The 72,089-nt window shown below is 43.6% G+C and overlaps 2 protein-coding genes across 4 annotated transcripts; one reads left to right on the forward strand and one right to left on the reverse strand.

Annotated features, from left to right (window-relative positions):
* The first annotated feature begins 4,753 nt into the window (after positions 1 to 4,753).
* On the forward strand, positions 4,754 to 14,917 carry mrap2a (melanocortin 2 receptor accessory protein 2a). Its single transcript, XM_061260768.1, has 4 exons — positions 4,754 to 4,957; positions 5,096 to 5,249; positions 7,208 to 7,307; positions 12,906 to 14,917. Exons 2-4 carry the CDS (start codon positions 5,126 to 5,128, stop codon positions 13,327 to 13,329), a joined length of 648 nt encoding a protein of 215 aa, XP_061116752.1. The 5' UTR covers positions 4,754 to 4,957; positions 5,096 to 5,125; the 3' UTR covers positions 13,330 to 14,917.
* Positions 14,918 to 16,257: 1,340 nt separating this feature from the next.
* cep162 (centrosomal protein 162) lies at positions 16,258 to 57,031 on the reverse strand. Of its 3 annotated transcripts, none has more exons than XM_061220158.1 (27): positions 56,930 to 57,031; positions 56,041 to 56,133; positions 54,816 to 54,972; positions 49,616 to 49,780; positions 49,060 to 49,267; positions 48,697 to 48,767; positions 48,521 to 48,582; positions 47,592 to 47,622; positions 47,106 to 47,219; positions 46,437 to 46,637; positions 45,978 to 46,059; positions 43,331 to 43,520; positions 42,602 to 42,839; positions 41,453 to 41,592; positions 39,913 to 40,164; positions 36,025 to 36,162; positions 34,758 to 34,870; positions 32,954 to 33,059; positions 32,565 to 32,691; positions 31,749 to 31,912; positions 30,141 to 30,242; positions 28,642 to 28,863; positions 21,612 to 22,234; positions 19,256 to 19,397; positions 18,141 to 18,239; positions 17,738 to 17,872; positions 16,258 to 17,150 (listed from the first exon to the last, which is right to left on the reverse strand). In XM_061220158.1, exons 2-27 carry the CDS (start codon positions 56,098 to 56,100, stop codon positions 16,929 to 16,931), a joined length of 4,164 nt encoding a protein of 1,387 aa, XP_061076142.1. In that variant the 5' UTR covers positions 56,101 to 56,133; positions 56,930 to 57,031; the 3' UTR covers positions 16,258 to 16,928. The 3 variants fall into 3 exon arrangements, with proteins under 3 accessions (XP_061076142.1, XP_061076127.1, XP_061076135.1); XM_061220143.1 differs by having other exon boundaries at positions 56,807 to 56,982; XM_061220151.1 differs by having other exon boundaries at positions 56,041 to 56,156; positions 56,807 to 56,982.
* Positions 57,032 to 72,089: the final 15,058 nt, after the last annotated feature.

Genomic DNA, 72,089 nt, shown 5'->3' on the forward strand with positions numbered 1-72,089 from the left:
CGAGAGATTTGTATCCGTAAACAGGCAGTAGTGCGAGAGCTTTAGGGTGACCGAAACTTTGTGGACCGGAGAAGGCAGAACAGCACTTCATCAAATAATAACATGAGTAGACCTACGCAGCGTGCACCCACTAATGTTGGAGTTTTTCAGTGCTTGCAATCAAATCCATCAAATTAGCACAGACCACGTTAGCTATATGGTTAGCTGGCTAGCTCTGTCGACGAGCACAGGATAGCGCTCGTTAAAACACATTTCTTACCACAGTACACGAACCTAATCAAAACCTTTATAATGATTAGATGACTGATATTGTTATTTTTCGAAATCAAATCCTTATATTATTATATTATATTAGTCTTCACGAACCTGTGGTGTATAATAAGAGACACGACAGGTGATGAAGTTGTTTCGCGTTTCAACGGTTTTATTTTTAAATCCACGAAGGAAACGTAAAATCGATTGATTGGGAGCAGGAAGCTCTCCCTAGCGGACTGGAAGGTAATTTCCATGGAATAAGAGGTTATTAATCGGTTAGATTCCGTATAATACTGGATTGTATTCTAAATGAAATGAAATGCAAATATAGGGGGTGCTTAATTTTAGAGTGGATTTCAACCCTTTACACTGGCACTGCTCTATTCCCAAGTCTTTTCTTTTTCATGAAAATGTATTTCTGAAAAAATTTAAGTGACTCAGTGACTCCCACATGTTAATGACATTACCTCTCAGCAGTTTGCACTCAAAGCTTCAGAAACCAAATCAAACAACAGTCCTGATATTTTAAGGTGATTTATGAAGTTGCCTTGAGCCGATTCATTTACCAGAAAAGGATTTCACCTCGGATGTTTTCTTAACAGTCACTGTGACACATGCAAGTCACTGTTCCCCTACACTCAGAAAAAAGGTTTCCAGAAGGCCCTTCCATGTCTCCATAGATGAACCCTATCTAGTCCAAGTTCTTTGTTAGGCAAAATGGCTCAATATGGGAGCCTTCACATTTTAAACACCTACCATAGTGGGTTCCGTAAAAATAACTAAAATAGTTCCCCATATGAACACAAGCTAAAGAAGCCTTTTTTCTGAGTATACATCAGCTGCCCCGCATACTATAACAAATCTACAGGCTGAAGCCACTGTAATTATGGCACTGATCTGCACGAATAGCCACCACCTGATACTGTTAAGGCTGGTTTATACTCCGTTGGGTGACCGTTGCTGCAACCAGTGACATTCAATTTAAACTTCATAAATGAAATATATTAAAAATTAAACAATGACCAAAGTCAATGTTGGCCGACATTAGAACATTCATTAACATTTTGCCATATGTCGAGCGACGGAGTATAAACCAGCCTTAACTGGTTCACTGGCCTGGCGAGAACCACAGAATGCTGCTCTGAATTCTGATGATTCAAACTGTTGAAAGGGCAAGGATGAGCCCTTCACCGCAGTCTTAACTACCCCCCCACCCCCATCCCTCTTTTTGATTTGTACAAAGGAAATAGAAGTTATAATGGAAGAAAATCTTGTAAAATCTCACATTAATTTCCAGCCTAATGGAAAATAACTGATTACTCCCAAGTGCAGCACACAGTAGAATGTGTTTTGCTGATTTATGTAAGGGACTGTAGAAGCATTGATTGTGTTTAAATTAGGGAGGTGTTAAATTTGAAAGCTTTGAAGAGGCACAGTGCCAAGAAAAATTAAGACTGGCAGAATGTCAGAGCTGAAGTCACAGAATATCTCCTCAGTGCGCAAAGTTGTTTTCTTAATCAAAGGCAAATAAAACTGGGTTGCATGCTTGTTGACCAACCTTGTTTTTACTGTGATAAACATAAAACATACCAACCTGTATGAACTTTAGCAACAAATATATTATAGGGACAAGTAGCCTAATAAAACAGAATAACTCAGAACAGACCACTACATTCCCTTTGTTCAAGTGTAATTCAAGCCATTTACAAATGGACACAACCTTGAGAGACTACTGTTACTTGCATTTTATTCTGTATTCTTTTGTACTCTCAAAGTGTAAGTTGATTGGCACTGTGAGGAATTTTTTATAACCACTGTGCAGGTTTAGCTGATGTGAGATGGAAGTGTTAGCCATTCATAGACATCTATTATTGCCTTACACTTCATCTAACATTTCTGATGGATCAGCTGAGAACTTAAAAATATATATATTACCCACTTAATATGGAAAAAGCAGTTTTCAGCCGCAGTAGGTAAGCTAAGGTGAAAACTATTTTGTTTCTCAACAGAGAAACATTCTGTATCTAATTTGAACATCTAATGCACAGTGCTAATGTAATCTCAGCTCTGTTACCGTGTACAGCATCTTCCTTGCCTGAGGTACACTCAGTATCTTATTTGAGCTTCAGTGCCATGGTTAGCACTCCTGAGATATGATGCAGTGCAGGACCAGCCGACACCAAGGGATTTCTACTTTAGTGCAGCTGCATATGATCACTCAACATCGACTGGCAGCTTTAATCTATGGTGTTTACATCCATATTGTGTGAACCGAATCAGTAAAAGCAAGTCTCAATCAATCAATTGCCTGACACACTGACTGTGGGAAGAACAGATTTCTGTATGAAAACAATAGCTACATTTGATAGATTTCGTCTTGGATTTGCCAAACCAGGGATCAGATTACATCTGCCCCTAAAGACGTCCACCTCCCCCATTTGGACATAAACAAGGATGGAAACAGGTAAACAATAGAATGTGGTGGCGTGTAATTATTAGGTGACTATTTTGTTTTCAGACCATGGAACAGGCTATAAAATGTATTTACATAGTACTTCAGTTTATTTTATGGTACTTACTGACTTTGTTTCACAGTAATGGAAATTAGATGAAAGTTCAATCACAGAGACATAGGAATTCGACACTCTGTGATTCAGTCTCTGGAGTCTCTGTGATTGTATGTACTACCTCTGAAATTAAAATAGTTACCTCATAATTACACAAGTAGCTAGGATTTACCCAGCACTTAACATGACCAATTCTTCTTCTGAGTCTTCATCTAAATCTCTAATAATATGTTCAGAGAACAGCCCATGGGTCGCTGGGGCAGAAAGGCTGAAACTTCATAGGCTATTTCCTGCTTCTGTAAAAATTATACTTACATAATTAATTCCTGTGACAGTCTTTATGTAAATGTCTTTTTGACAAATTAGTCTCCCTGAACAAGCCATGGGCTGTTGCATTTTCAGTTCAGCCTCATCGAGATGGAGTGGGAGCAGCATAAGACAATTTCTTTCTTTGGTTCCAGTGCAGTAATTAAGGAGAGATAAGGTCTATCTCAGTAATCTAAATGACTCATTACTGTTCCTGTTGTTACTTATTCATGGCAGAGGCATGGGCAGCGACAGGGCCGGTGTCATAACAGAGAAGTGTAATCAGGTTGATGAGCCATTGTTCTACTTTGTCCCAATTTTAGGGAACCAAAAGTAATTGGACCATTTCCTGCTCAAATTTAGCTTGAGCAGGTGTGTTAAGTTTCATCATTATTTCATGCATAAAAGAGCCAACAAGATCCATAGTTGATTCTAGGAGTGTTGTCCCTCAACAGGAGCTTTGGTTCTCATGCAGTTCTTTTTAGCCTCCACACTTTGCTCTTTCCATCACTCGGGCACAGGTTGCTCTTCATCTCATCCTCGGACTCAGGCAATTTCTCACCTGTTACATGTCCATAACACTTCCAGAACTCTACAGGTATTTTAATGCACTGTAGAGTTCTGGGACATTTTAATTTTAATTTTAACGCACATTTTAATGTAACTGTATCCTCGATGCTTGCCAGGGGTTTGCATTTTGTGGTGAACCCTCTACATCCTGGGGAGTGATCTGTTGAACAGCCTACATCCTGTGGAGTGTTCTTGATCTGTTAAACAGTTAAGTGATTTTTCTTCACGATTCTTCTGTCCAAATACTTACAGACTGTATTGTACTCTATCAAGCAACAGGAGGGACAGAGGAACTGAAAAGCCAACTCACTGACTCACCCGATCATGCAGAACGCGCATTCAGACAGGAATAGACGCAGACATGGTTTAAAATCACACGATTATGCGCTAATGATTGAAGGTTAGCTTATTGACCGTTTTATTATTATTATATTAACTGACTGACTGTCTGATGTCGGAAAAGGTTCGACAGCAGACTGCAGCGCAGACTATAAACTGGGTTTGTCTAAATATGCATGTTTACTCTCTGAATAATTCACTTTTGATGCTGCACCTGCAGTTTTTTCCTCAAAGTTTCAGTATCAGTGCCCGATCAATACGTCGAACCTCACAGTAGCAGAAGCACTCTCCATTCCTCTTAAATGAATGGACATTCGTTACGTTAGTCTCTTGCTTTGGCGTTTCATGTCTGACAGTGGCGTAATATTTACTTCAATAGAAGGTTCTGTTTATGAAAAAAGAATATCAATAGGAAAACAGCCTATATACAAATTATAATGGATGCATCAAAAGGATGAATTAACAGAAAGAGTAAATACTGTATTAAATACTTTATTAGAAATTTGTTTTGAAAGCGTAGGCTATTTATCCGTTGGAAGAAAGTGCTCATTTGTTATTTGTCTTTGTCCTTGTCCGGGTGTGTTTGTAACTGCCGTTTAGTCATAGTCCTGTGCAAGACGTGTGCGACTGTGCGTCACTACCTCCTTCAAGGTATTGGGCTGCTTTGAGAGAAATATATGCCTCCCCTCCCCTTACTGCATAAGCAGTGCAGCTGTATGAGCTCTACGGGATGATGGTAACGGACCCATAAGTAGAGAGCATTGTGCCAATTGCGGAAAGACATAAAGAAAGCGAACGAGAGAGGACTTCGTCTTCAATCTATGACTGGTGTTGTTTCCTCCTCTCCGATTTTTTCACAATCTGTCATTGATAACATTTTGGATTTAACTATGTTGACGCTTCTGAAGAATCGGATGCGCGTAAGTACCAAGTGAATTGTAGTTACATGCTGTTACATGCTGTTTTGCTCCCAATAATACAGATGGGTGGCATGTTTTAGGAATTATGTCATGTGCAGTTCTTGTTTTTAAATAATGATATATGATTTCCCCCTTCAGTTAACTTGAATACTAAACAGCCATTCGGAGATGTCCGAGTTCCACAATCCCAATAAAACTCGCCCCAGTGCTCGTGGTCCTGCCTACATTTGGGAATATGAGTACTATGACGATGATGAACCGGTGTCTTTCGAAGGACTCAAAGCGCACAGATGTGAGTTCTAATTTTACTTTCTTAACATAGTTTATTTACAGCAATACATTACATTGTAGAAAGCATTGTATGGTAATTGGCTACACCGTGCTATGATCTCCGGTTTTCGTCATAAGGCTGCATGCCTTTATTAGCATTTTGATTTCTCGTGTCAGGTACTCACGTATTCCATTCCACCAATGCGTCCAGTTTTGTTCCTGGCATACAGCTTTTCGAAATCAAAAATCACAAGGGTTTTCCTCATAGCATGGTAGGAAAATGTAAAGAGGCGGCAAGGTTCTTCAGTATCCTACTACCCAGATTATTTATTTATTTACTTATACTTACTTGCATAGTTAGGTGTGTTTTAATTGCAAATACAACAGAATTAAACATTTTCTTACCTACAGAGGGCATGATGACTGTGGCCATACAGTTCCAGACTCGCAAATGACTCACTTCTGCCTTAGCTCCAGCTCCTCCTGGTCTCACTGAGTACACACATATCCTAACGGTAATCTATATCTGGTCAATGGCCAAGCTGTAGTCCTGTTTTGAGAAAGGACAGCAGGTTTGGGAAATTCAGTCACCTCTTCTCAGTTTTGGTGCGTGTTTGGTTCACTTGTGCCAACATCTAGGAAATATGAACATATATCTGTTAACATGTTTTGAATAACCTAACCTGCAGAAAGTGAATAATGAAATTATTCTAATAATATGTTAATGGTAACATAGGTGTGAAATAACTTTTTTGTGAGTGCATGATGAGAGTATTGAAATTGAATTGAATTTGATTCCTTCAAATGTCTGCTTCCAGCGGCTAGTATGCATGGTGGAGTTGTTTGCCCCAGTTCTCTCCATTTGACTGCATAATGCATTGCTTAGTCCATTGATTATTCTGCAACTGATTATTCTGGAACTAATTATGAGCTTGTTTTATCGGTCATAAAATGATTCTGCAGCGCAACTACATTATGATTTGTAAATGTGCGCTTACTGTTGCATCTTAATGTGCACATCCATAAGTGCTGTGATGGCTTGGTGTGTAATGCATGTGTTGTAGGAGAAAGTTATCTGTGGAAATACCCCATCCATAGCTCTACCTTCTGCAGGTGGCAAGGAGAGGCAGAGAGATACAGAAATCATGTGTCTATTTGGAGAGCTGGGAGAGGCTGCACCAGAATCTGGGCCCTGTTCCACTACACTGAGTAAAACCCAAAGCCTTTAGTTGGAAGTAAAGGGCATGTGACACATTGCCTGTACTGTGGGCAGTCCACAAAGCACATGCTATGACCAGGTGCTCTCAGATGACTGCAAATAGCATATCCAGATAAAATAGCCTTGTTTGTTCTTGAAGCCAGAACTGTTCATCTGTGAGATCTTACTGATGAAGGCATTAATGAATATGATAATGAATAATATTATTATAATGCTTTATGATGTTAACCCCACCCACTAAAAACTTGCCGTATAACCAAGGGGGAAAGCAAGCTAATCTCAGTACAGCCTTTTCAATATATAGTTTCCCAAGATTGTATTATTGCTCCTTTTGTTTGCTCAGGGTCCAAGTTCTTATCTCTGTACTACCCTCTAGTGTTTTCAGTGCGTTGTCCCTGGTTATGGTTATGCACCATCGTGTGCTGAGAATTAGAAGGTTCTATCTGCGTTTTGAGCTATTGAGTTTCAAAGATTCCAAAGTGAATGGGCTCCAAGCAGATACAACTTTTAAACTTGGATAAAACTTTAGTGCCCTACAAGTGATATGGAGAGGGAGGTAGAGAGGGAGGTTTGGCACAATGTCTGGTTCTTTTAAAAGCCTGGTACAGGTTTTGAAAATTCAGTCAATGGCAGCTTCTCTGGAGGGTTGCATACATACAGTAAGGATGCTCTCAACAAGACACATCCTGTTTGAGCTGTGCTGCTGTTCCCAGTAGAGAGAGAGGTGGAGAGACTCATCACTTTGTTGTTTTGTGTTACAGATTCCATCGTGATTGGGTTCTGGGTTGGCCTGGCTGTATTCGTCATCTTCATGTTCTTTGTTCTGACTCTGCTAACAAAGACTGGAGCTCCGCATCAAGAGTGAGTTGCCATGTCAAGAATACCGTTTTCACGACTTGCCTGTCAATCACCTCACCCCCCACAGAACATTTCCTTGCAAATGACTATATCTCAGCAGTAACACTTCATCCATGTAAAAATTCATTAAATGACTGGCTTATTTCCGCATTTTGTTTAATTTGGTTCGTTTCTATGTTCAACATTTATTCTTATATTTTTTGTATACTGTGAGCTCCATAATTCTTCGGACAAAGATATCTTTTTCCTCTATACTCCACAATTTGAAATTGGTAATCAAACAATTCACGTTGAGTTAAAGTCCAGATTCTCAGCTTTTATTAAAGGTTTTTAAAAAAAAAAACATTTTGGTTTCTCCATGTATAAATAACTGCACATCTTATTTGTCCACCCATTTCAAGGCACCAAAATGTTTTGGTGTATTTAGGTGTGTTCAATTGCTTCCTTGGTGCAGGAATAAGAGGGCCTTCAGTATCTAGTCTTGATTATAGGTGTTTAGTTTCGTTTGGAAGTCAAGGAAGCTATTCATCTGGAAAAAAGGTATTGGGGACAGATGAGAGCAAAGGTAGATTATATAACAGTGTTGAGGAGAGGTAGAGGGGCAGGTTTTGGATGATCACCTCAAGAAGATGGAATGTATCTTTTCAAATTAATTAGTCAACATCCAAATGTTTATTTCTGAATCCACTAGTTCCAACAGTCAACGTACAATGTTCAGCACAATGTTGAATACCGAACACAAGTGGTATTGCATGCAAAAACCCCTGATTTAACCTACATTTAAGATACATTTTATTGTAAGTGATTTGATTTAATAGTTATCATGACAGTCATCAATTACATCGGTAAATTCATTGATAGGTAAATCAAACAGTAACCTGGTGGGATTAAGGTGAAAATGTGAAATATAACATGCTTAGATGACTTATTTCACTTAATGATTGCACATCACCGAGAAGGATAGGGAGCTTAGGCAAGAAGCTTCCAGAGAAGGTCCATAAAGTGAAAGAAACAACCTGTCTCTCATCACAAACTTTGTCATCAAATTTCAAGTTGAAAAGTTGAATGCTGTTGAACCATTTTTGACCCTTAAGACAACACAAGGGTTAATGAACATTTCACTTACAAATCTCCATGCCACGCCTACTTGTTAAACAAATATATATGTATCCCACCCCTCCTAACCAACACATACCTACCACCCACCACCCTACATGTACCCTGGGGAAACCAATCACCCTCCTCTGCAGGTCCTGCCCTCTCTGCCCCCTCAGATAACCCTGCCAGTGATGTTCCTTGACATCCTGCAGGGCCCTGATGTTCCTCAGTTTAAACACAGCTGTATACAAGTCCCTTCCCCTCCAACCTTCCCAGGCCTGGAGTGACATTACATTACATTACATCATTTAGCAGACGCTCTTATCCAGAGCAACGTACAATAAAGTACATATCAGAACCAGGGACAAGTGTGTTGAAGACCCATGAGAGATGTGCAGTCAAATGACAGCCTCTTCTCTTCCTCCTCCTGCCAGCCCTCTGCATCCACTGCGATGTTCAAGGGGAGGGAGAGAGGGAGAGAGAGAGAGAGAGAGAGAGGAACAAAATGAATCAAGCTTGGAAAACTCAGATGTAGTGAACCACCACCTAAATAAAAAGAGGGAAGCCCTTCTTCTCCAAAACCAAATAAAAGCTTTTTCCTGTGGCCATCATGAATACTTTGCCTATGAGCAGCTTGAAATACCAGTTACCAGCTGTTTCAAAATGTATCTTGAGCTGTTTATTTTTGTTTTTTTTTGTTTTTTTTAATAGTAGGAAGTTAAAGTGTAGAATGGGGGGGCGTCATTTATGCAAGGACCGGCTTATCTAGAAGATTGATGGTTTTGATGGAAGATTGCCTCTTCTTAGCAAGACCAAACATGAATAATTCAACACAGCTATTCAATACCTCTTCAAGATGCAAATGTACTCCTGCTTTTAACAACATAGGTATTGGCTATTTGGCAGTAATAATTCAATCCAGCCCGTAGTGTATTCTCTTCCTTTGGGCAAAATACTATCCATGTGGAAGGCCAGTCAATGTGCACACTGACCTCTGCTTGAAACTGGAGCTGCCTATAAAAAATGTAAATCCATACTAGCAGGCGAGCAACAGCTATTATGTACATAATATTGCATGAATAAGTTTGTGTAATAAATTTAAAATGTTCCTGATAAAGTGCTCGGTGAGTGTATATGCTGTATATCACCGGCTATCAGAATAGATTCTAAAATGGGCAGGAAAAGGAAAATATCAGTACTCCTCGGTACCCTTCCTATCTGTAAGGGACAGAGGACCAAAAAGCACTTTATCGATTGTGTGATGAGATGATCTCTGTGAACACTTGAACTCACCATGTCCCCATTTGATGTCAGGAAAGGTTCTAGTCTATAGTGCTCATCCATCTGTGTTGGGTCTGCAAAGATATAATTCAATATCTTAACCCTGAAGCAACCAACTGGACTCATATCTAACTCCAGACATATACAGTGGGAGCATTAATTATTTGATCCCTTACTGATTTTGTAGGTTTGCCCCCTTACAAAGAATGGAACTGTGTAGAATTTTAATCATAGGTACATTTTAACATTGAGAGACAGAATATCACAAAATAATCCACAATAACAACATCATATACATTTTATAAATTTATTATCGTATTTTTGCATGAAATAAGTATTTGATCCATAGAATAATAGGACTTAATACTTGGTGGAGAGACCTTTGTTGGCAAGCACAGAGGTCAGACGTTTGTTGTAGTTTTTCACCAGGTTTGCACAGATCTTGGGAGGGATCTTGGGAGTAAAAGGCTACACTTAAAGTGGGCCAACACTGTTCAACACTTCCTGTAACCGTTCAGAAATCAATTAGTGTAGGCTAATCAGGAAACACCGTTTGGTAAGTCATAGTGTCAGTCTTAACAGACTTAGTTTATTGCAAATATTCTCAAACACAATAAATCACATGCAAGCCCAGAATCCATAAAATAACAACTTGCCAGACACGCCTTCATGAACAATAACAAATTAGCGTAGATAACAGCAAGTTAAGGATCTTTTTTTCCAAAAGTGCGTTTTATTGTGAGATGCGTTTCATTTGGAGCAGCATACCGGCTATCAAAAGATTTTCGCTTTGGTTTGGGATTTAATTAACTTTTGGACTGTTTGATTCTATTGCTAAATGTTGGGACTGATGGGCACTGAAATCTGGGGGGTATTTGATGGTTCACTGTTAAGTTTTATGTAGTTGAAAGAGTGTCGGGATTTCCACCCGTCTGTTTATTGCAAGCCAAGGCAGCCGCTTTCATTCATTCATTGAACGTGCGCTGTGCTGTAAATACATGGAAACCTTATTGCGTAGCCAAGTAGCCTAAATTGAGTTAATTTTTAATTTTGCCTGATTTACTTTTTATTAAATTCGTGGGCTGGAATGCCTCGCGGCAACAATTGTGTTTAAATGTATACTGCTTCAGCCTTTGGCAAGCTACTTAGAAGCGGGCGGCAAGCGACTAGTATCTTGAGAGCAACGTGTTGGAGACCCATGGTGTAGGACAACGACTTTTCATTGGCAACAGTATTGAACCAACCAACAATATAAAATATTAAGAAGAGCTCTTTTATTTCATTGAGTTAAATCGAAACAATGTCTTCTAGTGCTCATGGACTGATAGCCCTACTGGTAGGCAATATTACCCCGGCTTGTATTTGGGGGCCGGCCTTTATTTGTCCGAATCGGCCACGCCCCTGGCTATTATCCGAGGCTGGGCTTCAAATAGAATCCCGGACACAATTTGAGGATTTACTGTATGCATAGTATCACTGAGTTCGCAAATAAATATCAAATACAGTGTCATATCACATTCAAAACAAGGATATAAGCCATTTATCACAATGTTACCTCAGTAACATACTGATCTCACATGGGTTGCATGTGTTATGGCTTACTATCCCCCCTATTCCCCTATATGAAGCCAATGTGGGTGACATTAATTATTATTCAATGTGCTGTCAAATAGATATATTCTTGTGAAAATGAAATGTCTTTTACATGTTTAATGACATTTACTGTTTTTGAATTGATTGGGGCTTCTTTCTCATGGGTTTGAAGTTGGGGTCATAGTATCTGACCCCAGTTGTTCAGTAGTGTGTACGTGAAATATGTTGGTCGCTTGACGGTTAACGCACTTCATTAACAGGATTTCCAACCTGGCCTGATAAGCTAATAATAAAGTCTTGCATAAAAACAAAGCCTCTCTGAAGTATTCCTGGCCCTGTGTATAGAATTGAGAATTATATTCGCTCACGCTCTTCATAATCACATTGTTTCCTTGAGTTATCGGTTTGATAAGTCCTTCAGCAGAAAGACCTTTGAATTAATTTAGTTGGTTTCCCAGGTTTTCCCCTTTCATGCCATTGCATTTTCCTATGCAAGCTCGGTGATGTGCAATCACATCCGGATTTCTTATTAGTGCTTTGTGAAAGCAACCAAAAGGCATATTTCTTCTTGATTAGGCTCTGAACTCCTCAATTTTGTGGAGGTCTTAAGTGGTGGGGGTCTTATTGTTTGGGAATGAATGGCTGCTATAGACACTGGCTCATTTGTCTTCCTTCATGATATAATAGGTGATAGTTGCAGCAGAATTAATTACAGAGTGAACAGAAGCATATTATCTGCTCAAGTTCAAACAGAGGCCTACAAAATCATTTGATTGGGCTCAATCCGACAGCAAGACAACGGGCCTCATGCGAGAACATTTTTGTATTTTTATCATACATTTTTCGTACTTTTTTAGTACGAAGGGATTCAACAAACACCTAACTGTAGTCAACTGTCTTAAATGAAGATGTCCGTTATAATACAGTACACATAGTACTGTGGGTGGGCTCAGTCGGATACCTGATTGGGTAGATTGTGGTAATTCGTTTTTGCCAAAACATAATAACATAATAATACGTATCTGAGAACATTTGAGGGAGGAAATAAGCATATTGACTCATATTTAATCTGCAACGCCTAGTTTGGAACGAGGGGGCCTATTGATCCCAAACATACTGCTAAAGCAACAAATGCCAATGCCAAAAACGGGAAAATTCTGGCCAGGTCATTCACCAGATCTGAAAAACATCATAACCCCTGACAGGAATGTCCATCTCTTCAGCACTGCCCTATATTTTAAATTCAGCAAGACCTTGACTTCACACTGTTGCAAAGAGGAAAAATGACACTATCAAAGGACCTAGCAAGATAAAGATAAAGAGATAACAACAGTAGCCAGCTGTAGACTGAATTCTATGGAGTTGTCATTTATCCCTCAACTAACATTTAGAGCTCTGTAGACAGACTACCATGGTGAAATCCTCACCTTTACTCTCCTGTTCTGTAGAAGTCAATTTCCTTTGGAATATTCCTAATGTAGTTTTAATCTATACGATAAAAGCCTCACATATGTTTTCTAATTTGATATAGAACCATCACCCATAGTTTTCACTTGTCCTTGGCTTGTGGTAAAGTAAGCTGATGTTCCAGGTTATATCAGGTCCTTTTTCTTCCCTACCTGAACACAGGAACCCCGAGCAGTGCGAGAAGAGAACTCGTTTGGCCAGCTGCGTAGTGGACATCAGTCACTGCCAGGACACAGGAAACAAGGTGTGCTCTCGCCCCCTGCTGGACGAGTCCCGCTCCCTTTTCCACTGTTACATTAATGAGGAAGAGCAGGGTGGGGGTGGTGGTATGGGCAGGGACAGGGGTAGGGACAGGGGCTTGGGTGGAGGTCGGGCTGGACAGGCCCGTAGCCTTGACCTCCAGGGTGCACTGGCAAGCCAACGGACTGACAGGGAGGCCAACTTCCTGGCCAACTTCAACATCCCCAACTTTGTGAACTCGGAACACAGCTCCACACTGGGAGATGACGACCTGCTGCTCTGTGAACCCCCGATAATCCTGGACAGCATGTCCTGCCCCAAAAGTGTCCATCACATCATCAACTGAACTTCTCACACTGGGGTACATTTGGGTGTGGCCTTTATCCGGGGACGCTAGTGTGCAATCGGCAATGCTAACGAACGCTTGTACTCACCAGTTTTCCTCACGTACAGTTTTGAACCAGCATGTTTTTTAACCTCCTAAGACCTGGCGTACACATGCGTGGACTCCACATTTTGGGCTGTACAACCATAATACTTAATTCTTAAGACCGAGAGTCCACATATGTGGACATCATCATGTCAAAAGATGATGCTTAGTTTTTATACTTATCAGGTCCCAATAAGCCCAAATAGCAAAGAGAAATTAAAAATGCATACCAAAAAAGAGTGCGGGTCTTAGGAGGTTAAAGTACAGAAACAGTACAGTTCAGTTCAGTGACACCACTGTGTGATTAATTATTTACTTGTAAATAGAAAAGGCTTCATAGCTGTCAGCCACAGACCTGTCAGTGCTGTGGGAAAGACCAACAGTGGATATTAGATTTCCTGAATCATCAGAAGACATTAAAATCTGATTCTTGTCACTTAAACTGTAAAAAGGACATAAATAATACAGGGCATGTGCAATAAGTATATGTTCAGATGTTGTGGACCATACAGGTCCAGAATTTTTGGTACCCTTGGCCTTGATAAAGCATAAAAATAGGCTGTATTAAAACACAAAATAAATAGAGAATTGAAGAACATCAGTGTCGGTCTGAGACATACAGAAGTGCGACATCACCAAGAAGGCACAGTGGCCTACTCATAACCAATAAAGGTAATGTTAAACTACAAAGCCAGCATTTTGTACTGTAACAAAGGTAAATACCACAAGACAGATAACCTATCTTAGCAAATAGCTACTCCATTGCATTAGCCCAAGAGCAAATCTGAAGAAAGAAAAGAGGTCTGGTTGGTCCATAGTGCCTGATGATGTTTTGAAGATATGGTCCCTTCAGCTATAGGACCCTATATTGGACAATAGGTTGGCACCAAGGTTTTCATTTGATGCAAGCTGATATAGGTAGCCAGCAGAGGCTGATTGCAGAACTGCAATTTTGTGGACATATTGATTGGTTGATTTTGCGATACACTTTGGATCAGTGCAGAAAGGTCTTCCTTTTCTATTCTGACACCCATCATTGAGGGAAAGCAAATTGATACTTGTTAAAAACAACTGAAACAAACTTTCTTCCACTCATATAGCTCATTATCTGTTTTTATTTTTTATTTTATACAGCCTTTTTGGTTATCTATATCAAGGGAGCCAGGACTCTACACATGTACTATGTGTTACTATGTGTAACTGTGTAAATTAATGTTCGTAATTGCTGACACTGTGAATGTTGTAAATGTTGTAATTGTCAATCATGGTATGCAAAGGTACATACAGTACTGCCATTTAATGCATTTACCGTTTTCTTCTATGAAAGTTATTTTTCTCAAGTATAAACATGCTGAAATTTCATATATAGAAATTAAACAGAAAATGTATTCTGTATGTACGATTATTGAATTTTACCATTGTATTTGTATTGTATTTCATTTTCAATGCAACCAAAGTATCTGTCCCCAGTATTTATTTTATCATTAAAATTGCATTAAAAACACCTTAAGTATCACCCTTTTTTCTTAACACAAGCTTGAAAATGACATGACTACAGGCATAAGGTAAATCTTTTGGGTTTGTCTTCCAAGAGTCGAAATTACTCGACATATTACTAAAACAAAGTTACAGAAGCGCAAACACGGTGGAAGTGGAAGCTTTTTTTCCCCTCACTGAAAAGATTTTCTATTTTTGAGTGGATACAGATTGTGTGCACAGTTATGCATTTGGTTTGCTGGACCATTGACGTGAAAAGGACATTGGCATTACCTTGATTTGTGTAGTGTGCCTAATAATGTGCCAGTAAGAATATATTTCACAAATATGCAGCTTTTTGTCATCTAACATTTCTAGATAAAATATGTAACCGTTATGATGGTCTACTCACACACTCACCACGATAGCTAAATGAGATGTTGGACCTGTATGTGTTTTCTTGTGTAGGTTCAAAAGCTGCCATTCACCCCTGTATTTGCATGTTGCAAATGCAACTTTATTCCTAACTCTAACATGCTCTGATGAAAGCACATTTCTCCATTGTGAATTGACATCTCAAGTCAATTTCCAGCCTCAAAACCTAAAAGCATACAGGACTGAAATGAGGCCCAGCACCATAAGAGCAAAAGTGGAGGGAACCTGCCCGTAAGAAATAATGTCATGTTTTACCAGCTTCACCAGGCTATACTGCGTTATTAAATCAGGCAGTTACAGTATCAAACTTATGTATGGAGTTTTTCTAGCTGTCTTTCACAAGAAACCATAGCACAATATGTAATCCTGTGTCTACTCCACTGACATTTAAAAGAATTTGTACTGTAGCATATCTAGCTCCTAAGAGCTCATGTTGTTAAACTATAGGTATAAGTGCAGAAGAAAAGTGGATGTTAAATTAAGGAACACTGGGAATATGCTTCAGGAACATAACCAATTCCTCTGCAACACTGCAGTTTGTGTGTACTTCTTGCCCTAACAAGCCAACTAGGACGCTTTATCTTGTTATACTTTGTATGAAACAAGTTATCAAACATAGAATTGTTTTATGACTGTTTGATGGCTACTAGTTACACATATTTTCCAGCATTAATTATGATGAGACTAGGCTCCCGTGCATAAACAGTTCCCCAGACCCATGCAATCTCTCAATGCTCAGATTTAGATTTAGATGCTAAATATCATGGTGAAAATCTCCCCCTCCTCCCCAGTTACAGATGTTCTTGGTAAAATTAATCTAGTCTTAGATATCAATGAAAATCTTGCTCTGATAATTACATTACTGGTGTCCTCCAACAAAAATATTCCAAGGATTTAAGAATACATTTGCAATAAATAGAAATGACAAAAGTAGCAAACTTAACTTTTACTTCGGTTTTAAATTAATTACACAACTATACACACAGGATCATAAAAAGTCAGCAACTAAATAATAATACACTATATCAAATTCATTATCCAAAAATAACTAGAATACAATTTTTGTAAATACAGTATATTAAATAATAAATAAAACACTTCAGGAGAAAGTGCCAGTGTGGTCTTGGCCTAGAGAAGTGTATGGTTTTCTACAATAAATACAACATGACAATAAAATTAGTTCCAATCAGGAACCAAAGATTCAAACCCTACTAGAACCCTCCGTACCACTCTGTAGCCACTGTGCAGACTCTGTGCAGTACGGAATCCCTTTCTATGTCTTCTCGCTACTGATCACATACTGTAAGTAATAATGCTTAGTACAACATTTTTCTAATAGCTGCTGAAACAAGCAACATTATTTCTGCAATTGCTGGTACGTGCCACATCGTTTCAGTGCATCATTCTCTTCTGCTCTTCACAAAGAAGTTATTATAGTTCCTTTCTGCATCAGGTTAATGGACTGTAGATTGTAGCTGCGGCATACGCAGTTCAGGAGGACCTGAATGCGATTAATAACAATAACAGCAATCAACATCTGTTGCGCTGGGGTCCTACAGTGGAACACAGGAAGAAAAGTTGGTTCTGCCTCAGATCCCACGGCCTCAGCTTCTCCAGGTGAACTGGGTCAGGGGTTCAGCTCTGGAAGCTTCTGGAACAGGGATGACCACACCCTGCCTCTGCAGCTCTCTCAGGACATCCAGGATGGAGTCCAGCTCCACCCGGAAGGCCTCCAGCTCCTGGCCCTTGGCTTGGGCCTGCTTCCGCCAGCCCTCCACCTCAGTCTGCTGCTCCGCCTCCACCACCAGCCGCGTCTGAGCGATCACCTGTGAGCCGCAGACAAATCAGCTTCATCAGGTACAGTCACACGGCCTCACTACTGATAATCACCAATATAGCACAAGCTCTCAACTTACGTTTACACAAGGCTAGGCTAAGCTAGGATTACATTTACACAAGGCTAGGCTAAGCTAGGCTAAGCTAGGCATACATTTACACAAGGCTAGGCTAGGCTTGCAAAATTGGAATTTCCAACTTATTATTATTAATACTACTTATTATTTATTTTCTGTACTCCACTATTTGAGATTTGTCATTTAAAAAATTGTTAAAATGCACATTGTTAGATTTCAATAAAGGGCATTTTTATACATTTTGGTTTCACTGTGTAGAAATTTCTGCAGTGTTTATACATAGTCCCCACCATAATGTTTGGGACACAGCAATGTTATATAAGTGAAAGTAGTCATGTTTACTATTATGTTGCATATCCTTTGCCTGCCATCATTTCCAGATATTTCTGACCGATCATTCTATCAAATAAAAAAACAAACAAACAATATTGGGGGCACTGTATATTTGCATGATATTTGATCTGATAGTGTGTGTGTGTGTGTGTGTGTGTGTGTGGTACCTGCTGCAGCTCTCTCTCCCTTTGTGTGTATCGAAGCTCCATGCTCTCAATCTTTCTCTGCAGGGTGCTGAAATGTCGGAACTCTGGGGTGTGAGCCTCTTTCGCCTCCCGCAGGTCCTCTAAAAGCTTGGCCAACTACATTAACACACACACACACACACACACACACAGAAACACAAAATGTAATCTGTTAAATAGAACTGGGCATAGGTGTGAGTAGAATGTCTTTCTGCAGTCAGGGCTTTTCCTCAGAGTATTCCAAGGCAGTAGCCTTGATCATTTTCTCAGCTACCAAGACAAAAATGTCACAATTGTCTGCAATAATAAGGCCTATTTCGAAAAGCTTTGCTCACAGAGGGCCAGAGTGGTGCATAGAGTAAGTGTTCAATAGACGTGGGCATACCTGGGTCTGCAGGGTTTCTTCTCGCACTTGAGACAGTGTCAGAGCCTCCCTGCACCCCTGCAGATCCTTCAGCTGCTCCCGCAGGTGTCTGACCATGATCTACAATTACGAAGTCAGAACAAGGTTGGACCACTGCACACCTGCTCTTTTTGACAGTATACTGCTCCATCAACAGTCCTCCCAACTATGACAAATCTAATCCTCATTTCTGCATCTCAAGAGACTGTGGGGGGAAATGCTATGTGGGGCACTAAAGGACAGCCGTGTTGTATAACGGTTAAGGAACTGGGCTAGTAACCTAAAGGTTGCAGGTTCAATTCCCAGGCCTGCCGTTGCACCCTTAACCATCTCGGTAGCTATGGATAAAGCAAAACTCCTGTCATGTAATGTAATGCTTTTGCACTTTTGACCAAAGAACGTAATCCGTACCGTTTTTGTAAAAAATCTGGGGCCCAGTTCCACAGACCAAGATCAGTCCTGGACTAAATTCAGACTTTAATGGAGAATCTCCATTCAAGATAGAATTTAGTCTAGGACATGCTCATCTGTGTCTTTGGGCGGCCCGTAGCGTAGTGGTTAAGGTAAATGACTGGGACATGCAAGGTCGGTGGTTCTAAACACGGTGTAGCCACTATAAGATCCGCACAGCCGTTGAGCCCTTGAGCAAGGCCCTTAACCCTGCATTGCTCCAGGGGAGGATTGTCTCCTGCTTAGTCTAATCAACTGTACGTCGCTCTGGATAAGAGCGTCTGCCAAATGCCAATAATGTAATGTAATGTGTCTGCAATACTGGCCCCAGGGGAAAACATGGGTAGTCTGTTCAAGTTATTTTTCCAAATTTTTCTCCCAATTTTACCCAGTTTATTTTCAAACGCCCATGTACTACTGAGGAGAAACTGCTACAACCCTGCCCCCTGGCAGCCGGAAGGAGATTGAAACACCTAATTCAAGCCGCATCGTCTCGATCCCCGGACCATGATTCCGCACCTGTTCCTTCAAGCTTTACTGCAAGTGTAAATGCCATTTGAGACAGACGTATCTCTCAATAAAAAACAATGAATTAATGACTACTGCCCTGCCATTGGCGGAGGCCCCGGCTAGTTGTGGCTGCATACCTCCTGTGTTGACACCTGATTGGCCAGTTCAGCCACTTTGGAGGCGGAGTGTTCCAGGGCGTGGCGAGCCAGCAGGCCCTCCGTTTCCTTCTGGTGCTGAGCCCGGAGCGCTAGCAGCCGCTCCTCCCCACGCTCCCGAGTCCTGCAGGGGGTGACAGAGAGAAGCGATCAGGACAGATCCCTCCATTTCACCAGCTGTTCCGAGAGACAGCTTTCACTGCGAGAGAGAAGACTAATCTAACCGCTCAGAGCAGTACTCAAACACAATACCAGAATGGATCCAGTGCAAAGACGGGACAGCAACATATTTTGAATGCGGCAGTTCTGCCATTTCGCTCAAGGATTGTGTTCACCAGAAGACTGGTTAGGGTATAGGCTAGAAATTGAGCATAAATGGAGTTGTCATTTTGTTATGTATTTTTCCTTATTCTGAGGACTCTGACGGAAGAAGACAACTTGCAAAGAGAATCATTTAAACCCTTGTGTATGGTTTGGGTCAACATGACCCATCTTAAACTTAAAAAAGGGTGAATGACACTTTTTAGTATTCATAATGATACTTATGTAGTCTATAACCAGAGACAAAATCAGTGTAAATGCAATTCATGCCTCCATTTGTTTATCTGAATATGCCTTTTTGACAATGTTTTTTTAATATATAATTAGATAAAGAGGAAAAATAATTGAGAATGTCAATTCAAGTCTTTAAAAATCAAATGTTTACAGCATTGTATAAATCTTTATGTGAACTAAATACTGCAGTGAACTAACTACGGCCTTATTCCGTAGTTATAGCGGTTACACAGCTGCTAATGAGTAAACGGCATACAAAGATTAAGAGAAAAAACATCACAGGGGTGTGCAAGAGGTGGGAGCCCACAGCACCATGGTCCATCTCACTGGCGGTGAGAGGAACGCAAATGTACTCTTCATTAAGCACAGTACCCCCATTTTTCTTTTCAAAGCTTACAATATGGCCACATGACCGCAATGACTATTCAAGAGGACTTGCATAATTAAGCCGATTCTAAAGAAGGGAAAGCCTACTCATGTTCTTTTTGACTGAAGTAGGCCAACGCCTTTCGCATTAGGCTCCATTGTCAGTTACTCCTATACATTTTCAAATACATTACAAATTTTTGGTTTATTTCTTCGTGTTTTGGTGGTTAGAATAAAAAACAAATTACATGTATATTACACACTCAGTCAGCAATTTATTAGGTAGGCCTGTAAACCTGCAAATATTTAATCAGCCAATTATGTGGCAGTGACTAAATGCATTAAATGCCAGACAGGGCCGTTTGAGTATCTCAGAAACTGCTGGAATTTTCATGCGCAACAGTCTGTAGAGTTTGCAGAGAATGGTGCAAAAAAAACAACCATCGAGCAGCAGTTAGGTGGGCAAAAATGTGTTGTTAATGAGGGAGGTCAGAGGAAAATGGCCAGCCTGGTCAAAGCTCACAGGAAGGTGACAGTAATGCGAATAACCCCGCATTACAACAGTTGCATACAGAAGAGCATCTCTTAACACACAATGCGAGAAAACCTCGAAGTGGATAGACTACAGCAGCAGAAAACCTATAAGTCAAGACAATAAGTCCTATAAATACCTAATAAAGTGTTCACTGAGTGTCTATTGCCATGGGAATACGTACAAAAACAACCCCATCACACTATTAAACCAAGGTCATTGATTAACTGAACTATTGATCAAATAATGGACAGGATTACGACAATGCTAGCAGTCTGAGCCAACTACATCATGCATCCTCAATCAATTCCTGTGCCATAATTCAAAGCAAAGCAGTCAAATTACTATTCATCTGTTACAGTGAGTGTCCTTTACATGAAAAAAATATGGATCTGCGCTGAAGATAGCTTTATATGCATTGTGTGTGTGTGTGTGTGTGTATATGAAAAGCCATTTAAGCATAGTAAAAGGTTTCATCACAGATCTCTGTCATATTATTATGCTCTCAGCATCAGTGGTCATGTGCTCAGGGTTTGTCCTCAAAGAGAATTCCAAGGACGGAGCCTTGATCATTTTCTAAGCTGCCTTGACAAAAGACTAGTTAGCACTAATAAAGCACATTGGACACCCTCTCCTGCTCGTGTGTGTGTGTGTGTGTCCGTGCGTGTGAGAGAGTGCGTGTCTGTGTGCGAGAGAACGTGCATGTGTGTGTGTGTGTGCGTGTGTGCACAACCTCAGCCCACAGTGACACCTTCTCCTGCCCATGTGTGTGTGCGTGCGTGTGTATGTGAGAGAACGTGAGAGAGCGTGTGCGTGCGTGCGTGCGTGTGTGTGTGTGTGCGTGTATGTGAGAGAACGTGAGAGAGTGTGTGTGTATGACATCACCTCCGTAGCTCTGCCTCTGTGTGCGCAGCCTCAGCCCGCAGAGACACCCTCTCCTGCTCTCCCTCCAGCTCCAGCTGCTCCAGCCTAGCCCGGAGCCTCTGGCTCTCCTGCAGCACCTCTGAGATGTGGGAGCCGGAGAAGGCCGTGGGCTGGTAGTCCTTCTCGTCCAGCGTGGGGGGAAAGGTCTGCGGCTCGGGCCCGGCCCCTCGGCCCCTGCCCTGGCCCCCGGGCCTCCTGCCCTCCCCAGGCCGGCCCGCAGTCCCCGATCCTGACAGCAGTGTGCGGCGCTCCCTCTGCAGCCGGTCCACAGTGCGGCTCATCTCCTGGAGGCTCCGGGTCTTTCCGCTCAGCTCCCTGGTGAGCTGCTCGATCCGGCCCTCGGGCTGCAGGTCCTGCTTCTCTCCGGGCCCGGCCTGGGCCAGCTGCTCCCGCAGTGACTCCAGCTCGGCCTGCAGGGAGCGCTCTCGCGCCTGGCCCACCTCCCTCTCACTCTCCAGCTCCGCCTGCAGGAGCTGCTCCTTCGATTGGCCTTCGTGAGGAGAGCCGCCCCCCTCACCCTCGCTCAGCTGAGGCCTCAGGGCCAACTGCTGCTCCAGCTCTGAGATACGCTCCTCATACTGCATCTGTAACACGGGACACGCCTTAACAATGTACACTGCACACCTTAACACTGTACGCTCCTCACGCTGCATCTGTAACACGGGACACGCCTTAACACTGTACAATGCACACCTTAACACTGTATGCTCCTCACACTGCATCTGTAACACAGGACACGCCTTAACAATGTACACTGCACACCTTAACACTGTACGCTCCTCACGCTGCATCTGTAACACGGGACACGCCTTAACACTGTACAATGCACACCTTAACACTGTACGCTCCTCACGCTGCATCTGTAACACAGGACACGCCTTAACACTGTACACCGCACACCTTAACACTGTACGCTCCTCACACTGCATCTGTAACACAGGACACGCCTTAACACTGTACACTGCACACCTTAACACTGCACGCGCCTCACACTGCATCTGTAACACAGGACACGCCTTAACACTGTACACTGCCTGTCCGCTTCACAGACTCCGAGACTGTTCTGTATGGGGAAGAACCACATTAGCGATCCCATCCTCATCGCCAAACTGCTAGGGAAAAATGCCCTTTGTAACATTTCACAGGTGAGCACCGCGGTAACGTTGTTGCGAGGTTTCAGCGTTGCTTGAATTCACGCGGATCAAATCAGCTCGGATAATGCGAAAGATTCACTCCAGCTAAAAGCATCTGCTAACTAACGGAACACAATGTAATGTACTGCAAGTTAATAGATCACCATTCATGGTAGAATTTACCAGCAACTGCGGCAAGCCCATGACCCCACCTTCAGTTACCCAGCGGGCAGGCTAGGTTCGTATTTCCCCTGACTGTGCAGCAGTGGACGGCCTTGATGAGAGCGGTTTCAGTGACCGACGCAACACCACGCCATGTCGGGAGAGCCGCTTCGTTTCCTCCGAGGACCCGGTGAAGTGGTTACGGCTCACTACCTTGCTGAATGGAGTATTTTTTAGGAACGGAGGGTATACATCTGACAGCCACACTTCGGATTGCCGCTGCTTAAATAAGTAGCACGGATTTTGAAGTTTCCATTACATAAACTACTGAAATCGCTGACTGGATTAAAACGCAATCGTTTCATTCGAGACACAATTCAGCCCGCCACTGGGACTAACACTCCCCGGGGGAGACGGCGCAAGAAGGTTGGTAGAAATAAACTATCCTACCTTTGGCAGCACAGAAGATCAAGGGCGATCCAGATCATTTTAAATCATAGCGAGTACCCCGACCCTCCTCCTTGTCCTGATGATATTGCAGCCGTGTAGCCGTGCTCCAGCAGCCCAGCTACTTCCAGGCCAGGCCCAGGGCTAGCTACTGCTAACATTCCCAGTTTTCTCCACTAACCCTGGTTTAACGGACTGAAATCGCCTTTGGGTGAATGTTAACTTGTTCTTAACTACCAAACAGGACAGTATGGCCCCCTCCAAACTGCTATGTGTTGCTTCTGTGTTTTTCCTGATGTTGTCATCTGCTGCTTTTTGCTGTATGTTGATTGTAATGCTACTTATTATTTCCGGAAACGTTCATGTTCATCCTGGCCCTCCCATTGATGTTATTTCTCCCAATACTGGTCTGCCTGCAAAGGACCTCTATACTGGTAACCCTGCAACTATTAATTTTATGCGGATTCCTGTCCGAACAACAGTTAGATTCATAAACCCCCCCTTCCTTCAGAAAGGTAAACTGGAAGGAATGTTTCTTACAGTAAGACTGGCACTATTCCCTCTGTCAGGTCCTCCTCATATTGCCTGCGTACCCCAGCTGCTGTTAAAACTAAGCGCACTGTTAACAGTAATGTTTTACAATCTGTTACCCTGACAACGACTCACCCTAGTTACACACTGAAACTTGTTCTATTTAATGTCCGCTCCCTCAGTAACAAAGGCCCACTCATTTCTGATTTCATCACTGACAATAACATGGACTTTCTCTGTCTGACTGAGACCTGGCAGCAGCCCCAGGATTACTACCACCTAAATCAGGCTACTCCAGCTGGGTTCTCCTACTTGGACCAGCCTCGTCTCAGTAGCCGTGGGGGTGGGATTGCTGTACTTTACCGTTCCACTCTCAAGTTCACTATTTTAACTCTACCTCAGCACACCTCCGTTGAACACCTTGTTAACTGCCTAGTTCTTGTCCATTAATCATTGTGTCCATCTATCACCCACCCAAACCTTCTCCTGTATTTCTCACTGAGCTTTCTGAACTCCTGTCCACAGTCTGCATCATGTCTCCCAACGTACTTGTCATAGGTGATTTTAATATTCCTATTAACCCCGCCCGATCCACCTTTGCCACTGATTTCCTATCTCTACTGGACTGTCTAGACATTAAGCAACACGTTACCTTCCCCACCCATAACAAAGGTAACACACTCAACCTAGTCTGTTCCACCAGCCAAACTCCCATCAATCTCACTGACCTACTGCTCCCCATCTCTGATCATAAAGCTGTCATGTTTGAGGTCCCTGCTCAGCTATATAGGAAAAAACCTCAATGCACCATCACATTTCGAAATATTAAAAACATTAACAATGCTGATCTCATCAGTCTGATCACCTCGCATCCCACCCCTGATCCACTCTCATTTACCGACGAACTGGTCACCCATTACAATGCCTGTCTCTCCTCCTCACTGGACACTCTAGCCCCTCTTAAAGCACGTACTGTCTCTTTTAACCACTCTGCGCCCTGGTTTACCCCTCAACTCTGCCTTCTAAAAACTGCAGGGCGCCGTTTAGAGAGACTATCCAAGAGAACTGGTTTAACCGTCCACTCCCAAGCCTACTCTGACCATATTAACTTCTACAGAAATGCCCTCACAGCGGCCAAAATCACCTACTACTCCAATATCATCAACCGTGAGAGAGCCAATTCCAAAACCCTCTTCTCTACAGTGAAACACCTCCTTCAACCACTTGATAACTCCCCTGACAACACCTCCACTGACCTGTGCAATAAATTCCTGAGCTTCTTTCAAACTAAAATTGATGACATCCATAAGCTGTGCCTGTCACCCCCACTCACTGCCCTGCCCTCCTGGATGTCCACCCCCATGGACCCCCCATATCAAAGCTGTCTCTCCACCTTCACTCCAGTCACTGAGGAGACTATAACCAAAATGATTACCACAGCCAAGTCCTCCACCTGCCAGTTGGACCCTCTGCCTACCACTCTGGTTAAAGCTGCACTCCCTGCCCTCTCCCCACTGCTCACCCAGATTATCAACTCATCCCTGGTTTCTGGCTCTGTTCCTCCCTTACTAAAATTGGCTGCCATTACACCAATACCCAAAAAATCTGGTGTAGATTATAACAATCTAAACAATTTCCGTCCCATTTCCAACCTCCCATTTGTGTCAAAAGTACTTGAACATGTTGTGGCAGCCCAACTTCAAACTCACCTGGATTCAAATAACCTTCTTGAACCCTTCCAATCTGGCTTCCGACCAAAACATAGTACAGAGACTGCCCTTGTCAAGATCACAAACAACCTCCTCCGTGCTGCAGACTCTGGACTTCTCACCATCCTCATCCTCCTTGACCTCAGCGCTGCTTTTGACACCATCTTCCAACCACTCCTTCTGGAGCGCCTAGCAACCCTGGGGGTCACCGGTACTGTCCTAGCCTGGCTAACATCCTACCTGACGGGGAGACAACAGTTTGTCAAGCTAAAACACCATAGGTCCAGGTCAGCTGCAGTTACCCACGGTGTCCCTCAGGGGTCAGTGCTTGGTCCATTATTGTTCATCTTTTACCTCCTCCCCCTTGGCCGTATCATCCGTTACCATCACATCAACTTCCACTGTTATGCAGACGATACGCAACTCTATATCTCAACCAGGCCCTCTGTCCCCTTGCCCCCCTCCGTGCCTCCTCAGCTGTCTTCATGACATTAAAACCTGGATGACTACAAATGTCCTTCAATTCAATGGCAATAAAACTGAAATCATGCTCATTGGTTCAAAATCCACATTGTCCAAAACACCCAGCTTCCTGATAACCATTGATGGTTTCCCTGTCCCCCTGTCAACACAAGTCAAAAGCCTTGGCATCATCCTGTACAATACTTTATCCTTTGGTCCCCACATAAAAAACATCTCAAGGACTGCTTTTTTTCACTTACGCAATATCTCCCGACTCCGCCCCTCACTCTCCCACACCAGTGCTGAAAATCTAATCCATGCCTTTGTCACCTCCCGGCTGGATTACTGCAACAGCATCCTCTCAGGACTCCCCACCAAACTTCAAATTATACAAAATTCTGCTTCACCTGCACAAAATCTCATGACCACATCACACCCATCCTCACTCAGCTACACTGGTTACCAGTTCAACAGCGCATTGATTTCAAGATCCTCCTACTCACATACAAGGCTTTGAACACCCTTGCACCCCCCTATCTCTCTGACCTTCTTCATGGCTACCCCAGCTCGCACTCTCCGTTCCTCCTCAGCTGGCCTCTTGTCTATCCCCACCACCCGACTCTCTACTATGGGTGCTCGAGCATTCAGCTCTACAGCACCCAGGCTCTGGAACTCCCTACCCATACACATCCGCCATACAGTCACTGTCATCTTTCAAAAAACTTCTCAAAACTCATCTGTTTACTCTTGCATACCCCTGACAGTTTCGTTCCCTTACATGTTCTTGTGTCTATCTCTGTCTGCTGTCTGTTTGTTTGATATGAATTGTATGTTCATTGTAAATTATTTTTAATTGGATATGTTGCATGTTTTTACCATGTTTATTTTGTAATTTGCCCAATGTAAGGTGACCTAGAAAAGGTGTCTAGAAAGGCGCCACCTCAAATAAAATGTATTATTACTATTATTAACTGTACCACAGGACACGCCTTAACACTGTACACTGCACACCATAACACTGTACGCTCCTCACACTGCATCTGTAACACAGGACACGCCTTAACACCATACACTGCACACCTTAACCTCCTAAGACCCGCACTCTTTTTTGGTATGCATTTTTAATTTCTCTTTGCTATTTGGGCTTATTGGGACCTGATAAGTATAAAAACTAAGCATCATCTTTTGACATGATGTAGTTTTTGAGAAAAATGATGTCCACATATGTGGACTCTCGGTCTTAAGAATTAAGTATTATGGTTGTACAGCCCAAAATGTGGAGTCCACGCATGTGTACGCCAGGTCTTATGAGGTTAACACTGTACGCTCCTCACACTGCATCTTTAACATAGGACACGCCTTAACACTGTACACTGCACACCTTAACACCGTACGCTCCTCACACTGCATCAGTAACACAGGACACGCCTTAACACTGTACACTGCACACCTTAACACAGTACACTCCTCACACTGCATCTGTAACACAGGACACGCCTTAACACTGTACACTGCACACCTTAACACAGTACACTCCTCACACTGCATCTGTAACACAGGACACGCCTTAACACTGTACACTGCACACCTTAACACCGTACGCTCCTCACACTGCATCTGTAACACAGGACACGCCTTAACACCAAATTAATCATAGAAATGCCCTAATATCGAATGATTGCAAGTAATTATAGACCGGCTCCACTACATCAGTCTGATAAAACGAGCTCCTGAGAGCCAGGCAGTTATCTCTCAAAATTGTCATCCCTCATTTACGAAAAGTGTAAAATGGTTCAATATGAGCCAAACAGAACACAAGGTTTACAAATAAGTACATTTAATTTATTAGTTATTTGAACTTAATAGGTCCTTAATAGGACATGTCTGTCTTGTATCAAAAGCGCATGGCGTAAAAGGTAATCCTTTCAGAAGTATTTCTTGGTACGATAATCCTTTTTCCTGGCATCAGAGAGAGATGCACAATTAAGGCACAATTCACTCAATCACAGATTATCCGTCGGAAGCATGCATCCCAGCAGGAGGCTAATGTACTGGGCTATAATGTAGTATACACACACATACAGAGCAGCACAGCACTTTAATTGTTTGTTACTAAGGCATTAAATAAAGTAATTTAAATGAGGATCCCAACCATGATATCATTGCAAACCAAATGCCTTAACTGTGATCACATGGCATCAAAGTAAAATCCTTATTTACTTAAATCCTGAGGTATTGTACCATAGTAATGCAGGTCTTTACCTTAACCCTTGTGTTGTCTTAAGGGTCAAAAAAGACCCGCCACTATGTTTAACAGCAGAGAAAACCCCCAAAATGATCTTTTGTGATGAAGTTTGTGATAAGTGACAGGTTGCTTCTTCATGCAAAATATATTTCAATAATAGAAATTGAATTAGGCTGCTTTATTTTAGGGGTTTAGTGAAGGTGGGTGATTTTTTTACCCTTAGGACAAGGGGAGTATACAGAACGTTAAGACAACAAGGGTTAATGTTGTGGTATTGTATTATAGTGAATGCAGGGCTTCACCTTGATGCGCTGGAACTGCTGCTCCATGGCCCTGAGGCTGCGCTTGGCCTCCTCGTCCCGGCCCTCCAGCTCGGCCTCCAGCCTGCGAACGCGGCGCTCCAGCAGGGCCCCCGTCTGCGGGGTCTCAGGGGCCCCTCCTCCGCCCGCCGAGGCCGCCGCAAAGATGAGCGCCGGGAGGGAGTTAGGGTTCCTCCTCCTCAGGATCTTCTCCATCTCCTTCACCTGCCGGGAGAGACCAGAGCAGAGGAGTGAGAGGCAGGAGGGAGTTAGGGTTCCTCCTCCTCAGGATCTTCTCCATCTCCTTCACCTGCCGGGAGAGACCAGAGCAGAGGAGTGAGAAGCGGGAGGGAGTTAGGGTTCCTCCTCAGACACACGCACAACCTTGTAAACACACACAGGCACACAAACACAGACTCACACACACATTCTCAGACACACAACCTCGCAAAAACACACACACCCTCAGACACATGCACAACCTCACAAATACACACAGGCACATGCACATATGCACGCACACGCATATCAGCTATGTGTATGTCCTGTAATGCAAACACACACAACAAATTAAATAAAAACAAAACAAAACTCTGCTAAAACACACTGGGATGGCGCGGAGCATCAGGAGTGATGAGGTGTGTTTCCTACACAATCCGTTCCAATCTGCTGCATGCCGCTTCTACGTGCACACTGAGAGATTCATTGGTCTCTCCAGCGCTCGACAGGGCCTTCATCCACCACGATTCACTGAGCGCTATAGCCGGAAGACGCAAGGCTGCAGATCACACCCTCCCCCTCTCCTCCCCACAACTCTCTGCCAACCTCACACTGTCACAAGTCAGCCGAGCCGTGCCCAAAACGCATCCGTCTCCTCCTGAGACAACAAGAAGCAGCTGACTGATTTATGCGAACGGGGAAATAATTCGCTTTGCAGTACGAGCGCTTCATTTTGTACCCTCCGATAGTTCTCCAGGCATGAAAGGCCACATCATTCAGGGGAAAAGCAAGAAAAACAAACACCAAGGGAAAGCGATCGCAGAGATGCGTCTGAGTGAGTAATGACGTCTGTGTTTTTCCACTGTGACCGACATGTCTCTTCAGGAAATTGACATACTGGATTAATATCATGGCTCTGTATTCATACAGTTTTCCCCCCATTGATAATAACAGAGTTCAGTCATTATTAGGTATTACTCACCACTTATTTTAGGCAGGAAGGTGCATTCAAAATATGAACATCAAGATCTCATATCTACAATTCATGTCTATTCCAGAAATCATCTTGGCCATTTTAACAACAGCTTCTAGACCGCAATCATTAAACCGATATATCAACACAAAGCATGCATCTTTGTCCTGCTCATTAGTAATACAATGTTGCAAAACCAAATATGGCCATCAGTACTCTATGTATATCCCTACCCTAGATATTTGGCCATAATTTTGACCATATAAATCAATTTTACCCCCCCCTCCAGGTGATGGGGTTTTAGACACACCTGTCTTTCCAGGTCCTGTATTCTCTTGGCATCGCCCCCCTTCTCATTCTTCTTCTGCGGCATTCCATCTCTCTTCCCCACCTCCATCTTGAGCTTCTCTACCTGGGAGAAAGTGACTCACTCAAAACGACTTCCAAAGTTTCTGTTGGAGGATGTATCAGTAAGCTTAAGAACAGTGAAATGTGGTAGCTGGGTTTATAGGGGTTGTGTAAGTGTTGTAAATGGGTTTACAGGGGCTGTGTAAGTTTGGTAGCTGGGTTTGTGGGCACAGTGCAAGTTTGGTAGCTGGGCTTGTGGGCACAGTATAAGTGTGGTAGCTGGGTGTGTGGGGACAGTGTAAGTTTGATAGCTCGGTTTGTGGGGACAGTGTAAGTGTGGTAGCTGGGCTTGTGGGGACAGTGTAAGTTTGGTAGCTGGGTTTGTGGGGACAGTGTAAGTGTGGTAGCTGGGCTTGTGGGCACAGTGTAAGTGTGGTAGCTGGGTGTGTGGGGATAGTGTAAGTGTGGTAGCTGGGTGTGTGGGGACAGTGTAAGTTTGGTAGCTGGGTGTGTGGGGACAGTGTAAGTTTGGTAGCTGGGCTTGTGGGGACAGTGTAAGTGTGGTAGATGGGCTTGTGGGGACAGTGTAAGTTTGGTAGCTGGGTTTGTGGGGACAGTGTAAGTGTGGTAGCTGGGCTTGTGGGCACAGTGTAAGTGTGGTAGCTGGGTGTGTGGGGACAGTGTAAGTTTGGTAGCTGGGTTTGTGGGGATAGTGTAAGTGTGGTAGCTGGGTGTGTGGGGACAGTGTAAGTTTGGTAGCTGGGCTTGTGGGGACAGTGTAAGTGTGGTAGCTGGGTGTGTGGGGACAGTGTAAATTTGGTAGCTGGGTTTGTGGGGACAGTGTAAGTGTGGTAGATGGGCTTGTGGGCACAGTGTAAATGTGGTAGTTGGATTTGTGGGGACAGTGTAAATGTGGTGGCTGGGTTTGTAGGGACTGTCTCTCTTCAGGAAATTGATACACTGGATTAATATGAAAGCTCTTAATACAGCTCGCTCCACAGAATTGATAATATTCAGTCATTATCTGACAGCTAACGTTCATGGCAAACTATGTTTGCAGCAAACGGTTACTGTTGAACAATTATAAAATGAACATTCCATTTAGTTCTCCACCAACGCAAATGGATGTGACTTAGATTTAACAATGCCAGCTCGCTGATGCATTAATTTATTTTTCAAGGTAAGAACAAATATTACATTGATTAAAGTGTATTATAACAGCCAAATAACTTTTAGTTATACAACTTTTGTTCTCTCCACGTCTTCCGTCGACAGCCATTTCTGTTCGCGGCGCACTACCTTTCAAAATAGTTAGCTAACGTTAGCTATGTTTGCAATCTTGAACGCACCTCAGGCATAGTATATAGGTGCAGTATGTAGGAACTGTGCGGGTACTGTGCGGGTACAGTATATAGGGACTGAGTGTGGGAACAGTCTGGGTACAGTATGTACGGACTGTGTAAGCATGGGTACAGTCTGGGTACAGTATGTAGGGACTATGTAAGCGTGGTACAGTCTGGGTACAGTATGTAGGAACTGTGTTAGTGTGGGTACAGTCTGGGAATGGTACCTGCTCTTTGAGTTTCTGGGTCTCGGCTGTGGCTGCCCGGAGCCTGGCTGCATCCTTGTCCAGAAGTTCCTGGTTTTCTGCATACCACTGCAGCCTCTTCTTCAGTGCAGACACCTCTGCCTTGTGCTCATCCAGCTGCACCCTCATCTCAAAGTTCAAGTCACCTGTCAGTCACAACCACACATCCGCCCCAGATGATGTCACTCACTATTCCACTGATCCACTAACACACAGCTGCTCCAGCTGTTCATGAACACTGTTGATATGATTCTGAAAGGTGACCAATATTAGTTCTTCTGCATTCACAAATGCCCCAAATCACTCCCAAGCATCAGACATCCTTGTGTGCTAGCTGGGTTTGTAGGGACAGAGGAAGAGCCAAAAATTTCTTTGCTTGTCTTCCAATATTTCAAACCATGAATAGAGATATTCTTTAAAACATGCTGATGAAAATAAAAAGTTTCTCGGCTCACATCCCTAAAAACTAGCTCACAAAGGCAGGCTTCGTGTTGCGTTCTAATTTAAAAATAGGTATGGTGCGAGGCATTTATTTGCTGAAACTACACTCAGCCATACAGTACCCATAGATGTTATGATTGCAATATGTTCTGGGTTATGTGTGACTGTGTAAGACAAAAAATATCTGAAGCTGTTCTGATAGGAGTCCAAGCAGAGAGATAAATAATTGCTTTTTGCATTTCCTCTCCGAGCTGCATGAATAAATTTGCATGAGGTCTCTGAAACAGAGTTTGGTTAATTTTCCGAGCTACCCACGCACGTGAGCGGAGGATCTGCCGCCACACGTGCATACCCCACCTGAGGTGTAGGTGACCTGCGCTCTGGCCAGGTCTCTTTCCTTCTTCATCATCTCCAGGTCCACTTCGAGGCCCTGCTTCTCCTGCCTCAGCCGCCGGGTCTCCTCCGTCAGCCTGGTCTCCGCCTTCTACCAACCGAGAATGAGCCAGTGAACCCACTCAGGTTACTACTCTTCCAAACACCACTGCTGCGGAGGGCCAATTACACCGTTTAATACTGCCTACAAAATTTACCAGTGAAACTATATTTCAATACGAGTAAAAGCCATGTACAGAGACATTACATCTTACACTGCACATAACCTCACAGCAGAGATACTAGCACACAGAATAACCCTCGTTCAGCCTTGGAAAGACAAGCTAAAGGGCTAGACCGCTGAAAGCACTCACCTCTGCGGTCTGCAGCTGAGCCAGCACGTCTGTGAGGCTGTGCCTGGGACCCTTCTCACTGTCCTTTCCCACAATCCTCTGCATGCTGCTCCTGTTTATCTGTTCCCTATGGGAAGAGGAAGAGATGTTGTGTAATGCAAATACATGATGTTAGGCCATAGAGCAAGCCGTGTGCTGCCTTAAGAGAGGTGCTGATTGCTCCCTGCTATGTGCACTTGTTCTGCACTTCACATGCCACTGTTCACTCTGCAGTCCACCAGCTGAGCTGCGCAGTCATTGTATCAGTCTCTATACTTCCACAAGAAGCGGCCTAAAGGCGCCTAGCCAACCACACATGTTGCACAATGAGGGCAAATCCAGCTAATGAAGGCCGTCTCCCATGCCACAGCCCACACAAGTGCGGTCGCTATTCCATCCAAGGAAAGAGTCACTGTGAAGCGGTTATGAATTTAGCAGCAGAAGTGTGAGCTACTGTTCCTCCTCATTGTACCCTTTTCATACCTTGCAAATGTGATAACTCTGTGATAACGCTATCTAATTTGTCCAGCTGGGTTCCCCAGCAGTCAGTCTGTTCTGGAGTCTGAAAAAATCACCCTGCAGAACAGCCGTCAGCAACGACAAAGTGCAGCTTCCTCACGAGTCATGACTCACCGCTCCTTCTGCAGAGGCTGAAAACATTCTGCATTCACCTTCACACTCCCCTCCACCCTGCTTCAATATCCAAGCCCAGTGATTAGATACCAACAGAGAATACCAATTTTACCATGTCCATCTCATAAAATGGCCACTTCCTTTTGACATTTTCTCTACAAATGTATTTCAAAAATAGAAGAGAAAACAATTGGAAGAAACTGGTGGTATTTTAGACACACACAAATGTACATGCATGTACCACACACAGACAGGAATTTGGATCATGTTAGAGATTGACTCATCATCTAGACTCTTCTATTAGGAACACTGGTACACCTACTTATTTGTGTGATTATCTAATCAGCCTATCGTGTGGCAGCAGTGCAATGCAAACAATCATGCAGATACGGGTTAGGAGCTTCAGTTAATGTTCACATCAACCATCAGAACAGGGAAAAAATGTGATCTAAGTGACTTTCACCATTGAATGATTGTTAGTGCCAGACAGGGTGGTTTGAGTATCTCAGAAACTGCTGATATCATGGGATTTTCACGCGCAAGTCTATAGTGTTTTCAGACAATGGCGTGAATAACAAAAAACATCCAGTGAGCAGCAGTTCTGTGGACAGAATGGCCTTGTTGATGAGAGAGGTCAGAGAAGGGCCAGACTGGTCAAAGGTGAGGGGAAGGTGACAGTAATGCAAATAACGCATTACAACAGTGCTGAACACACAATGCTTCAAACCTCTAAGTGGCTAGGCTACAGCAGCAGAAGATAAGTCTCAAAAATAAATCTAATAAATACCCAATAAAGTGCTCACTGAGTGTATATTCATAGTTCTCATTCCTGGCCCTGGACTGGAGTGCCCATTTGGATGGTGCTTTTTATTCCAACATTATTATTATTATTATTATTATTATTATTTTATTATTATTATTATTATTATTATTATTATTATTAAAGACCTGCTATTTATGTTTAATGGGTGTCACGTTACATTGACTAAAGCAGAGATTATGGAGAGTACCAGGGCTCACACCCTTACCCATCACACACACTGCGACTCAATCAGTCCGATGGGTATTTCTCCAGCTGCCTTAGACACCCCAGCAGGGTGACACACAGATGGGACTGAACCCAGTGACCCTCTGGCCGGGTGTGTGCACTCACCTGGCGACAGCCAGCTCAGACAGCAGCCTCTGGTTCTCCTGGAACATGGCCTCCTCGCTGTGCTTGCTCTGGGCCTGCAGGTCCTTCACCTGCTGGTACAGCTTCTCATTCTCCTTCAGTGAGCAAAAACACAACACAAACAGGAACTATACTATAGCAAAATCCATCCATGTAGCTCTCTAGCTGCAGTGCCCTGCATAATGTTTGGGACAAAGACCCATTATGTCCTTATTTGCCTCTGATGTGCCACAATTTTAGATTTGGATATGCAACAAAATACGAAAAATGACTACTTTCATTTACATAATATTGTTGTATCCCAAACGTTATGGTGCCCTGAAATGAGGGGACTACGTATAAACACTGCTGCAGTTGCTAAATTTACCAAAATGTAGTGGCCTGACAATAAAATTTGACAATGTGCACTTTAACCATATGTCATTTTTAGGAATGACAAATCTTAAATAGTGGAGTACAGCAGCAAATAAATAAATGATGGGTCTTTGTCCCAAACATGATAGAGGGCACTGTATAATCAACTTTTTAGCTAATGACTATTCATATTTGAGTACTTGACTGGACTTACTGTAACTAAAATTGTATGTTGCTGAACAGAAACTGCAAGCATGACAAGAGGGGTTTACAGGTCTAGCGTAACAATTGCAAAGGAATATGAATGCTTACAAATTGCAGATTACCTCATTTATATCCTGGGTTTTCCCTTCATACTTTGGTATTAAGGCAATCTAATGCCACTCTGCAGTTCACATTGTTTGAGAAGCCAAATTCTGGGCTTCCATAATGTCTCTTTAATGCTAATCTGCTAGCCAATAGGATCACTTGTAATCACATCTTTTTTTTTATTTTTATTTTTTCATAATGGCTCTCAACAAGGGGCTGAGCACATCCGATTCCCAGCCCAATTTGCAATTTGGAATGGCTAATCGTCAGCAACAGCAGCCGTGTTCATGCACAACCCCACTGCCAATAAGGGAGAGTGTAAACATTCCACAGTTCTCCTCTGAAACACGGTGTTGCCAGCTGCTTTTTTAACATGAAGGCGACAGGAGCCGGTCGTGGATACAGTAGATCGGGGTTTGTGCTCATCACTATCTGACAGAACTGTCCTAGTCACCCTATGGAGCTAGGGACAGGTAGAGGCAGGCAGGCAGGAAGTGAGGGGGCAGGGCCAGGTAGAGTCAGGCAGGAAGTGAGGCGCCAGGGACAGGTAGAGCCAGGCAGGAACTGAAGGGAAGACAATTTCTACCTGGTGGTAGCCCTGGATCAGGGTCTCTTGCTCTTTCACCTCCTTCTCAATCAGTTTGAGTTTCTCTTCAGTGACGGGGTCCGAGGCCTCACCAAAACTCCACTTCCTCTTCCTGCTGGCCTCCTCCATGCTCCGCAGCTGTGGAGCGGATGGTTAGCTCACATACAGAGGGCCAGATCGCAGAACACCTTCCCCACTCTCAAATCTACACAGGGGAAGGGATTCACATAAATTCCATCGACACCCTGGGGCTCAAGACTGTGACTTTGCAGTGCGAGTGATTTATTTATTTCTATTTTTTTTTAAAGGTTGCACTGGCGTGACTATAAATGTAATTACCTCTTCCCCTCCCCTCTCCATAAGAGTGCTGCTATGACAACGTTTATGCTGCAAGCCATTTGGCACAGCCCTCAAACCCAGAAGTGAGCAAGCATTTTTGAGCTATGGGATATCAATGGGTGTAATTTATGTCGCAGAAGAAAAGCTGAAGAGAGTTTCAAGTTATGTTAACCACAGCCCTTATTTTATGCAAAACTTGAAATATCTTTTGGAAAAAAGCATTGTAAAACTGCTGAGGCGGATGGCGGAAAAGAGACTTCCTTGTTGGCCTACAAAAAGATGTCATCACTGTAACACCCAGAATAAGCGCCGAGGGACTTCATGCCCCTTTGTGTACCAAGAAAGACTTGCCACAAAGCCCACTGGAACCACACTCCCCATACACCCCATTAAAAAGAGATGTATCATATCTACGCTACCCTGAACTCATGTGGATTAACGCATGTGCTGTTTTCCTCCCAGTGCAAACCCAAGGATGCAAAACCAGCCTGCAGACACTGACGTTCTTTAAAGTCAATGAGCAAACACCGGCACCAATCAGAGGACGAGGCTGGGGGCTAATTAAATCTCACCAATTACATCTAAAAATAGACCCATTAATCTGCGGCCAAGCTTCCCGCATTGATTTCCCCCTGGAAAGCGCCGATATTTGCCTTAGCCTGAGAGAAGCGCGGGTTCTTTGATTAAACATTCGGGGCGGGTGTCCATCGAGCAAACAGTGTGTGGCGATAGCCAAGTGCAGTCACTCGGGGGGAAGAAGGCGCTGCATTCTGATGAGCTCGTTAGCATGAGGGAATCATTAGCGGAGGTTCATCCGGCGGGTTTGGAGGCTGGCAGTCTATTAATTCCCCCCTGGCTCCCCTGGCTCTTTGTTCTCCAGATACATTCATATTTCCTTGGCAGGAAGACGCCAAAGACCTGCGGAAACTTAAGTGGGAGAGCTTGTGCTGAGGACAGCTCTGGGGATAATGAGCCCCCCCCCCCTCAGCCAAACCGTTAAGTGACCCAGTTAAATTGGATGATTTATTCATTCAGGTTTTGCCCCCACGCCCAAACAACTTTCCAGGTTCTTTTGTCCTGTGGGAGCATCTCGTAAGACCTATAAGGGCAGCTCAAACGCCACACGTCAGAAGTGCTATGTCCATCCCCACTATGGGATAAACTAACAGTGCTGATGGTCAGACAGGGATGGGTACAGGTGGAGGAAACGATCTTATTTCATCTTTCAGCAACCCCTCAGCTCTGAGTGCAGTAGTGCTCACAGGAGAGTTCTCAAATTCAACCGGCTGCCACCCACAAACATAACCAAGGCGGCAGCTTTGATAGCACAAAACAGTTTAAGAACAGTATTAATGTTTTGAGGTTTTGTACCGCAGTCAGGCCTGCCTGCTATGAAGGCAGGTCAGTGTTTTTTTCATGAACTGTGTCGGCTATATTTTATGGGGGGGTTTGGCCGCACTAGTTTAGCCAACATTTTTTTAAGTTTCTTAGCCAATAATGAGTGTATCTCTTCTTCTGTCTGTAACTGACCCATTTAAAAGTAATAGCTCAAGCCTTAAACTGCATTGATTAATAGTGTCTTCATTTATTAAACAGAGACAGTGCACAACATAAGACAGCACCCGAGTACATAAGACATAAGACATAAGACAAGCAAAAACATGACCACCTGCCTAAGATGCTGTTGGTCCTCCACGTGCTACCAAAACAGCTCTGACCTGCCAATGCATGGACTCTACAAGCCCTCTGAAGGTGTCCTGTGGTATCTGGCACCAATACATCAGCAGCAGATCCTTTAAGTCCTGTAAGTTGCGAGGTGGAACGGCCATGGATCGGACTTGTTGCATGAACACGTCACCACATTCAGGTCTTTACACCTGCCAATTTCTCCCGCATCCAACCAGACTGTAAGCGAACAATATCCCAGACTTTGACATGCACCGTTGTTAGGAGATAACCACCGTTATTTGCTTTAACTGTGAGTCGTCATAATGATTTGGTTGATCGGTGTATGTCTTGTGCATCACAAACCTTTGTCAACCTTGAAGTGCAGATATCCTTCACGAGAGGTGTCAAGGGTTCAAAATATTATTTGGAGAAGCATGACCACGGAGGCCCCAAGCTGGCTGTATTTTACATTTAGCTAGCCAGTCTATGACCAAATTGAGAACAATGGTTTAGTGTGGTAAACTGAGCAGGTTGTTTCAAGACTGGACTGAAACAAACATTCTCTTTTCAACAAGGATAGCATGGCCCTCCAGAGAAACAAGTGTTCAAAACTTTCAGCTTATCAACTGTACAGCTGACATCTCAAGAATTTTCATCCAGGGGGAAGAAGAAAACTGCGGTTTGCTTTTTCACTGTACAAGCCCGGAGATTAAGTTCCAACCATGTTCCGACAAAAATACCTATTAGCTAATTTGCTATGAACCGCACAACGTGTTATTAGTGTAATAGAATAATGAGAGCACAGTGCTGCAAAACCATGACAACGGCTGCTAATACAGGCCTGTCATCCCTCACTTCACTGAGGGATCACATTAAAAGCCCAATTCGCCTCTGCGTTCTTTGTCTCACCGCCAGCGCACTTCCATTTTTCAGTCTTTGCGTGGTACACATGGGGTTGTTGTCTATCGCTTGCATTCTCAGTTAAAGTGGCTGTAAAGGTAAATCTGTGAATTGATTCAGTCCACATTGTATGTGGTTTTTATGGTATGTATTAGAGACAGCAAATGCATGGCAATATTGACTCATATCAGTGTAAAACATTCCCATCGATTCCTATGGGAGGATTAAATGGAGGGCGGCATGGATGGTGCAGTGGGTAGCACTGCCACCTCACAGAAAGGAGGTCCTGGGTTTGGATACCGGTCAGCTGTGCGGAGTTTGCATGTTCTCCCTGTGATCATGTGGGTTTCCTGATTGGAGAGACTAAATTGACCATAGGTATGAGTGTGTGAGTGAATGGTGTGTGTGCCCTGCGATGGACTGGCGACCTTTCCAGGGTGTATTCCTGCCTTTCGCCCAATGTATGCTGGGATAGGCTCCAGCCCCCCCACGACCCTGTTCAGAATAAGCGGGCTAAAATAATGGATGGATGGATGGATTAAATGGGTGGAGTTGAATTTATCACTCTGACCCATTGGGTCCAGATCATTTATGACATCAACAGGGACCTCACCTAATGGCCAATAAATGCTTAAGTCACACTGCATATCCCATAGTTTCATGAGATTTGTATAGAGACGATTTTTCAGGAGTGGGTTCCTTAGAGTCCTACCTGGTAAGGGTTGGGGGTGGAGAGGGTCAGGATCAGATGAAGTGAGTGGTGTAACATCACCGTCAGGCATTTGGGTTCACCTCCATGTATTTTTTCCTAATCTACCACTTGTATTTCACCCTATCCTCCTCGGAGAATGGAAAAAGGCGGTCACACAAAACAAAAAGCTCAATTCAGTGGTGGTGGTGGTTTCCCGCAGAGGTGCTTGGCCTCCGCTGCTCAGCGGGACAGAGTTCTCGCAGCGGCGAGGTAAACTCAGGGAAACTCACCTTGCTGTGCAGGATGTAGTTCTCCTGCTTGAGGGTGATGACCTCTTTGCCGTGCACCAGCCGGAGTTCTTCCTCCCGGGCCTGATGCTCTGCCTCCTGCCGCTCCAGCTGCAGTTTCATCTGGTCCAGCAGGTGGCGCTCTTGGGTGTCGTCGCTGCATAGCGACAGAGCGACCTCTCTCTCCCGCTGGGGGATGCCTGAGGTTCTGACCCCCACTGCCTCGTCCAGAGAGGACGCCTCCCACGTCTCCTTCTGCAGAGAAATGGAGCCCCTTTAATTACACTGATAAGTAAAACACAATACAGCAATCAGGAGAAAATTTGCATTACAACCATGATGTGATTGTGTTTAGCACATTAAGGCAGAAATGCCTTTATCATAATTCAGGATGAATTAAAACTACAGGGTAGTTTTTAAAACACTGTTTGCCATTTATTGTGGCATCCTTGCCAGGGACATTTTCTGGCTGGATGCCTCTAATAATTTCTTTAAGATGCTGACAGTGTACCCATGTTTGGCTTTGTTCTTTTTCTAACGAATGCTAGTATGTCTGTATGGCTGTGTCGAATTAACCCTACAGTGACACATTGAGGGCTGAAACACTGGTCACAGACATCAAGTCACATGGTGAGAAATATCTACAGCCCCTATAAATGTACAATACCTGACTTTTAATATTACAGAGTATAGCATAAACAGTGGGATATCAAGTCATAAAATGAAACTTCAGCAGTGCCTTCAGGAAAGCGTGGAGTGGTGCTCCCCTCTCCGACTCTGTGGTGAATGAACGTGGTACCACGTCCCTTATTAACAGAAGCAGTGATGAAAGCACCAGAAGAAGCCATTAGAGGCTGCTCTGGACATCCATTATCCTCAGCTAGTTTCAAAAGGAATTTCCTTCATAGACCTCCAGCAAGCCGGCAACCAGTTGCTTTTTCCAAATACCGCTTTTTGCCAATACCGCGCAGTAACCGAGAATGGCTCCTAGAGTTTAAGCACAGATTGGATTCGCTCAGCCTCTGGTAGCTTATCTTAAATTCTGTACTGGTGCTGCCTGTTATTATTTTCAAACACACCAAAACAACCCCTGCTGTCCTCGTTGTCTGTTCGCGCGGTGTTCTTTCATTACCCCTTCCCCGATTTCACCCACTGAAAGCACTCTTGTGGACGTGTTATTTTGTTTTGCCATTTCTGAAGAGAGACCTCAGGACCCCAAACACTTTTACTGTCTAGCACTTCAAGAGAAAAGCAACAGTCCATTGATCCAACGGTGCAATTTTGGCTTTATTTCCAGAGACGCTGTTGTGAGTAACAGCCCACCGGCAGGCCCCGGGGCTGCAGCTAGGACACGCAGCCGTCTGGAAGCGCATTAAAAAGCCGCCGGGTCAGCTCGACCTTTTGCGCACATGGAAATTACGTCTGGGCCCAAATCGTACGGTTAAACTGAAATACATGAAACAAAACGACCCTTTTAATCCAAGCGCCTGCAGGCATAAGAGAAGTTAAATCAATCCGCTGGGGCAAGGTATGGGGAGGTCACCTTTCTCTCTGAGCGACGTCGAGGCTCGCTGTTGTCCTGGCAACCGCTCCGCTCAATCTGATGCTGGAGGTAGTCGGCGAAAGACTGCACGGAGGCGATGAGCTCACTGCTTACCTTCATCCCCGCGTTGGTCTGGGGGCCTGCGTGAATTACAGCGCCACGGCACGAAAACATAAAACAGCCTAAAACTGCACTGCTATTGTCTGGGCTAGGGTAGAAGCCATTCATTTTCTTTCTATAGAAAACTAATAATGACAGACTGTAACCACCATCAATATTAACACCTTACTTAAACTTACTAAAATGGGCTCTGACCACAGTGCAGTTTAAGGGGTCGATGCAGACAATGTGCATGTTTAGATATTGATTGAAGTGGAACTTTCAGCGATGGTCTGATGCAGCCACCCTGATACCAACGAGCACTGTACACACTAAGCTACACAGCTCACTCAGAGGACCAGGTACATATCAGAGCACAGGCCAAGCTTTCACTGACAACTGACCCGGAGGCATCACTGGGAGGAGCCTCTCTCTATCAGTGATCAGGGGAGTAACCTGCCTCTCTGAATCAGTGATCAGGTGAGTTACCAGTCTCACTGAATCAAGTGATCGGGTGAGTTACTGTAGGGGAAAAAACCTATGGCCCCGAATTTACCAGTCTCACTGAATCAAGTGATCGGGTGAGTTATCAGTCTCACTGAATCAAGTGATCGGGTGAGTTACCAGTCTCTCTGAATCAGTGATCAGGTGAGTTACCAGTCTCACTGAATCAAGTGATCGGGTGAGTTACCAGTCTCACTGAATCAGTGATCAGTTGAGTTACCAGTCTTACTGAATCAGTGATTGGGTGAGTTACCAGTCTCTCTGAGATAGTGATCAGGTGAGTTACTAGTCTCTCTGAATCAGTGATCAGGCGACTTACCAGTCTCTCTGAATCAGTGATCAGGTGAGTTACCAGTCTCACTGAATCAGTGATCAGGTGAGTTACCAGTCTCACTGAATCAGTGATCAGGTGAGTTACCAGTCTCTCTGAATCAGTGATCAGGTGACTTACCAGTCTCTCTGAATCAGTGATCAGGTGACTTACCAGTCTCTCTGAATCAGTGATCAGGTGAGTTACCAGTCTCACTGAATCAGTGATCAGGTTACCTGCTCCCCCCTGCTTCAGAGGCACCGATTTCACACTCTTCTTTGGACCCGGGGGCTTAGGAGTCGGGGGCTTCTTGTGAGGGAGGGGGACGGGTTTGGCCTGTGGACTGGTCCTGCTTGGCCCGGAAGTCTTCGTTGCCGTGGGAGACTGCCTGCCTGCCTCTCTCTTGCTCTTGGCAGGTGGGAGGTTACTCTTCCTCCAGGAGGAGAGGGAGGATCCGGAAGACCACACAGCGGCCTGGGGGAACAGCAGAGCTCAATGCAATCTTCATCACAGTCATTATCGTCATCAACATCATGAATAAAAATTAAAATTTCAAACCAGTGCTCGAAACTGCAGCTGACTGAGGGGAAATCGTGGGACAGTTCAATTCCATTCAATTTTATTTTCACAGAAGACTGTCAGGGACAGAACGCTCACAATCTTATTCCTTTAACGGTCTCTCTTGTCCATATTTCCACAAATGCTGAGTCATTCCAGCACCCCTCTCCACCACTGCTTCTGCCCTTTAATGTTTTCAACAGATTATACAGAATGTTGAACTTTTCAGCTGAGAATAAAACACTGATTCTTCTGTGACTAGCCTAACCTTTTCTGTACAATTCACTACACAACTTTTAGTATTAGCATCCCAGGCTAAAGTGCATCTTAAGAGATGAAAAATGTTCTTCTTTGTACCTCTCCCTCCACTAGGTCCTTTCACATTACCCCTCCCCCCCTCACCTCACCTGCTGCTTTCTATCTTTTCTGGGAGGAGGAGTGGAGGTGCAGGGGGGGTCCTCCTGATACAGCATCAGCCGCTGCACCTCCTCCTGGACCCTCCTGCGGCCCACATCCATGTGGTCCAGGGTCTCTGCGGGCGCGGGGACGTGCGTTTCCGGAAAGGAGGTCCGGCTCTCTGGTTGGGGCCCCGCCTCACTGCAGGAACAAGGACAAAGGTCAGGAACAAAATGGAGGCAGCCATTTCCTGCCACAAGCTGCAGCTTCTTCTTCACAAGGAGGTTCAGGCAGTGAGACATTCACAGGACATCCACCAACTTAATACGTGGGGGGAAAACATAAGTAGATAAATGCCTCAAAGAAAAACAGGCTTTATCTACCTGCTGTTAGTTTTTTCAATTATAATCCACTTACAGAATCCACTTAGCTTTGTCTAATTTCTATCCTGCACCCCCCCTGAACTTATATTGCAGCAATTTGGATTTGAAATTACTTGCAAATGTCGAGACTAATGTTGACCAAAATGTATAAACAGCAAAATCCTTTATTCATATTGAAATTTTACTCACAACTTTAACGTTACCTCAGGGAAATTAGGTTCACTAGCTAGACTTAGTGAAAACTGAGTTTTAAACCCAGTCACTATCAAAGCAGTAACAACAAACACGGTACGTCTAACGGTACGTCAACAAGTTTGTTTTCCCCACAAAGAAAGCCTAAAAACACAATGATGTGCCTCCGTTTTGCACATAGTGCGAGTAGGCTAATGTCTGCAGTAGGCTAATGCGAGTAGGCTAATGTCTGAATTAATGTTCTGTAATGAACTTGGATTGCTACACTTCTAGTTATTTATGGGAATAAATAAGAAATACAGTTTGGTGACTATTCATAAATGAGCTTAATATTTGGAGTAACAATATAATGTTGGCATCGCAAGAAATCAAAAGAATCGCCTCTTCACAATATAGTATGAGGTCACATCCATTTATTCAGTTTATCGTTTATCCATCTACTCAAATAAAACCAAGCTATGGTTGTGTCCTACTGTCTGCCTAGTTGTGCCCAACTTCTTTTTTTTTTTAAAGATATTTTTTAGGCCTTTTTCAGCTTTATTGGACAGTATATAGTATAGAGAGACAGGAAGAATGGGAGCGAGAGAGAGGGGAAAACATGCGACAAATGTCGGACGGTCGGATCCGAACCGCCGACGTCGCGGCTCGCAATGAGCATGCGGTCAGTGCTCTACAGGCTGCGCCACCGAGACACCCCGTTGTGCCCAACTTCTAAAGCAGATTTTGATGGAAACGGTTTTCACTATTTGGCTCCACAATTTAACCGAACTGAAAAGCCCTGATAATAAACCATTTATATTACCATCAATATTGTTTGTTCTAGCTAAAAGTGTTTTTAAAACTGAAATATTCCATGTAAATATGGCTATAACCATGTAATTCTGTTCAGTATAATGTTTTTGAGAATGTTGGTATTGGTCTGGCACTACAGGGTCACTGCTGGGTCACTAGCGTTTAGAACATTCGGCACTGCTGAGGCTTACAGTTCAAGAACACTCCGGCATTGAATAGGTAAAACAGAAATAAAATGATAGAAGACAGGGAGTGCAGATAGTGAGTGAGTGAGTGTGTGTGTGCACTTGCGTGCAAGTGTAACGGGGGCGGAATATCTGACAATGAATACATTTTTCAGTTTGTTTCACACAAGTCCTGAGAGAGACACAATGTACAAGTACCTTTTTTTTTTTCCCGTAAACACTCAATGCCAATTAAGGGTACTCTGTAAACTCTATTGGGGATGCTTCCTTGGTACATTACTCACTGACCCTGAAAGCCCAATCGCTGAAATAACAAGCCAATGATGCCATGCAGCACGACGGCTAATGCCGGGTGTCTCACTGCAAGTGAAGGCACTCGCAATGGCAGAAAAGAGGGGTGCAGCGCTTCCGCCAGATGTTAACAATGATTGACAATATTGGAACACAGCAAAGTTTCTAGTTTTTGTAGCGTATGGTTACGCTCAACTAGCAAGAGCAAACAGTAACAGCACAGGAACAATGTCCTCTTTTTTTCAGTATGTGTTTGTATAAACTATGTTAGAAGGATAGGAATGACCCACACACTGGCAAAAACCCTGAAAGAAGATCATAGCAAAATTGCAGTTTATTCGAGGCAATCACCTAAAAGTATAAAGTTTGTTAAAAAATATATATATATTAGATTTTATTTTATATTTTAGTGTTTGTAATCATCATGACAGGCGAGCTGGTGAGCATTAGTGCTGTTTTTCCTTCTGCTAAATGCGACACAGCATGTTGCATTTATGAGAACAGCTGTTCATATCTATCAGAACAGGCTAACCAGTTAGCATTAATGCTGTCTTTCCTTCTGATAAATGTTAAATTAATACGTTGCTTCAGCTAGCTCCTGTGCTTTCCTGCCAATTGTTAATAGCTGGCAGGTATCCCAAAGCTACAATTCATAAACTTCTGGGTTGGCAGCAGCCTCAGCATTAGACCTGATGTCAGAGCTAAGAATAGCCCTGATGCATACCTCTGAGCCCGGGTTTGGTGTAATTATGGGTAATAGCTCTGACACATGGATGGTCTGCAGGATCTAGGCTCACTGTGGGGTTTGGGCTCACCTCACAGGCTGGAGAGAGAAACCTCGCATATCGTCGGACTCCAACCCGATTCGCTGCATTAGCTCCTCCGCTGTGGGCATATCTGCAACACACGCACACGCACAAGCACAAGCACACGCACACGCACACACAATCACAGACAGACACAAGCACAGACAGACAACACAATGTAACATTCCAGATACAGTGCTAATGTTGGGAATACCTTCCTTACAAAATCCTTTTAAGAAAATGTAATTTTTTTTTTAAAGCCCTTATAACTATAAAGAAGTAGCTAATGTAATATTGCAAATGCAAGAAGACAACACCAAAACTGACAAATCACAAACCATACTTCCTTCACCCTCCTGTATCAGAAATTCAGCTCCTCTGATTGGGCAAGCAGGTGAGAAATCACCTTTGATAGGCAGACAGAAGCTATAGTGAACGCCCTGTAGATGCTGGATGATCGTGGCCCACCTGACCCCGTTGTCATGGTGTTTTTCGCCGTGCCTAGTGAGGGCTCTGGGGTTGGAGTGTGGCGGTTTGGGACCCTGGAGCCCTCTTCCGGGGTGAGGCTCCGCCCGTGGCCCTCCGCCTCGTCCACAGAGCCGCTGATCTTACGATAGGCCTCCTGCAGGGCCTCCATCTCACTGACACCACTCTGACCATACGACTGAGCTGTGAGAGAGAGAGAGAGAGAGAGAGAGAGAGAGAGAGAGAGAGAGCACAGCCCCCATTGAAAGGTCACACAGCTTATGGCGAGATTAGCATTCCTATTGTTCCAGTGAAAACTACATTTCACAGCTCCCCCTGCCTCTACAGCTCAGCAAAGACCATACCATCCATACCCCCCATTGAGTACCACACAAATTTACCTACTCCATGAGCCCATTAAAAACAATTCACCCACTGACAGGTCAAGTGCTTTGCTGGCAAACAATACTGATCTCCTATTACTGGATGAGTGGATGGCATACTAAATAGGCACACTTAATAATAATACCATCCAAATGCCAATTTGGCCCGGGAGGCACCCCCATGAGTGAACAGGGTGTGGGCAGAAGGTCCCCAGGCTCGGACAGCCTGTATTGTTAGGAGACAGAGACAGAGTCTCTCATCTGTTGGGACAGGCTGGGGGGCTCTTACCAGCTCCTGCTGGCTCCGCCTCCCCAGGCTCCACCCAGTCCTCCCTCCCAGCCTTCTCATTCGCCTCCGGCTGCTGAGTCCCACCAATCGAGTCCAGGGAATCGTGGAGGGACACTGAACACACAAAGACAGGAGAACACAAGAAACATAAGAAAACACAGAGTTGCTGTAAAGTGAGAGGAGGATATGTGGTCATGTGCATGCAGATGAACACCCACACACACACACACACACACACACACACACACACACACACACACACACACACACACACACAGCAGTGAGAGGCAATTGCACAAGCACAGGAATGCACACATGTACAGGCACACATGCACACACACACACAGCAATGAGAGGCAATTCCACACACACAGGAGCACACACATGCACACGCGTACATACCCAAGTACCAGGCAAAATCAGTTAAGCCACCCACATGCAGGGGTGCTTTTATACAAAAACATATGAGTAAGATGAACAGCTCACCTTTAGCTAGCATGGAAGGCATACTGGGTTTCTGAAACATAAACAAGCACAGTCATCAAACACATCACGGTCATATTTCTAATCAGTAAAAAACAGTAATGACAATGCCTAAAAAGTGAGAACTGAAGGCCTCTTATTTTCCTAAACTAAAGTTCCTAAAGTTTGCCAAGCAACTGCAGGAGGATCTAAGCCAGGGGCGCACAACTCCAGTCCTGGAGGGCCGTTCTGCGTGCTGGTTTTTGTTCCAACCAATTACCGTCATTTTAGTTTTCTGACAGCTCTATAGATTACACTGGTTCACTCCAGTGTGACATGGCTCAGGCAGTAAGAACAGTCGTCTGGCAGTCGGAGGGTTGCCAGTTCGATCCCCCACCCGGGCTGTGTCGAAGTGTGCCTGAGCAAGACACCTAACCCCCCAAATGCTCCTGATGAGCTGGTCGGCGCCTTGCATGGCAGCCAATCGCCGTCAGTGTGTGAGTGTATGAATGGGTGAATGAGAAGCATCAATTGTACAGAGCTTTGGATAAAGGCGCTATATAAATGCCAACCATTTACCATTTACTCCTGTACTGGATCACAGTGAAATCTTTAGGATACACCTGCTGTCTGTGACTGAAGCTGGTGCTTATACAAATGACCAAGATGCAGTATGATTGAGCTAATTCAATGATTAAGAGCAGAAGTTGCACCCCTGATTAAAGCACATTCTCAAAGAGATGTCCTTGTTTTCCCAAAATGGCGTAAAGTTCTGCTATAAGGAACATGAACGGTGTAGAAACACATTCTCACATCCATTGTAATGCAGTGAAAGGACAATTAAAAAACACTCACTACAGCTAGATTCACCAGTGAAGGGTCTATATTTGAATAATAAGCTGATTTAAATAAAAAGTGGCCTGGTTATTTCACGTATACCAAAGGCACCTCACCTCATCCTGGGCCTCTTTCAGGCTCGCCGCATCCTCAAAATCCTCGCTGTAATTGGGAGAAGCTACATCAAAGGGGAAGTGGGACACAACCTTAAGATGAGACACAAGCCCAGTGAACGAGACACAACCTCAGTATAACACTAAAGTAAGGCTGTGTACAGATGTGTTAATTTCACCTGCAGAGCCTCTGGAGTCCTGTGACCTTTCCTTTCTCTGGTCCTCTTCACTCTTCTCATCCTCTGCTTTCCTGAAAAACAACTGATTGTGTTAACATCTATGACACAAAACACATTGTGCTATACTGCACAAAATGAACACTAAAAAGCAAGGGAGAGAGGAACAAGCAGATGGGCAGACAGGGCAGACAGGCAAGCAGTGGGGTAGACAGACAGACAGAAGGAAAGAAAGGTAGACAGACAGAGCGATATATATACAAACAGACAGACAGGCAGAAAGAGAGGGAGAGGGAGAGAGATAGAGATAGAGATAGAGAGAGAGAGAGAGAGAGAGAGAGAGAGAGAGAGAAACCCAGCCAGTACCTCAGGGTGTGAGCGGGAGTGGATAGGGCCGAGTCCAGCTCCCTGTTCAGCCTGGAGTAGTCGATGGTGGATGAGGCTCCTCGCTCCAGGTCGGAGAAAAACCGCGCCTTCTCTTCCTCCTCATCCAGGGTGTCCAGCCCCTTCCCAAAGCCCAAGCCCGGCCCGCTGGCCATGACGGACTCCGAGTCCCGAGAGAGGGGAGAAAAAACTAAGGAGAAGTGAAAGGAAAGGTGAGATGTTATTACTTGGATTACATACCTTTCAAGTTCTTGAATTTGTTCAAAAGATTACCATTTTGTTCTCCTTCCACTATATTTCAGCACACATTCAGTACTTGTGTATTAAGACAATTATCAAACATTTGAAACTGAACTGAACGATATAAAAACAAAAGCAACCGTGTAACTATGTATTCAGGGAGAAGTGGGACGTCTTTTAACGTACAAACAATATCTCCAAAACAGAGGGGTGATGACATCTTTTATGATGTCAGACATGAACCACGCCCCTTCTAAGAGTGATGATGATGATGATGATGATGATGATGATGTCTCACCCTCAGGCTCGAGGCTGTCTCTGCTGATGAGGACTTGCTCTGCCCCTTCCTCCTCCTGCTCTTCTCCCACACGGGGCAGGGCTGGGGGCAGCTCCTCATCCTCCTCCTGAATGGGTTGTGATTTTCTCAGAGACTTCCGGAAAGTCTTCCCAGATGCCAGCAGCCCTGAAAAGCAGTGGGGATAAGTGGTCAGAGGAGCAGTGTAGAGCAGTGATCAGAGCAGCAATGTGGAGCAGTGGTCAGAGCAGCAGTGTGAGGCAGTGGTCATGCTAGCAGTGTGGAGCAGTGGCTAGGGAAGAAGTGTGTAGTCGATGACGCAACAGGATGTTGTTACACTTTATAAACAAGGCTGAAAAAAACCAAAGTGCTCCGGAAACAGACACATTGAACTGAGCTTTCAGTTCACATTTTCAGAAAATTGCCTTACATAAGAGCCGGGAAGTAGCCATTATTTCAGTTAACTGCTGATTTCACCACATGACTAGGAATAAAAGCCTTCTGTGGGCTAGCTCTCCACTAGCATATGATTGAAGTTGAGTGCTTTCAATGAGTGTCCCAATGACAGGAACAATCACAGTCACTACAGGAAGACGTCACAAGTTAAGCAAACTTGCTAATTGAAAACCTGACAAACTTGTTCAACTTTGAGAAGAAAAAGACAAACTAGTGAATTCTCTATTTTCACATACACAACAGAACTAAAGAATTTTACCATTTACAATTACTAAACAGAAAGTTCTACATGCACTGGCAAAACAGAACCACCTCAGTCCAAAGGATTCAACTCCACAAGGTCGACTTCTCGTACGCTACTTGGAGAAAAGGGAGGGTATGAGAACGTAAGTGATGTTACCATCCCCGTTGCCTTGTGAATCACTAATTTTGGTCGTCTCCGGTGCATTGTGGGAAACCTGCTCTGGACTCAGCTGCCCAGATGCATCGTGGGAATCTTCCTGTCCAGGACCGATCTGGCCAACCACATCTTCTTGCCCAGGAGGACTCCTTTGCCAAAGGGCACCGTGTACAGACTGTTCAGAGTCTTCCTCTCTGTGACCCTGTCCCAGTGCATCATGGGAGGCCTGTTTGGCCTTGTGGAGCTTCTCCAGATGGCTGAACTTGTCCAGAGCTCTGCTGCGTGGTTTGGGGGTCGGCCGAAGAACAGGGGCTGCGGTGTACAGAGGAGGAGGGGCGGACACGGAGGAACAGGAAGGGGCCAAGAAATCAAGATGAGATACAGAAGATGGTGCAAAAGAAGCAGCGGCGGTAAAGGGACGTGCTACGGGCACTACTGCCACCTCTACCTACGACGGCAAGAAGGGCTGTGTCACCAAACGCAACAGCAACGCAGTTTACAGGGGTGAGCTAGGCCAATCCCAAGATCCTCTACAGGGGGCGGGGCATAATTGGAATGGCAGCACTTAGTCGAAGCTGGCTGATAGGGGCAGGAAGGGGCCAGGAAATCATGATGAGATAAGGTACAAATGATGACAAAATGTGGTAATGGACATGCTACAGGCACTACTGTACCCTGTACGGACCCATATGACGTATTACGTATGGGTCCGTACAGGGGCGCAGGACATAATGGGATGGGATAACAGGGCTCAGGGGAGGCTGGTGGAGCCAGGTTCCAGATGAATATGGGGCTTCAGGTCATACCCTGAGGTGGGCTCCCTCTGGGCCTGCTGTTGTTCTCCAGCCCCACTGGCTCATTCAGCAAGACCCCCTCCTTGGGCCTCCTCGCTTTTATGAACCTGCGCCTCCCTGTTCCCTCTGCCAAGGGGATAAAGAGGGCAGGGCAGGGTTGAGGCAAGGGCATGAGATGAAGAACAACAGACAAACAAACAGGAAATGAAAGGGAAGCTGGAAAGGAGAGAAAAATGTAAAGTCCCTGCAGGGCCCTTTAATTACAGACAATGACAATAATAGCTACTCAACTGAGAGAGGAAGCAGAACTGTAGTTTCCTAAAGAGTGGATTCTCTCGATTTTCTGCTACAGAATGGCAAGCTGTTTTCATTAAGGTTACGTAAACCAGGGAAAATTGATTAAGCCGTCTGATGTGAAGCCGTCCTTCTCCTTTTAGAGGCCAGGAGCTAGCCCTGAAAGTAGCAGAGCTATAGAGCTCTGAATTTCCTGAAGAGCCTCATGACTAAAGGGCTCAACAGGCGACCACAGGCCATGTCTCTATGGACGAAACCAGTCACCAACCTACTGTATAAGCATAAACCACAACAGTAAACAGAATACACCCACCTGAGCACTTTATTAGGGATACCTGTACATCAGCTTGTACAAATATTTCATTATGCGTCAGCAACTAAATGCATAAAAGCATACAGACATGGTCAAGAGGTTCCGATGTTTTTCAGACCAAATGTCAGAATGAGGAAGAAATATGACAAAGTGACCGTGGAATGATTGTTGGTGGAACAGGGTGGTTCGAATATCTCAGAAACTGTTGATCTCCTGGAATTTTCACGCACAACAGTCGTTAGAGTTTGCAGAAAATGGTGCGAAAAACATCCAGTGAGCTGTGGGCAAAAATGCCTTGTTAATGAGAGGTCAGGCCAGACTGGTCAAAGCTGACAGGAAGGTGACAGTAAGTAATTCAAATAAGCACACATTACAACAGAAGAACATCATCTCTGAACACACAATGCGTCAAACGTTTTAAGTGGACAGGCTACAGCAGCCTAATAAAATGCTCACTGTGTATACACACGAAAGCACATCCTCACAGATCTAGTTACTTATCATGAAATATATAAGGGGCAGCACTCATGCCAGCCTGCTAGTGAGTATGTACACGCGCACACAGACACACACACAGGAATAGGAGCACTCACTTGGCTCTCCACGTCAGCCCAGCGTAAAACTTGGATCACGTTCGATTGAATGCAGAGACTGTCGTGGCAAGAACAGCACCTCCCAGTTGCGCGAAACAACTATACTTTTAATAGCCTGCGGTAAATTTAGCAAAAAAGTAGGCAAGATGAGTGTCCTTTGCAAAGTAACTAAATGAAGTTGCAGTGTTAAAAGACTGTCACCAGTGGAAAAAAGGTGACGGCAATCAACAAGGGCAAGCACAAAAGACACAGAAATTGTGGGGTGGCTGGTACAAATCCGGGAGTCTACAGCCACTGTGACTAGTGTGTAAGTTCCCACCCTGCACCCACACACCAAGCCCGCAGTTAGATTATACAGCAGACTGCGTTCTCTAATCCAGTTCAGCGCAAACTGTAATGTTCGCTTTTGCCCTGCTGTGACGGAGCGCCTTTGGCACGGAACGGGTTCTACGGAGCGCTGAGTAATGTTCGATTTTCCTCTCCAATCAATGACTCCCCGAGTCAAATGTCCTATCTGAGAGCGCGGTCGGTCACGTCTCCCTCACTCAGAAAAGCAGCGGTCTTCAGGTTTCACTGAATGAGTGCCCAGCACACACTGGGAGCACGAATCATGAACTAGTAGTTAGCATGGACCTGTGTGAACAGTGAAACTGCAATCATTTATTGTTCAATAGCGCTTTACCGCTTTTTTCCGTTTTTCTCCCCCGGCAGTATTGCGGTGTAAAGTTTTGTCATTGAGTAGTGTACAGTGTAGAGCATTAGAGTGTAGTTGAGGGCACACCACTCTAAACTTTAATTGATCAAATTAATCTCTTAATACATACCTTCATGTCAGTTTGTTCATAAGTCAGATAATAAACTACTCACTTGTGAATAGTGCGCATTAGTCTCCTTCACAAACTCCGTTGATTCAATTTGAAAGATAGAAGCTTTCTTGTTCATCTCGCATAGAACACAATTTTATGATTATTTTCCAGTCAACGGTTCCTTTAGTAAACAAGGACCATGCACTCCATTCTCACTGCTCACAAAACATACAGGGAAGTTCATCCCAATCTTCACACCAGGGCTTTGCCCTTGCTTTTGTCCTCTGACCAATTATTTTCTTACAAAAAATGCATCCTTGAATACTGAATAGTGGCTGGTGCAGTTTCAGTAAATCTGACAAGCTTCTGGCACCTAGTCTCCTTCAATACAGTAAACCACAGAGACACTAGTGAACAATTAATGAAAAGACAACAATGCTGCTGAGATATTTAAACAATTCCTCAGCAGTGCTGCTTTGAGGCAGGCAAGGACCAACAAAAAATTAAGTACAAGAAACACAAACAGATAGTGTCTGGTCAGCCATAGAGACTACTTCCCCAACTGTTGATGTTGCTAATCAGATCAGAAGCAGAGAGAGATAATGATACCTCTGAAACGTACCAATGTTGCAATATGAGCTGAATCACTGATATTATATCAGCAGCTGTTTATTGCCACATGGCAGATTGCCCAGAGAAAAATAATGTCCCACCCCCACAGTCCCAGCTGAGCTTCCACCTGTGTGAGGCCCTCAATAATGCACTTCCTCTTGGCAGCATGGAGAGAACGTCTTCCACTGCGCGGTCTACAAAGTGCTCACATCCCCAGTGAGGATCATTCAACCAATCTGCACAAACCCTCCTACCCCTCCTGTCAGTGATCATACTGGACTGTACATGGTCACAAATGTATTACATAAAATGTTGGCTTTTGTACAAAACAGTTCAAACAAATGACTTCCAGTTGTACAGACCATAGGACAGTCCACCAAATAACTAGACATCAAACTTCAAACTCTTACATACATTGCATGTACAACAGGGCGATATCGGCACCAATCATTACGGGCAGAAAAATATTGGTCTGATCAGCCCTAAAATGTTCATCTTGTGCATCCCTAAAAACATGACAGAAACAAATTTCAGTAGTGTTGCTTCTGCCCTTTATAGACTTCTGGACATCTGGAGAAACTGAATCGACAGTACAGTTAACTGCATGTTATTGATTGAAGTGACTCACACTGGAACATTACATTTGCATCTGGCTCTCAGAAGACACCTGCAATTCATCTTTTGATATATAGTGACCTCTAGTGTAGCATCTTCTGAACTACATATTACTGACAACAGGCAAATCTAGTAGCACTCATAGAAGTGAATGATGTTGTGTTATATTTGATGTTGTGGTGTTATATTTTGTTTTCGACTTTGTATTGTGACAGTGAAAGAGCAGCATGTTCAAGCCAAAACTGGGCGCAGCATCCCATATGTGCCAAAGCAAAAACAAAGCAGGAAGCTATCAGGCTCAGAAGGAAACCGATTGTTACCTCTCCCACTAGAGTCCACACTGTCCTCATCTTCCTGCCACCACGGGCGTGAGACCGCCTTCTTTTCCACTGCCGTTTGCCTGGTTTTACCCAAGCTGTCCAACACACTGGAGGCTTTAGTACTGCTACCAAGTTCCACCGACTCATCAGAAATGGACTGCGGAGAAGATAGTAACACATTACAGTTCTGCCGCATGTAGGGCATCATCTCAAGGCCCCTAACACGACCATCCTGTAACTGATCCACATATGGGGCATCATCTCAAGGCCCCTAACACGACCATCCTGTAACTGATCCACATATGGGGCATCATCTCAAGGCCCCTAACACGACCATCCTGTAACTGATCCACATATGGGGCATTATCTCAAGGCCCCTAACACGACCATCCTGTAACTGATCCACATATGGGGCATCATCTCAAGGCCCCTAACACAACCATCCTGTAACTGATCCACATATGGGGCATCATCTCAAGGCCCCTAACACAACCATCCTGTAACTGATCCACATATGGGGCATCATCTCAAGGCCCCTAACACGACCATCCTGTAACTGATCCACATATGGGGCATCATCTCAAGGCCCCTAACACGACCATCCTGTAACTGATCCACATATGGGGCATCATCTCAAGGCCCCTAACATGACCATCCTGTAACTGATCCACATATGGGGCATCATCTCAAGGCCCCTGACACGACCATCCTGTAACTGATAACCATTATAATGAAGGGTGACCAGGGGTTACAAGTTGAAATCATTTATCTGTTAAACTGCAGGTAAGCAGCAATGCAGTCAGTATTTAACAAAGAAACATACACAATACACAAAAGCATATTTTGAACATTACATCATTAATGGATCTATCTATGACATGGGGTGGCTCTTGTACAGCAGACAAGGATGAGTTAAGAGTAATTTACATTTTATGTAAGGATAATGAAACCGCATGATCTTGACATCTTCACAGACACGTTTTGGAACCCTTGCCGTAATGTTCTAGGCTATGTCATATAGTAGGAACGTGACAATATCATAACACTACTGAAAAAAATATAAAAGAAGCATCTAATGCGTTTAACATAGATGAATGATAACTGTCTTAAATCACCATATAAACTGTATAAAACTGTGAGAATTGACCCGACCTAAAGGATTAAACTGGTAATACCCTGTTGAATGTAAGTTTTTGTATTGGTTACAGTGCTGTTAGTTACCCACCTCCTTCAAAAACTGCTCAAACTGTTCATCCAGTTCCTCTTTAGTAAGTCGGCGGGACATGATTCATAATAGTATTAGTCTTCGCGGCGCGCACTACAGGTAATGTACACACAGATCTGTATTAGAAAGGTTGCAAGGGGGCGTAAGAATGCATCTATTCTCTAGTTACCAACAACATATAGCCTACTTAGGTAACGTTACAGTATTTATTCGTAAGATTAGCTAGAAATGCCCCTAACCTAGTTTTACAGTTGCTAAGTTACACCATATTTACCAACATCAATAACGTAACATGCTAACAATGTCACCGAGGAATGGAGGCTATAACTTACATGCTACCAACTACGTTAGCCAAGTATTTGATGGTCACAATTCATACGGGTATCGCCAACACGCTAACTTAGCTGGCTAGTTTATCACGTTTCATTCATCTTTTGATAACGTAGTTGGGTTACTGGTTAGTAGGCAACCTGGCGCCAGCTAATTAACAGTATATCTGTTAATTAGCATGCAGTTATAGCAGCTACTGAGCCAGATTAGCAGGTTAATACAATACGTTTCATCTAAAGTGTTATAAGTGTTCATCTAACTGTTATACAATATGCAAGGATACAGAACAGTTTAACAAATCTAGTGATTGAAGTTAACACACGGTTACTGTGTCGTTGGGCTAGGCTAGCAAACGTTAGTTAGCTATCTTAGCAAGCTAGCTGGTTTATACAGTCAAAAAGCAAGTTTACACAAATACAACGGGCTGGCAAACTACCTGCTGCAGTTTGGCTGCTTTACAAAGATTCACCTAACTTTCTAAACAATCGAGCATTGAATTAATTTTTAAAAAATGCAAATAGCTAACTAGTTTCAACAGATGATCACCCCAAAACACAACCATGTTATTGTGATATTTCATAGCGTCGCGTCCTTCCCGCGATGTTGACCGGGTCGCTGTCTCTAAGCGGATTGGTTAACTTTGACGTCATACAGAATCCGCATTTCCTGAGCTTCCGGGTTTTATTGTCGGAGCAAGAAATGATAAATTAGTAATTCAATCAGATATACTATTTTGTGTAAGGATAGGCGTTATTTCTTTGAAATAAGATTTACAGTACTGTGGAAAAGTATTTTAATATTGTAATTTATTTTTCATATAAATTTGGTCTTTGATTTTTAATTTATTTCTGCATTAGTCTGTCTGCATTAATGTTTTTAAATATTTTTTAATGTATGTGACAGAGATGTTTTGTGTATTGCATTAAATAAAGTAAAATAACATATACATCAATCAGCTTTTCTGATAAAACCCTGATCGCTACTGTCTGGGATTACCTGGAGAGTTAAAGGAAACAGGAGACAGCCAGTCTGCAGAAGTACACTGCAAGTACACTGATATGTTTGAAACAATCTACCCGTCAATTTCCTCATAAAACCTCCAGATAGTATATCCAAGAGAATTGATGCAGTTGTGAGATGTTGATATTTGAGGACTTTGCCAATCCATATGTAGTGTTACTTATTAACAAAGATGGAATTTTCTCACTGCAACATTTTTAGAACATTGTCAGGATATTGTTGATGTTACATTACAAAATGGTTTTCTCAAGAATGTCCCTTTAATGTTATTGTGTTAAGAGAGATGGATTACAACAGTTTTCAAATGTTGTTGATGTTCAGTAACTAAGTGGTTTTTGCATCCTACACATCCTACACATATCAATTAGTTCAGTGGTAATCTCAAAGTTTCCAGTTCGATCCTCAACCCATGTGGGAAAAAGTGTCAAAGTGTCCTTGATCAAGCAACCATGCCTAATCGCTCCTAGTGAGTTGCTTGGCTCCTTGAATGGCTACCTTTGTCATTGGTTTGTGTATAAGGGACATTAACTGTAATGCCCTTTGTGTAGCCTTTATAAAAAAAACATCTTAAGAATGTTGTGCCATAACATGTTCCATGGATTAATATTATAGAATTGAATTAGAAAAAACCCTCAATTAACATTTCAAAACATGGCATATTGTAAGAATGTCATTTCCAAACATTCAGAGTTAAAAAAAATATATAAACATCCTTATAGAACTTGAGAACACTCTGGGAACAGAACTTGCTGCTAAAAATGTTTCTGGAATATTCCAAGTTATTAATGGTAATGTTAGAAGAACCATATTGGAACCAAAATGTTTTAGCTGGAAGGTTCAGTCAAATGAGTTGCCACTTGGTACACTGTGAAATAACAATTTCCTGTTAAAAAGAAACTTCAAACAGTCTGGCTATTAAATAATTTAAATAGCTTTGGTTGTTGCTGTTGTTATTTCTATCACCATTATTCCACTGTCATGTAAAAGCTCTCTCCTTTGAAAATATGTCTGTGCCCAAACATACACTGTGTCTTCCATCCATAGGTAAAATTTTCTGTCTGTTCATATGGACAGGGTACACAGCTCTGTCAGACAACCCTTTACCTACATTTATTGAGGAGGAGGTCTTCAACCCTTTAGAACATTAATAGTGTTTGGCATGTTTGGTTATTCTATGTAAGTAAATACACTGAGGGAATACTCTATACAATAGACCAACAAAAATGATCCCATAAATGAAAAATGGCCCTGTATGTACACTCACCTAGCACTCTATTAGGAACAACTATACATCTATTTATTCATGTGATTATCTAATCAGCCAATCATGTGGCAGAGGTGCAATGCATACAATCATGTAGATGTGGGGTGGGAGCTTCAGTTAATATTCACATTAACCATCAGAATGGGGAAAAATTGAGATTTTCACACACAACAGTCTCTAGATTGTACTCAGAATGCGACGAAAAACAAAAAACATCCAGTGAGCAGCAGTTTTGTGGGCAGAAACACCTTGTTAATGAGAGAGTTCAGAGGAGAAGGGCCAGACTAGTCAAAGCTGACAGGAAGGTGACAGAAAAGTATATAGATAATTTAAAAATTGGTAATGTGATACAAGAATAAAGAAAAACCATGAAGTCGTTTTGAGCATAGTCTGTCAAACTCATCTGCTCTGTGGCCTGGGCTTTACAGTAATTTGCTGTGAAGTCTATTATATGTGAGACAGGGAGGTGTGACAGAAACATTTCCTGTGGCCCACAATCGCACTGAAATGTTGTGCAATTTGGGAGGAGGGTCATCTCCCAGTCAGGTTGAATGGGCGAGGGTGTAGGGGGAAATGTTTGAGTGCCAGACTGTCTTGATAGCTACTGCTTCAGCTCTGACAGACAGCAGCAGACAGAGCTATTATTGCCCTGAGGTTCAGAGAGGATTCTGTCAGTGGAAATAAATGGTAAATGTGATTCTATCGCAAGCCAACTGACATGTACCATACTTTCAGTGTTGTGAAGAGTATGACACTGATGCTTCTGTCAAGACTCAGCTTAAAAATACCATCAGATCAGCAATTCTTTTAACATATAAGAGCTTTTCTACAAGAACATTATGTGCTATTCTGGAAGTGATCCAAACTCTAAATTGTTCTGCTAGGATACTGCAGGGGGCAGTATTGCACCACAACTGATTCCTTTAATCATCACTGGTGTGTGTATGTGTGTGTGCGTGTCTGTCTGCCTGTATGTGTGTGTGTGTGTGTGATAGAGAGAGAGAGAGAGAGAGAGATAGAGAGAGAGAGAGAGAGACTGCTTGTGTTCTCAGGTCATCACAGTGGGGAGATCAGTGGTAATCTAATAAACTCCTTGCTGTGTCCTGCCTGTCTTTTTTCAGAGGGTGAAATACATCCATTTAAAGCACCTGCTTACTCCCACCTCCCAGTCTCCTTCACTGTGCCCCTGTTAAAGAACAACACCTTTTGCCTCTGCAACAACAGACAAGAAATGTACGTTTTTCTATCAAAAAGTATGCATAACAATCCCTCAAATGTAAATTTAGGTAATGTAATCGCCATACCATTACATTGGTACAACATTATAACACCTACTATATACTAGAATATGTATACATACGTGCACACACACACACACACACACACACATGCACACGCACACACACACACACACACACACACACACATACACAGGGGGGAAGAGAGGAAAACTCTCTTTATCAAAGACATGTATAAAGACCACAGTATTAACAATGCACGTATGCAGAAACACCCACTCATTGGAGATGTTCTATTGGGCCTATTTGACAATGACACTATTTAAAAATGAAAAATAAAGCACAATTATGTAGGACAGGCCTGAGGGATTGTAAACTTTTAATTAAAAGCCTGCAATATGCTTGACTTTTTAAAAACTGCAGCCTTTCAGAAGCAAGCAGGCTGTGTCTGTGCATATTAATGAGACATTGCGATTTTAATCTGTGTAGATATGGGCAGGGGTACTACATCTCTCAAATTGCTTACACATGCTGCTTGATGATTTTCTGTAAAAACCAGTGTGGTGTCTTTAATATTTTTTTTTTGCTCCCCAATAAATTTGTTAATCCCCAAATGTGAAGGTCGATAATTTAACAGTAGCATAGATGCTACAACACTGTTATATTTTGAGACCACTGGTGAACCTAGAAAGAAATGGCATACAGGTTGGCCAAGGAAGACGCAGGCAGATGATGACAAAATGTAAAAAAAAACCCTAAAACTAACCAGCGGTCACAGAGGGTAGGGGTGGAAATATCACAAGCCGCCATACGCAGACCTTGAGAGTTATGGAGGTTGCACTGCAAGATGCAAACCTCTCATCAGCAGCAAGAATCGAAAGGCCAGATTAGATTTTGTGAAAATATACGAGACGAGCCAAAAGAGTTGTAATCGACACATGCTGCTTGGTTACATTGTATGGACAGATGAGACAAAAATAAATGATGGAAAGCTGAAAGTGTAAAGAAAGGAAGGAACAGCTCGTAATCCTAAGCATACCATGTTTTGGACTGACCAAGTCAGTCACCTGATTAAAATCAATTTAATTTGCTGAAGAGGCGTTTGAAGACAGAAACCTCCCAAAACACAGAACAAAAACTTTTATTTGATTTTTATCTGAAAGCATCTTCTGTTAAGGCCGGGAAAGCATTTCTAATGAAAATACCAAATGTTTGGTGATGTCTGTGGGTTTTTGACTTGACTTATTGTATTTAGGGGCTGTGAAACCAAATATTAGACTATTGCTTTGATTTAACTGTAGATACTAAAGCTGTTTCTGTAAAATGGAAAATGCATATAAATTCCATGAAATAAAAGCTGATTCCTTGTACTATTGTCAGATATTCATATTTTGACCTCAAATTCAGATGTCTTAAGTAGCAAACAGTCTTTACTTTACTGCTACCATACTTTTGGATGGCACCGTATATAAAAATGATCCTGTCTTTAAATATCCAAACCAAACTCATTTTGTGAAAATTAACTTTCTGTTTTCTAAATGAAACTCATCAAACCCAGTCTTCTAGATTCAGCTAATGAACTTGAGGGGAAGATGGAAATGGCTTTGTCTTTCAAGATGAGCTTTAAAAGATAGTTATGTTGTACTGATGTGACAAATTGTTTGATTGATAGAGTACAAGTAGATTCTCAAGGATGAATGATTTTAAAATAGTAGAAAATGAATGTGTGATGCTGGGCTGCGGATGGTCTCTGCAGCTGGTGGCTGAAAGCATACGTGGCTTGTAGCCTTTCATTAGACCTGGTCACTGGGCAGCAAAACAACCCTTCATCAAACAATAAATGAGGAGACGAGAATCAAAAACTGCAACTTGACTCGGCGAAAAATTCACCACCACCGCTGTTCCGACTCCCTACCTGGTGTCACAAAATGAGCAACACTAACATGATCTCACGTCGATTTTTCATGCCCTGGAAATCGGTTCACATATACCGAATCGTGGATAAGCGCCACCCCACGATGACATTCTGCAATTGCAAGGAGAAATATAATAGATATAAATATGAACAGATATATTAAATAATAGATGTAGTTACACATAATCCGTGGGCAAACGGCAGAAAAAAAAGAAAAAAAAAAGAAAAGAAAAATGGTAGCGGTAGAGGTTAGGGTTAGGGTTACGATGTAACATTAACAATGTTAATTGAGCATAGACACAAAAACGCTGTGTACGCACGCGTTGGAGTGCCTCAGTTTTGGTTGGGGAATTAGAACGTATTGTTAACTTCAACCGCTAAAGGCGGATGTTCAGATTTTGGAACCAGGCTCAAACGAATGCCAAGAAGTAGACAGCATGAATGTCAACGTACTGTTTGTATTGTACGTATTGTAGTTTTTGTATAATGCGGGAGTGGGTTCCTTTTGCCTACAGTATATCAATATCTTATTTCGATGTGTCAAAATGTGGGGTTTTACGTGTATAATTTTCTGGGTGTTTGGATTACTGTCTATTGGTTTTTTCACTTGAGTGATTTTTCATCTTCATTGTTTTGCAATGTGTAATGCCGGTGCTTGCCGAAAGTATCAAGTTGAAGAGATAGTTATTCCTAAAAAAAGATTTATTTTCTATTCATCACTCAAGATGTGTAGAACAAAGGAAATTGAGGGAGTTGCAGTCATGAAATATTATTTTGTCATTTCACCGGTACATTCATCTTCTCTTCAGCAACTTCTTTCAAGCTTCCTTGAAACTGAGCTGAACAATTAAAATGTGCATTGTGTTAATGTATGCTGTTGTGGGATAATTTAATAAAAATGACTACAGCAGAGAAGTGATTCTTAAATGTAACAAAATGTGTATCCCCCATTTGAGTCTGGATCATCTATCCTCTGTCCTAATTAAGCTAAATTTGTTGTCTGTGTGCACTCCTGTTAGAATATGTATCAGTCGATGTGAAACCTGAAGTGACCTTTATTCATGTGATATCCATTTGCACTGGAAATCTATGTGAGATACAAAGGAACACTTTTACTTTTTATCTTTACACTTCTTCCACCTACTGTAACAAAACAAATGTCCCTTCAGGAGATATGTCTGCTCAGTGAAATAATTAATAATAATAATTATTACCATTACAGACATTTTAGCCTAATTCTGACCATTTTGAACAGACAACAATCCCATAAAATGAGCCAGGGTCACTACTCATACAACAGGAAGTGATCAGGTTAAAGTGATCAGAATGGCAACAGGGTCCTTCCAATCCTCAACATTGGCACCATTTTGGCTCTGTTCCAGGTGATATAGACAGCAATAAATCTGTTAGGAAATAATACAAAGTCAGACATCTTCCGGCCTATACTTTCCTTTTTCTATTCCTTATCACCTAAAACGAACATTTAGCACATTTCCGGAGCACACTGCACATTCTCAAGCTCTGCATAGGGGGGAGATTGAGAGGCTGGGGTCTGGTCAGTATGGGAGTGGGTGCTGGTTTGTGTTTCTTCCCCCTCTCCCCTCTACCCCCCAAATGGAAATGTATTCCCCTAATGAAGACAGCGTCCTCCTCTGTCACTGTGACATTGGACAAACACACAGTAGGCTCTCTCCGTAGCGATCGTCAGAGAGTCTTGTTCCACCCCCATAGCCACCTCTAATTCCAATACATATTTATGGAAAGCTCTCCTGATTAATATAGTATTTTTACTAGGGGGGGGGGGGGGTAGGGGAGTGGAGGGTGCATCTCCAAGGAGGATAATAATATTGACCTTCCGCTGCACTTAAATGCGAAGGTTTGTGCTGCAGTTTTGTTGTGACTTTCGGAATTAAAGCTTGCGTTGAATACATTATGTTTTAGTAAGCGTGGCAGTTTTGGCGATTATGTGGCTTTATATAATCTTTAGTGCATTGTGTAATTGGATGGCTTAGAGTTTTTTTTTTTTCAGATTGAAAAATGCGCTCATGGCAGCAAGAGAGGCTATTTCACTTGGGTCAAAAAATGACCTCTCACCTTTTAAAAAAAATAAATCTGCTGAAGGGACACAATTAGACAGAATAGGATTCAAAAGAGGGATGAACACATTCGCCTAATGGAAACACCTCGCAGTTCTGAAGGACATAAAAGAAGAGCAAGTCCAGGCAATATGATAGTCTGTTCCTTTGTTGTCATTTCTTCCAACTGTAGGAGGGACTATAGATGTGACCGTCAATGCTTTGTAGGAAATGAAGGGTGGCAGTACATGACCAAGAAAGCTGTCTGCTGTGTACCTCTCCTGTATTGCTGGAAAGACAATGTGCACGTGTGTTTGTTTGTGTGTGTGCGTTTGTGTGTGCGAGTGTATATGGTGTGTGTGTGCATACGTGTATATGCATGCATTTGTGCATGTGAACATGCATGGTGCGTGTGTGTGAGTGTATTAAGACAGAAACATGCAGACAAAAAACATAATTCTGACAGAAAAGGCAGCTTGGCCTTGGAGCGAACAGCCCAATGAGCTGAAACGATATTTACCCAGCACCAGCTGGAGGAACTGGCACTCGAATGACATCAAAGCCAGTTCAGTGAAACGTAAATGTGTTCAGTTTAAAAAGCGCTTCAGGGCCTATGTGAACATAGAAGGAAATGACAGAATATGATCGGGCACGTCCATGACAAAACGCTGGCCTCGCTTTCCTGGCAGGGTCTGTGTAAAGCAGAAAATGCCCTTGGAGCATATGCCAAAGGTGGCACGTGTGGCTCCATCTGGCTGGCACTCCACCCATACTGTAATATCCCCACTCAAACAGCTGGGGTAACATCCTCACTTTGACATTTAAGGCCAGTGAAAGACTGGGGCCTATCAAGCCAAACACCAGCGGATGCATGACCTACAGGGTAAAACTCCTCTTACAACGTGATCTCACCCTTCCTACCTGAGTCCACAGCAAGTATACACTCTGCACAGAAACTGCTCTGCATGGGTAGATGCCATCATATACCTAGTAAAAGCACAAAAAACACTCTTCCTTGTACCAAACGCCACTGCTCATTGTATCCCAGAAGTGCATATAAAAAAGACGCAGGGCACGCACCTTGTCGGCACTATTCTGCCACCTAGTGGGGAATTGTTACTACTGCTGTTGAGCCGTCCTTCTATGCCAACCAGGAAGGATCCTATAGCCATTCCATTCCAGTCCAAACACACATTAAGAATATAAAGTATCTTTACTGTAGTACCACATGCTGCACAGTCAGAGCTGTAGGCAAAATTATTAAATCAAAAACAACCAAGACATCACTATTCACATATTCACAGTGAGCTGTTTAATACTACACGCTACACAAATATATATGTAAATGTCTAGAATTCCATATATCCACAGACCTAGGGAGGAGGCATATCAAATTCTTCATTAGTACAGGTATAACTGATGAACCAGAAGGCAATTAATGTGGCTGCATTCTGTACTATTTATTTAGTGCTGTTAAATGATGAACAGGATGCACCAAGAGTACCTTTATCCCCTTAAATTCTACCCCACAAAAACCCATAGATATATGATATTGTTTGGTTGAGCAGGCAGTTAAAATAACAACTGAATGTGACTTTGTTAATTATAAAGGTTACAGGTTTTCAGAAAAAATTTCACATTGCTGGTTAATGCTTTATCTCCGACAGTGTGCCATTAGCTTTTCGGCTCTTCACATTTCAAAAACAGTTGGGCCGCATGTAATCATTTTGATTACATACCTGAGGTTTTTCATTTGAACATTTTTTTTGTTTTTCCATTATAATAAATAAAATGATTTAACACTGAGTGCGCAAAGGCTGAGGGACTATTCCACTTCAGATGCAATCATGTAAAAAAGTGAGTGAGCTGTCGGTAGGTGATATTATTAAAACTGGCACACTTGTTAATCATGCAAGACAATCAGCAACAGACTCTGCATAATTATCGGATGAAAAAGTAAGTCCTTAGCTTTTCCTGTTTGCAGCGCACTGGCTGCCTCTGCTAGAAATAACTCTCAACAAACATTGGCAGGGGCAAGAGGTACTGTAAGTCTTTATGACCACTGTTAATGTTACCCTCAATGTCTCACTGTTCTTGATCATAACACCAAGCTGACTGTGCCAACAAGGTACCTCAATCTCCCACAATCTTCTTAGCTTCCTGTAAGCAATGTCACCAAGCTGAGGAGACTCAGGCCAAGGCCATACCCCAAATACTGGTACCCCATTGGAAAATACCACCACAGATCCAGATAAGCAATGTCGCAAAGGGTGACATTCCCAGGAACCCCAAAATAATCTACCATCAACATCTCACAGCTTCAATAATAACTTGGGAAAGGTGGATGATACCAGGTAAGAACCCCACACTACTCTACCCCAATCATAGCTCCACTACAGATAAGCAGGCTGACAATGCTGGCCAAAATAACATCTGGGACAGATAGAGGCATGCTGAGGGTACAGAACCTGCCGTCTGAGGACATTGTGAATGGACACTGCAAAACCACAGGGATGAGACCTGACATGCATTCAACATGGCAAACGTAGCTAAAGTTAGCTAACGGTCGCCAACACATTCAGCACGTCCACATACAACTTTTTTTTAACATAGTTTGCCGCTAACATTGGCCGAGAGCAGATATAGGCATGCTAGAGCCAGTCCATTACAGTCCAAAAACCGAAATACTGGACACTGAGACAGGACAAATAAATGCTCCAATAAGGTTGGAGGAACCACCTCAGGCTCCACCCACATTGGACCACAAATTCTAGACCATCCAGATGGTCGACTCCTGCTTACCTCCCATCCCCTAGCCTCACTGTGTTCCATACACTCAGAGCACGGGGAAGGGCCTACTATAACAACTGGGTCAGTTTAACCTTATTCTCTGGGGATATTTCACAGCTATGTTCCAAGCTTTGATCGAGTTGTATTAGATTTATATGTCATTTTAGAGAAATTAGAAAATAAAAACACATTTTGTAAGTGTATGGAATACAAAGATTCCTCACAGTGTTCTGTACACTTTCATGTGTATTACAGCCATTTATCCTGCCGGTTGTGACAGGCATATCACATTACTTTTCACGCGAGGTGGAACCACAGATTACAAGTCATAATGCACACAATCATTGACATCTTCATCTGGGGCTCTTGGCGGCACAACAGTTGATGCAGGTGCCATACTTGTGCGATTCAGCCATTGCTTCTAGCTCTATCTTGGTGAGGTGAGCTTAGCGACGTTAATTCAATCATTTGTCAGACGGATATGGAGGCTAAGCGCGCTTTCATTTTTTTTAAATAGCCTAAATAATTGAAGGAATGAGACAGGAGGAAATTGATGTTATGTTACAAAGCACTTCCCCCGACTACTCTTTACCCTTTACCACCCCTCAGTTAAAGAGATTGTCCGGTGGATTGTCAATACTTACAATAAATAAGAAACCTGCAAAAAACAGGCATTGTCATGGGACAGCTGAACTCAGACAGAAGAACATTTACTTTGCATTCCTCCTCATTTGATTTGACAACCTGAATGTGCTTTGTGTTTCATTTGCTGAAAAGGGTCAACTGTGTGGAACACTGGCTGCCGGCATTACTTCCTAACTGGTTCTGGTTGGTAACTGGATGCTTCCAGTGCTGTTTAATGGCTCTGTGAATATTGATAAGAAATAAAAAAAAATTGGAATGTTTCAACTTCGGTGGTAGTTGTGACGAAAAATATAATTTAAGCCATTATTAGAAATGTTGTGACAACTTGAAAAACCCTTAGACCAGGGTTTTTAACTGTTTCTGTGGGTGTGTAGATTGTAGTTGTGAACTGGGGGGGGGGGGTGTTCTTGCATTACCACCACTACTCAATTCTTCACCAGATGTTTCCTAAACTAAACATCCATCCATCCATCCATCCATCCATTATCTGAACCCGCTTATCCTGATCAGGGTCGCAGGGGGGCTGGAGCCTATCCCAGCATACATTGGGCGAAAGGCAGGAATACACCCTGGACAGGTCGCCAGTCTATCGCAGGGCACACACACACCATTCACTCACACACTCATACCTACGGGCAATTTAGACTCTCCAATCAGCCTAACGTGCATGTCTTTGGACTGTGGGAGGAAACCGGAGTACCCGGAGGAAACCCACGCAGACACGGGGAGAACATGCAAACTCCACACAGAGAGGCCCCGGCCGATGGGGATTCGAACCCAGGACCTCCTTGCTGTGAGGCGGCAGTGCTACCCACTGCACCATCCGTGCCGCCTTCTAAACTAAACACTGCATGCAAATATCACAAGACCTCCCATGAACTGTACGGCACAAAAAAAGTGAATCAAGGCAAATCTCTGCATGGAGGCTGGTCACAGAGTGCAGCCACAGCAGCCCGGCTCATTGAGAAAGTACGGGAGGAGCAGTGCAGTATGGATGACTGAATTAACGGGACTAGAAAAACAAGTAATGGGCCATTTCTTTTAAACTTGTCTGGAGCAGGATATGCTACACTGCAGAACTGCCGATAATGGATCATGTCACTGAAGCCTAGCTTTAGTTTCACTGGCTTGGCAGCAGCGAGGGGCAACTTCCTCAGCCTCGGCCAAATGGCCAGATGCAATCTCTCCCTGGACCCGTGTCTAAAGCAGACAGAGACGTCTACACTGCCTCGTCAATCTCATTTCAGTCATGAAGCATTTTAGTGTCTGGTAATTCATTTGATGAAATTAATTTGAACTTTTCCCAGCAAAGTCATTAAATGCATGGAAAATTAATCTGTGCAAATTGTTCGGATGAACGTAACAAGCACACATCAATGAAATGGTCCCTTACAGGAGTGATTTATGAAGCACTGCACAAGCGTACGGCCAACTGAAAAGCGTCCCTAGGTTTTATTTACTCTAAGTGCCAATGCACGGCAAAATAGGAAGAGGGAGACAAAACTGTTCAAGTGTGATATGCGCCGTGTTCAGATTAGAACACAATGCTTCCAACAATGTTGATTCACTCTTAATTACTGGTAGTGAAATTAATTGGCCCTTCACTATGAATTTGTAATTTAGTGTTCACTTCGACATCATCAAAGGAATTCACAATCCAACACTAAGTAAATAGGTGATTTCTCTGTCTCTGTCTTGCTCTGTTCTCTGGTCTCTTTGTAGTAAATTGTCTGATTGGACTCTAGGGTACATTCTGTGGAAAGTAGGGTAGTTTTTCAGTTTTTATTTTAAATGAAAAGCCTGGTTTTATTCTGATAGTTTCATCATGCAGTTACTTTGCCGTAACAAAAGGAACAGAGTATGCTTTGTAGTTGCATTTTGAGTCTTGAAATTAGAAATTTAAAGTCTTTAAGTCGCACACACACAGACACACAGGCACATTCAAACACATACACACAGGCATGTACACCTGCACACACACACACTCGCACACATGCACATGCTTGCAGAAAAACACGGACACACAAGCAGACGAACAGGACACAAGCAGACGCGCACTTTGCTGTAAAGCCAGACCATCCTTCCCTTTTAGTCTAAAAGGAACATTTCCTTATCAGCAGGCTCAGGGGGCTTCAGCCCAGCACTGGAAAGGCGAGTTCAGACAGCCTACATGCCATGAAAGGAGACAACATGCTACCCACATTTTTCATTAACCATCACCAAGGGCCCGAGCCTTTTCCCAAATTGGATTTGTATCCTGTGGGCAGCAGCACGACGCTTCAAAATAGCGATGAGACGTCGCACGCATTCCATCGCTCCCAGCGCTTTCCAGAGATGGGTTAGCTGATTCGGCTTTCTGATGTTTTCTTATAGGGCCAGAAATGACAACAGAATGTTTCTGTTCACTGTGTCAATGTGGTTCTGGGACGAGGCAGGGGATATGGAAAATGAAGTAATAAACATCTCTGACGTACAGTGCGGGTGTGAGGGTGCCAGTGTACCGGTGTCACTGCATGATAATGAAGGGGTGGTTGATTGCAACCTTGCAAAAAGTACCCGGGTCTGACTTTTAAGAAAGGTATTCTCCACTTAAGACTGTATTTATATTAAATATTAAATCCAATTTAAATACAAAATTGCTACATCAAATATTTAGGAGGGAGTAAATATTTAATGTGAGCCCTTTAGCAGGGATTAGTATTCATTACCTTACAGGGCAGAGTATCAGCGTCCCTTGCCCTGGGGGTGATGGTGGGGGGGTGGGCGTGTGGCAGGGGTGAACGAGGTGCTGGGTGTACTGCCGCCCCTCTTTCGTGTCATGCCCAGTGGGGGTGCGGAAGGTGTCGCGGCGGGGACTGTTCTGAAGGGGGTGCCAAAAACACCTCAGCCGGGGAGACCAGTGAAGATCCACAGAGTTAATCCAGGGATTATACAGAACGTCCCTGCAAGAAGGAGAACAGTATAACACTGAAAATGTGTGCAGTAACTGAAGAGGGACTGACAATCAACTACATTATGATGCTATTGGACCAGCAGTGTGGAACAGTGGTTTGGTCAGCAGTGTAGAGCAGTGGTTTGATCAGCAGAGTGGAGCAGTGGTCAGAGCAGCAGTGTGGAGCAGTGGTCAGAGCAGCAGTGTGGAGCAGTGGTCAGAGCAGCAGTGTGGAGCAGTGGTCAGAGCAGCAGTGTGGAGCAGAGGTCAGAGCAGCAGTGTGGAGCAGTGGTCAGAACAGCAGTGTGGAGCAGTGGTCAGAGCAGCAGTGGTTAGTAAAGCATTGTCACAGGGTTACATTACATTAAGCATCCTGTTCTACAGCAGTCTGAAAACACATGTCTTGGCTAAACACCCCAATACGAAATACCACATAGCAGCAAAGTATTTGTTCTTTTCTGGGTTGGAGTCAGACTGAGAGACTACATACTGGATAGGTCCTAGACTTTTTTTTCCCTCATGGTGGGCAGTGCCGTCCCTCTGTGGTAGAGCTCCACACTACCACAGCCCCAAGCCCCGGCCCCCCCAGCACTTCTGATTATTCCTACCCAGTCACGATGATGGTGGGAGTGTGACCACATTACTCATAGTCCGAAGGGCCTTTTGTCAGGGTACCAGCAGGACTCTGTCCCTTCCGAACACGGTGTCCGTCAATCATCCATCTGCCACCAGAAGATTTTCCAAATGATCGATTACCCCCCTTTGATCTGCCCCCCGTCTACATTTCCTCCAACCCTGCCTTCTACCTCCACAGCGCTGTCCCCCCCTCTGCCCGGACCCAGCGGAAAGGGGACCGCCGGATGAGAAAAGGGGGGATAAATCAACAGGAGAATGGAGGGGTGGGGGGCGGGGGTGTGGATAAAACAGCAAGAGCTCATAACCCTGGCTGTGCCACAGAGCTGGCAATCAATAGACCCACTAAGGCAGTAATTGGGGATCGTAATTTGCCCTGGATGATAATAACGCCATACATCAAAGTGTGTTGGAGGCCAGCAGGGAGCAGGGGAGAGAGTGAGATTTAGAGAGAGAGAGAGAGAGAGAGAGAGAGGGAGAGGGAGAGAGAGAGAGAGGGAGAGGGAGAGGGAGGGAGAAGTACAGAGAGGGAGAGAAAGAGTGGGCTGAAGAAAGACAATCAAAAAAGTATGTGGATTTTCGGCTTTTCATGAGCTCAGCCTGAGACCTGGGAGTGAATGAGGGATAGACTTTCACCTTCATTTTGGAGGGGGGATGTGCGTATAACTGGGGGTGGGGGTAGGGGGCTGAAATGGTCACTCCGTCAGATGAATAACTCCTCTTCTGCGGGCAAAGGGCCGGCCCGGTGGTTCTGCCGCTCTATCCCGCAGGTGTCCAAAATGGATGCTGCAGACGCAAGGAGAGCAAAACAAATGCGGCTGAAGTAATGAAAGTCTGTTGTCCGCCGCCCCCTCATCCGCCCCCACGACGCCAATAACCAGGTAAATGGTGGCCATTCGTTCTCGGGTTCACACTTCTGCAAACCCGGAGATTATGGAATTGTTGCCTGATTTAAGAAACACAAGAAAACTTCTGCTTGTTGTTTCTCACTTCCTCCAAGAGGCCTTTATATTGCAGCTGAGTGTTCCAGACTGCACTCTCAGGTTTTCAGCATGCTAGAAAAGGTTAGCTTCGTTTCTCCGGCCTTCTGAGGTGCTCCATTATTAACTATAGCCATTACAGTTCCCCACGCTCATAATTAACTGCAAACTCACAGGGCCCCGAGTGCAAGGTGACTGGACCAGTCTTCAGCAGGGAAAGGAGACTG

Source organism: Conger conger, chromosome 1 (genome assembly GCF_963514075.1).
Source record: "Conger conger chromosome 1, fConCon1.1, whole genome shotgun sequence".
Taxonomy (NCBI): Eukaryota; Metazoa; Chordata; class Actinopteri; order Anguilliformes; family Congridae; genus Conger; species Conger conger.

Excerpts from the sequence above, each read along its gene's own strand:
- cep162 (XM_061220158.1), bottom strand. The coding sequence starts at position 56,100 with ATGTCCCGCCGACTTACTAAAGAGGAACTGGATGAACAGTTTGAGCAG. Across the intron at positions 54,973-56,040 it reads TTGAGCAGTTTTTGAAGGAG|TCCATTTCTGATGAGTCGGT; the intron begins GTGGGTAACTAA and ends TCTTCTCCGCAG. Across the intron at positions 36,163-39,912 it reads ACTACATCCTGCACAGCAAG|CTGCGGAGCATGGAGGAGGC; the intron begins GTGAGTTTCCCT and ends TCCGCTCCACAG.
- mrap2a (XM_061260768.1), top strand. The coding sequence starts at position 5,126 with ATGTCCGAGTTCCACAATCCCAATAAAACTCGCCCCAGTGCTCGTGGT. Across the intron at positions 5,250-7,207 it reads AGGACTCAAAGCGCACAGAT|ATTCCATCGTGATTGGGTTC; the intron begins GTGAGTTCTAAT and ends TTTGTGTTACAG. Across the intron at positions 7,308-12,905 it reads ACTGGAGCTCCGCATCAAGA|GAACCCCGAGCAGTGCGAGA; the intron begins GTGAGTTGCCAT and ends ACCTGAACACAG.